Source organism: Lygodium microphyllum, chromosome 17 (genome assembly GCF_053477565.2).
Source record: "Lygodium microphyllum isolate KBCC chromosome 17, Lygodium_microphyllum_v1.1.10, whole genome shotgun sequence".
In the NCBI taxonomy this organism is placed as follows: Eukaryota; Viridiplantae; Streptophyta; class Polypodiopsida; order Schizaeales; family Lygodiaceae; genus Lygodium; species Lygodium microphyllum.
This window is the reverse complement of record NC_141151.1, coordinates 97,862,780-97,934,868: the sequence shown is the minus strand read 5'-3', so window position 1 is coordinate 97,934,868 and position 72,089 is coordinate 97,862,780. Positions and strand designations below refer to the sequence as shown.

The 72,089-nt window shown below is 40.6% G+C and overlaps 1 protein-coding gene across 2 annotated transcripts; it reads left to right on the top strand.

The window, feature by feature from the left end:
* The first annotated feature begins 23,115 nt into the window (after positions 1-23,115).
* LOC148022175 (BolA-like family protein) lies at positions 23,116-50,415 on the top strand. Of its 2 annotated transcripts, none has more exons than XM_087697811.1 (3): positions 23,116-23,538; positions 49,853-49,920; positions 50,014-50,415. In XM_087697811.1, exons 1-3 carry the CDS (start codon positions 23,209-23,211, stop codon positions 50,180-50,182), a joined length of 567 nt encoding a protein of 188 aa, XP_087553937.1. In that variant the 5' UTR covers positions 23,116-23,208; the 3' UTR covers positions 50,183-50,415. The 2 variants fall into 2 exon arrangements, with proteins under 2 accessions (XP_087553937.1, XP_087553938.1); XM_087697812.1 differs by having other exon boundaries at positions 23,126-23,482.
* Positions 50,416-72,089: the final 21,674 nt, after the last annotated feature.

The window sequence follows — 72,089 nt, the reverse complement described above, 5'->3', positions numbered from 1 at the left end:
TCTTAGAGCACTTGATTGACAAGTCAGCTGGTAACTCATCAGCAAATCTTAAACCAGTCAAAGATCTCTTGAATGAACCTAAGTGATAATGGACCAAAGTGCACAACTTAAACTTGATGTACAATTGGCCTTTAGTCTCATCGATGAGAAGAGGCTTGAGTATCAAGACTTAGAAGGCGATGGGCAGTTAGATGAGGACGATTTTAATGATGAGTACGAGGATTGTTGCTCCTTTAGTGTGACGAGAATGAAGGGGATATTGATATGCTAGAATACGCACTGAGGGATGCATAATTGAGCAATTATGAGTAGACTCCCGACCGCGGAAGGGAAATGCCTTTAGAGTCGAGAAAGGAGTCATGTGCATAGATTGTGATCGCACTTGGTTAGAACACATAGGTGCAATGGACTATGAGTAAGCAGGACTAGTCCAACTAAGTGCTACACCCATATATAGGATGAATTCACCTTCCAAGCCACCAAGGAAAACTCCCTCTTTTAGCAAAGATGGAGAGTTCCATTCTAAGTCAAAAATGAGTTCAGATAATGATCCCGAGATTCCTCAATCTGCTAAGACTATACACACCAAAGGGGACCTACCCATTCACCTGAGGTGCCGAAGGTTAAAGGAGGAAATAGCCTAGGGACACCCAAGCAGAAGAGCAAAGAAAACCATAAGACCTACTAAAGAGGTTCACTAAGTTCTAGAAAGGTGATAGGATAGTGATCTTGCTGGGGGCCAAACGCTAGGGCAAGAAGCGAGCCAATAGAAGGACCCGCCGAGGTCAAGGAGATCAATTTGGCTAGGGAAGGGGGGACACCTCAACCTGTCTTTATAGCCGATGACCTAACCAAGGAAGAGGAAGAAATTCTCATTGCTCTCTTGCAAGAGTATGTAGATGCCTTTGCTTGGTCCTTGGAAGAACTCAAAGGGGTAGATCCGAGTGTAGTGACTCATAATATACCCATGACACCCGATGCAACGCCGGTCAAGCAATGATTGTATCTCATGAATCCAAACACGCTCATGCTAGCAACGAAGAAATTGATAAGTTAATGAGAGCAAGATTCATCTACGAGATTGAGCACACGTACTGGGTTTCGCCCATAGTCATTGTACTGTAAAAGAATGAAAAAATCAGAGTGTGCATCAACTATAAAAAGGTAAACACTGCCACAAAGAGAGATAATTATCCATTTTCATATACCAAACACACGCTCGAAAGAGTAGCTGGTAAAGAGGCCTACAGCTTCCTAGATGGCTTCTTGGGGTATAACCAGGTGCAAGTGCACCCTGATGATAGTAGGCACAAGACCGCATTTATCATTGAGTGGGGAACCTTTGCCTACATAGTCATGCCCTTTGGGTCGACTAATGCACCAGCTACCTTCCAAAGGCTCATGTGTGCTATATTCAAGGACAAGCTTAGGAAGGAGTTAGAGGTTTTCATCGATGATCTGTGTGTTTACTCCACTTGGAAGGAGCACGTAGACAAGCTCCGAGCTATCTTTGAATGGTATCGACTATATCTTCTCTTGCTAAACCCAGTAAAATGCTAGTTCTAGGTGAAGCACATATGCATCCTAGGGCATGCGGTGTCAAAGAATGGCATTGCCACATGGACTTCTCGAAAGTCAAGGTCATCGTCGATCTCCCACCACCAACTAATTATAGGGGAATTCGGTGCTTCTTGGGCCATACAAGGTACTATCAGTGGTTTGTGTTGAGCTATGCATTGATCGTTAGACCTCTATACAAGCTATTGATCATATTTGAATGGACTGAGGAATGCCAGCGCACGTGAGCAACTGAAAAAGGCTCTCACCACTACACCAATCCTATGGGCCCTAGATTGGACAATCATCTTTCACGTTCACATTGACGCTTCTAAATTCGTTGTAGGAGCGATGTTGTGCTAGCCTAGTGAACACAGCTTAGACTATCCTATGAGTTTCACTAGTAGACAAATCACAGATACGGAAATGAATTATTTGACAATGGAGAGAGAGAGAGAGGCTAGCCATGGTATTTGCTATGAGGAAGTTTTGGCACTATCTTTTGGCTATGCACTTTACCTTCTTTGTTGACCATCAAGCCTTGCTATATCTTGTTAACAAACCTTGTGCTACAGGAAGCATCGCTCAATGGCTACTTCTACTTTTGGAGTTTGACTTCTTTGTGGTTGTATGCAAGGGGAAATAGTATTACATGGCTGACCATATGTCTCGCATTCCCACAGGGGAAGCCACTAGACAAGGCATTACAGACGAACTACCTAATGCCCATCTCTTTAATCTATCCAGTGAAAGAAATCTATTTAAAGTTGATTTGATGCCATATTGGGCAAATGACATAGTCCAAGTGCTTGAGCACAGACTCCCTAAATGACCAATCGACAAGACCCGACTTAGGCGACTCATCCTGAAAATCCAACCCTATCAACTAGTAGCATCCCAACTCTATCGGCTAGGGCAAGACAGATTGCTATGCATATGTGTGTGAAAGCATGAAATGCACATTGCACTTGCAAAAGCACAAGCTGGAATAACAAGAGGGCATTTTAGTGGAGACACAATAGCCCACAAGGTGCTGTAGTTTTAGCTATGGTGGCCTACTCTTTTCCAAGATGCAGTACAATACGTAAAGCACTGTGGTGAGTGCCAAAGGACCAAGGTATGAGTTTGCAAGGAAAAAATGGAGTTAAGTCCGATCATTGCAAGGCAACCATTTGAGAAATGAGGAATGGATTTCATTGGGCCAATCAGTCCCGTAGCACAATACTCACAAGTGAAATACATCATTGTTGCCACAAACTATCTCATGAAGTGTGTGGAAGCACGAGCTACAAGAAAGAATGATGCTAGGACCACAGCCAAGTTCCTTTAGGAGCAGATGATCTCACGATTTGGCTACCCCATCGAACTCATTAGTGACCAAGGCACACACTTCATCAATGAAGTGATCGGTAATCTCCTATCCACCTTTTGAATCAGCCACCATCGAAAATCCTCACCGAACTATCCTCATGCTAATGGCCAAGCTGAGTCTATGAATAAAATTCTAGTAAACATCCTGACCAAGGTAGTCTTTGCTTTGCGCAGTAACTGGGATAACAAGCTCATGGCAACTTTATGGGCCTACTACACAGCTTATAAAACAGATGTGGGATAGACTCCCTTCAGGTTGACCTACGGAACTGAAGCAATTCTACATGTGGAGTTCTTTGTTCTTAGCTTGAGAATTGCTCATCAAGAGAGATGGGATGGAAAGGAGGCATGAACAGAGCGCTTAGTTGAGCTAGAACGCCTATCAAAAACTCGACTTCTAGCTACCCACGTGCTAATATGCAAGAAGGCAAGATGCAAAAAGTGGTTTGATAAGCATGTCAAATAGCTAGATTTCGAACAGGGAGACTTAGTACTCTGAGTCATAAACAGAAGATGAAGTTTAGAGGGCTAGGGCCTTTCACGATCTACACCATCAGTAGAACCGGTAATGTGGAACTCAAAACCCTGGAAAAAGAGGGCATAGGCTTCTTCAATGGCAATCGCATCAAGAAGTATTACCCTCCCATGCACCCATTACATGAATCTCCAATCCTGGAGCCCCTGTCAACGTACGAGTGGCCACAATTATAGAGATTGAAGATGAGGACAAGGAAACGATAGACCCAACTTACCTAAGCATGACGGTCATGCTAAGCACATGACCACCCTCAATGCACTGACCAATGAGGGGGACTGACTTTAATATCCTATCTCATGCACATTGGACCCAAATTGGCAACCCACAGTTACAGAGCCCACTAATGCCAAACTCACCCCATTTGGGGGCCGATCATATGCCCTCTTGGGAAGTGCACGATTGTAATCTCTATTGAGTCTCAGAGCACACCAATGATCTTTTATGTGCTGCTAAACACTAAAGATGCAGGTACAGACTCATTGTTAGGACACTCGTTTAAAAAGCAAGTTCATTGCAATGTCGACTACGAGTCCTAGTGCATTCACCTCACCATAGATAACGTGCATATGGTCACCGCTTTCAGCAAGGGTTGCGCGACTCCTTCAAAGTCTACTAAGCCACCGGTAGAGAAGCCCACTGTCAAGTCTAGGGAGGGGGTCGTGACCCGTCTCACAGCCCACCAAGTCTCAATACCAACAACCCGCTGAACCCAAAGCTGAAGCCCATGAACCCTAGTTCAAATGGATACTTAAACATCAAGTACTGCCACCTAGCCACAGACACCCACACCCTCGCAAGGCTAAGGACCCACACTCAAAACCTAGGAGGCATAGAAGAAGCCACTGATATCGACGAATGGTCAAGCCACGATGGGTCCCAAAGACCTTATTGCAAGCACAAGGCTATTATGAGGGTAACACTTGTATTTGGGTACCTAAAGCCACGAAGCCAAAGGAATTTCTCAAAAGCCACCCTTAAACTTGACCACACAAAACATCCAGACAAGTTAAGCACTCAATCCATAAGAGAATCTGGCTGTTACATCCACAGAACCTCCAAAGCCTAGATAGGCAGGACCTAAACCAATCTATCATCCAAAACCGCATCTTCTTCAAATAAACCACCCAAATCTAGTTCCGATAGTGTCCCTCAGGTCTCAGAAGCACCTAGTGGTGTGACACCTGCAGCTCCAACCACACCCACCAAACATGCGGCCAAGCCACAACCTCAAAAACAAACCAAGCATCAACCACCAGCTATTACTGAACTCTCGAGTTCCATCAAACCTCAACCACTGCCATCCTTAGATCCTCTTATGAGCAGCGATCAATTCTAACCTTGGCTGCAGACTTAGCTAAAAATACGGGGGATGACTTGGTTGCTTGACTTAAATGCTTGGACGCTACTTTCATGACACTGGCCAAAAGCTACAATCAACTAGACTTAGGTATGTTAGAAGAGATTATATCAACGGAAATGCATACACTCCCTTGCTCTTAGAAGGAGCTGGAATTTTTATTCATTAAGGCTTCCAAAGCAGTGTGGAGGAGTTAATTGCCACTGAGATATCTAGAAAACAAGCAATGAAACAACGTCTCATTATGCGTATAACAAGAACATGATCATGGCCACAGACCAAGGAATCGAGAAGTTGAAACATCTTACTAACAATGACTCCTCTTTCTTGCAGAAATGTTATGCTCTTCGATCGCAATGGGAGCTAGTGGGATGCCAAATAATGACCATAGCTGAGCAATGATACACAATCAAGGCATCAGAATATGACCCAACCTATGTAGCTCCCACTTCCTATAGGGTGTTAACTACCATCCGTAATCGACCCTTAGAAGAACACATCAGGGGACACCCCTATTTAGATCGCATCCTCACCGAAGAGGAGCTGCACATTGCTAGCAGAGTAAACTCCGGTGAGTTCTTACTTGATGTTCTCACTTACATTATGCATGTAGACATCCGTCCTTTCGACATGGACATCTATGCTAATTTAGAATATAATCTAAATTTCTATGCTTGGCTCATGCAAAAGTAAAACACTAAGATTATGTGCTGAAGGCCCTTCATCCTCTAACCCTTTAATCCTAGGAAGGATTCTTCTCATTTAAGAGAGGGGAGGGAAATCAAACCAAACACATAAGGAAAACAATAAAGGAAAAGCACACATTAGAAACCTCAATCAATGTCTAATAATATAAATGGAAGGATAAAACAACTTGTGATTGAGGAAAATGTCAATAAAATTTGAAATCAATAGACTACTTGAAGGAAAAGTCTACTTCTATATTTCAATTCAGTAAGTATGTAGTCATTTCTATCTACTTGTAATTATTCTGAAAAACACCAATGGCAAATGTGGCTTCATGGCAGGCACCCATCATGGCAGGCCAAGAAAAGGTAGGAAAATTGCCTTTTTCAGAAGAAGAGCAGGCAAAATATGGCCTTTCGGTGGAAACAAGGGCCTTTAACCAGTTTAAGTTCTGAAGGGGATGCAATGGTAGTGGAGAAGGAGAAGAGGAAGATGCGAGAAGAGCACACACAATGTAGGTGATATCAAGAATGATATATGGCAGCCTTATTGCACTATCTCACATATATGAATAAAGAATATGGGCGGTCAGTGTACACAAGCAAGCCCAAGGGCCTTTTACCCCAACAACCTCCCACTAAAAGGCCAATGGGCTAGGGAGTGAAAAAATAAAGGAAAAGGAAAAGATACAAGGTGAGGAATCATGACATCTCACCCAACGCCCAATCAGAAAAAGCGAGCTGTGCAATAAGCGGGAACCTCTGTGAAAGAAGAGTCAAGCATCCTCGAGTCCATGACATCCAAGAGATAAGCGATCCCTCAGCTCCATACAACAAAGTAATCCAAGAATGCTTCTCATGAAGCAAACACAACTCGTGAGTGCAAGGCTGTAATGCATAAGCATTAGAGTAGCACATAGCATTAGCGTGGTGCATAGGAGACAACTGAAAGCACATAGACTCTCCAAAGTCAATCATAGAAGAAGGGCCAACATCTCGGACACATGTCAAATGGCATCTTAAGAGATTATGCAGCTCAGTGAAGTAGAAGACTGACATGCGACTATAGCATCAACCATAAAGCGCACTGAACGTGCATCAAGAGGCTTGAGAGATGTCTGTGTCTCATAAAAGAGTGCATGAAAGCTACGTATAACCTGCTGGGCATCCAAACCCTATAACCTATAAGTCTAAAAGTTACCATCTCCATAACCAAGGAGGATACATATGTGTGACATAGGCATATCTGGCATACATACAAATGCATGGCAGCCAAACGTCCTCAAGTAATCATAGGAGGGTCTCATGCCTCGTGTGGTATAATACATCCAAAGTCAGACACGATATCCTATTAAGCAAGTAGACTGATGTCATAAGGGCCTCGGCCCAAAAGCCATAAGATAACCCAGCCATGGTAAGCATAGAAGCAACCTTTGCCTGTAGAGTTAAGCACATGACATGAGCAATCACGTAATACCATGGGCATAGAAAATCAATGCCGGACTGCTAACAATAGGACTAAAAGCTAGGAGAGATACCATGACTCTCATAATCCATTTGTAAGCACCTAGGCCTGCAACTAGCACAATCTATAAATTTGTCAAGCATAACTGCGGCATCCTCAATCCATGATAAGGAAAAAGCCCAAACACAATGGGTAGCATGATCCATGAAGGTCACAAAATGTGAAGCTCCACCAAGTGACTGGGTAGGCATAGGTCCATAAACTGCACAATGGACAAGATCTAGAGGATCATGCCTCTCACAATCGCCATGAGCCAAAGGGGCCCTGCAAGGACCATAAGAACAATCGGGGCAAGCATCAAGTTCTACATGTGACATAGGAGGCAACATGGAGTCTGAACGAGACAAGATCTCCATCTCTCTATGGTGCATATGGCCTAGGCGATAATGCCATAACAATGAATGTGGTATCTGAATAACTACAACAATAGAATCTCCCACATGAGAGACATGCATTGGGTAATGAGAACCAACTCTAGAACCTCTGGCCAAAACCAAGCAACCAGACTGATCTTCCAAGATCGATTTGCAAGAGAGACACTAAAACCTACATCATGCAACTAACAGATAGACATCAAGTTCTTACTAAGCATAGGAACATGTAAGACATCATGGAGCATAAGAGAAGTCCCATCAAGCAAAGATTGGTGTATATCCCATGTACCAAGAATAGTATAAGTCAGCTCAAGGCCCAAAGAAATGCATCCATCAAACTCCCTGTAAGTAGAGAACCATGCTCTATGTGGAGTAACATGACAAGATGCCATAGAATCCAATAGCCAATCTGAGGCATATGCCGTATCACTAAGCAAGAAAGTTGTAGGGAAACTAGATGACAGGAGTACATGCTCAACTGCATCATCATGGGTAACAACATGTACCTCACCACTAGTAACAATGGTAACACTCACTGCATCTCCTGTATCTCTGACTCTCTGCTCATGTCGAGTCAGTCTCTATCTCTGTTGCTCTCTAATCCATCTGAAGCATTTTCTTTGAACATGCGAAAGCCTCCCACAATGGAAGCAAACAACATCTGAAGTAGGAGAACCTGTAGAAGACGACAAGGAATCCAAGTCATCATGAATAGGGCTATCCACATCCATAGAGCTCAAGGAGTCGTGGGATGACCCACAAAGGGAACTTGCTCATAAAGACAATCATTTGCAAGTACATCAGTGGTAGAAGAATATTGCAAAGGCTCATGGAACCTCAACGGATGGGAGGACATAAAGGCATCAACCAAGGATGCAAAAGCTCCCACATTAAGAAGAGTCGTAGCCAACTGCATGACATAACCAACCACAGTACAGTAAAGCATAAGACATCTATCATAAGAGCATATGGATTTTAGCCATAAAATCAAGCCATAACCATACATATAACCATAGCTCTGCAGTACATAATGCCATATGGGAAAAGCCAAGTCAAGCCATGACCGATAAGAGGCAAAAAATCCTGCAAGAGTCAAGCTCCAAGAAAAACCCAAGTATCTGTACAACAACAACCAAATAAGTGGCTCTGTAAAGTACATGACAGTAGACAAAGTGCATAGTCGGGTAAGCATCAAGAGCAACTACTCTCTGACCTGTATGGGCAAAAGCAACCCAACTAGCATAGAAGCTAGGCAACACAGAAGCAACAAAGCCATAACTGCAAAACCCAAGCACTATCAAGAAGTCCACTGATCAAGGAGTAACCCGCAAAGAACACAAGATTCAATGAGCAATGAAAGCTCAATAACCAATTGCCAAGACAATGGAGCAAGCATTGCTCAAATATGTATCTACATCCAAGTAAATCCAAGATACAGAATCGGGGCATGAAGGGCCAAATAGCATCCAAGCTGCATAAGTGATAAGCCGACCAAATGCAAACTGCTCCACAAAACAAATGCAAGTCGATTCAAACCCAAACATATGCCATACTACAGCCGAACCCAAAACCATCCACATCAAACATCAGTCCTATAATGGGTAGCACGGGACATAAACCTTGTCAAGTGAAATGCAAGCTACAAAGAAAATGATAGTGAACCAAGATTTGAGCTCTACTCTTTGCTCAAGAAGCATCCAGGAGCATAAACATCAAAGTGGCATCATCCAAATACATCAGCATATCATCCCGAGTAGTCGGGAGCACCCGTAGACCATAGGCATAACCAAATTGGAGGTAAAAGAACTTGTCAACCAAGGTAGCATAAATCCCAACCAACAATGAAGTGTCCATATCCAAATCAAGGCTCAATAGCTCTCAAATAGCATATTCGGGCATAAATCATGATGATCGAGCATCAATACATCCAACAAGACACCCAAATGTCAACAAAGAGCATTATGCATAAGCTTGATAAAACCTTGCTGCCCAAACAATGTACAACAATAAATCCCTGCATAAATCAAGCTATGGAAGCTCAAACCAAGTGCCAAAGCATCTCAAAGCATTGGGAAAACATCCCCAAAGCATCCGGGCATCAAATACCAAGCCTCGTAGCATCACATAAGCTAAGAACATGACATTTACTTGTTGTAAATCAACTCAAATCTCTTGCAAAAAATTCTATGATCAGAATTTGGCATATCTAACATCGTCGTTGTGTCCGGAGCGTGCTAAAACCCCAAGTTAGACTCTCATCTTGCCTAAATTGGGTTCCGGATGCTCGAGATATGAGAAAAAATAAAAATTTTAAGCCAAATTTTAAAACAAGCGCAAAAGAAACGTGAGCTGCTATTGTGGGGTGCCTGCTAGTTATCCTGAGGATAAGGGGGGAAATGGGGGCATACAAGGTGCCCAATGAAGCCAAGGAACACCTGCAAAGAGCCTATGAGGGCCGGGGAGAGGCGGGAGATGAAATCTTACCTCGGGGGGGAAGAAGCCATGGCTGGCATTGAAGGTCCAAGCTCTAGGTCTTCAATCTGGGCGGGGGGCCAACCTCCACGATCAAGCTTTGATCCAAAGCTCTCATACTAGTTGAAGGGGATGCAATGGCAGTAGAGAAGGAGAAGAGGAAGATGTGAGAGAGAAGAGCACACACATGTAGGTGATGTCAAGAATGATATATGATAGCCTTATTGCACTATCTCATATATATGAATAAAGAAAATGGGCGGTCAGTGTACACGGGCAGGCCCAAGGGCCTTTTACCCCAACAAGTTTTGCCGACATGTCTAGAAGACGTGGCCATCGAAGAATGGGCTATGAGGCAGATCATCGAGCAATGCAGTCTGCAAAAATACATGGAAGCAATGGGCCAAGGGGTAGACTACATCCATTGTGCAGAGTTCTTACGAACTTTTCACATGGATCGTGGCACCGTTACCATGCGAGAAGGAGAAGAGACTCGCCAAGTACAAATTGTGCTAACCCCATATCTGGTAGAAAGGGCCCTGGGATTGGCCAATAAGGTGGAACAGAGGCCAAAGAGAGATGTGTACGCCATGCTAGGAGTGGACAAGGTGAAGGTCCATACCAATGATGGCATTAGCTTGGAAGATATCCCCGACCCTGAGATTCAACCCCAAGCAAAAATTGTGTACGCGCTGTCCTCTAGTCAAAGAGGTACAACACCATCATGAGCCACATTAATGTCACTTTACTAGATAGCATCATAGCACGATCACTGGATGAGGTGAATCTCAATGATTTTGTGAGAAAGACCATCAAGACCTCGACTAAGGCCCTGGCAACAGGAGGAGGGCCAGCAAGAGGAGAATCCCCAACTACCAAGGTCAAAAGGAAAGCCTCATCTTCTAAGGCCTCAACCATCAGATTCGGTGGGATCCTTATGGCCATCATCAAAGAAGCCTTGGGGCAAGGGCATAGAGAAGGAGAAGGAGAAGAAGGAGTTGGAGAGACACCACTAAGATCACCTCCTCAATAAGAGTAGCAGCACAAACAAGTGAAGAGATTGAGACTGATGATGAAGGGGAAGGAGAGTTGCAGACTAGCCGACAGAGGTGTAGGGAGCAAAGGAGAAAGGCTTCACAAGGAATGATGGAAGAAGAAAGGAGGAAAAAAGAAAAAGCAGATTTGCAGAGGGCTCGTAGGAGTCCAAAAAGACCGAAGAAGAGAGGAAAAAGAAAGCAGAAGAAGAGATAGAAAAGTTGAGAGAAGAATCAAGAAGGTTCGAGGAGGAGAGAAAAAGGAAGGCAGCCGAAGAAGAGGCAAAGCTGAAAAGAAAGGAGGGTGAGGATATGGCTCTAGCTACACACCGATCAATAGAGCAACAGAGCAGGAGAGATGAGTTAAACACCTTGAGCCCGCCAAGACAGGAAGGGCACCCATGTGTCGGAAATCACGTCACCTCCTCCAAAAGAAGGCAAGGGCAAGGAACCAATCATGCCCATTCCTACCATCCTAATGCCAACCATGCCGACCGTCACAACCACCCAAGGCTCCACGCCAAAAGTAGACCCAAGCAATGTCTTGGCCTAGGTGCAATACCTTGTAAATAAGGAGATGACACAAGGGACTAGAGAGGGTACCCTAGTGACAGGGACTAAGAGACTGGCTGTAGATGATGCCAAGTCTAGGAAAGATCCAAAGAGGCAGAAGGTGGAAGCCCCTACCACCTCTGTAGCGCAAGCTCCTAGCTTGTTGTTCCTAATTGTAGGTCACGAGTAGGTCACTAAGCTTCACAAAGCTTCATGCGCTAGCCTCCTCTCCTCTCCTAGGTCCACCCCATGACATCTTCATACATCCTGCCATGGTGATATGTCCGGGCCTGTAGGTGGTAATTGGCGATCAACTGCTCTGCTGGATTTCAGTTGGGAGACCTTCTAGGTCAAGCTCCTCATCCCGTCCGTGGTCAGTGCTTGTCTCTGCCATGTCCACAGTCTCTCTCTCCACCAAGTTGTCGATGAGATTGATTAGATCAGGTAGATCCACTCCTCCAATGGTGACTATTCCTCCTAGATTCCATGCTGTGTCTTTTGCTTGGTCCTATGCTTGGGGTTTTGATCACCCAACTATGTCTCCATATCTCCTCCTACTAGTGGGTTCATTCTTGGGTTATGTCCATGTGAGTTCCTTGTTATTTACAAGCACTTCTCAACTTACAGTCACTCAATGTGTGGGTGTACTCTTTTTCGTGCACTGTGCACAGTCAGGCTTTTGTCTCTTACCAAGTGGACTTCAAGTGCTAAAAACAGTATGAGTCCAAATACAAGACGACTATTTAGCTTCTGCACTCTCGCTTGTGCTCGTAGCCTGATGGGGCTCTAAGCTCGGTTCCTGGCCTTCCTTGCCGCTTGTTAGGTCTTCGATGTGTCGTTCAGCTTGTTCAGGGTCAATTTGGGGTCTTACAATCAGCCTACGGCACTAAGCTCGTCAAGTTTGTGGAAATGTGCTATCGCACGATTCCTGGTCGTTCAGCTACGATTTTCGGGTCTGTAACTATCTGTAAGGCATTCGGTGAGTTCTCCTGGTGCGAGTCACACTCTTCGTCGATCGAGGTTTGTCAAATATCTAGATTTTGTCTCTTAGGCTGTGTCCGATTTGCTAGAGTCCGATTCTAAAAATCAGACGTCCGATTTACCAATGGTCCGATTTAGGGTGTGTCCGATCCTAGGAATCGAATAGGGTCAAGTCTGATTGTCACGATTGGACAAGGTGTGTCGGATCGGATAGCATGGGGTGGTCCGATTTTAATATGTCTGATTTTAGGAATCGGACAAGGGCATTCGATCCGATTCGACCCATCCGATTATCGCGATTGGACAGGGTGTGCCCGATTCCCTACTGTCCGATTCTCAGAATCGGACAGGGGTGGGTTGTTCTAGTGGTGATGTGGTAGGTCCGATCCTAAGTGTTCGATTTTCGAAATCGGACATGGTAGTCCGAGCGTCTGATTCTTAGAATCGAACATTGTTATGGCCGTCCAATTCCGGCGGTCAAAATGACAACTCGAGCATGATTTGATCAAACGCCACTGGTACAAACAATGCTAGCCCTCTAGACTTTCCAAAACACAACTATGGAAGTGGAGGAAGGGTATTATATACCTAGATATCATGAAAACCTCCAGTCCCAGTTCGATCGATATGTCGCCAAGTACGGCCCCCCAAGCTCTCTCTCTCTCTCTCTCTCTCTCTCTCTCTCTCTCTCTCTCTCTCTCTCTCTCTCTCTCTCTCTCTCTCTCTCTCTCTCTCTCTCTCTCTCTCTCTCTCTCTCTCAATGTCATGTCATAAATGAGGCTTCTTAAACCCTTGCCGGGCACAACCTTAATCTCACCAATCACTCCCCTTGCTATTCCGACACATTTAATCACTTATTTTTCCCATTCTTTCCTTGTTCATACCTTGTTTGGGCTTGTTTTACAGCAGCAAACTGTAAGCTTCCGCTTCGATTTCTCGATCCTAACCTACTCTATATGCAACGAAAATCAAAAGCAAAGTACTGAAATGATTTCTCCTACTCAACCAATCATCAAAAACCAAAAATACTTACTTGTAGCACAGATTAAAAACCAAAAACCTCTTATCTATCTCAAGCTCTGGTTTAGGGGTGAAACCCTTACTTCAATGCTCGATTTGAACCGTGCAAACGCTCAAGCTTGAATCCGTTGGTCCCAGCAAAATGGAACCAAAATGTAAAGGGATCTCTCACTCGACGGCCAAGATCCACGGACTGATTATTCCTTCAAGTGTTTCAAGCAAGCACTAATGGTTACTTGTCACATAGCCGATGCAATATCCCTCTCTACGAGTGTAGTGAGCTTACTTTGATGCCCAATTGAGTTACTTCCTCTCTCAAACACTCTGATAGCTCCATGATTCGTGATGCAGGCTCAAGCATCCTCAAGTCTCTTTCTCCAAGCTCCATCCTCCATAGACACGTGTGAGACAAGAGAAGAGAAGAGAAGAGAAGAAGAAGAGAGAAGATGGTGGAGGGCCTCACCTCCAAGATCCCTTACCCTCACACACTCACTCCCTCACTCACTCACACTCCCTCCCTCAAGCACTCACAAGCAAGCAAGCAAGAGAAGAGAAGGAGAGAAGAAGAAGAGTCCACTTTACCACACGCCCAAGAATGAGCTCTTCATTCACTTTTCAACTTTATATACAAAACCCTAAATTCCTTTTGGGCAGTCATCCCCTTATCTCCTTTTTTACATGATCGGCCATTGTGGCAAGGTCCTTTTTCCATTTTCCTTTATGTGCCTTCTTTCTTACTAATGTCCACCTATCTTTTACAATTTGCATAGGAGGGGGCCTGGCGCTCTTTTACAATAGTTTTAGGGGCACCTTGCATTTAAAAATGTGCTTTTGTCTTTGACTTGATTTTTAGAGGCTGCCCTTCTTTTAGGTGACCCAACTTACACTTTTCCAGTTTTTCTGCTTTCTTCTTGCACTTAGGTTAACAAACAGACTAGAATTGTTAGAAAATATTCTGGCAACAAATAGCAAGAGAGAATATAAGTCCAGGATACTTGCATGACACAAGATTGGTACAATCTCTCCCCATGCATGGGTGAGTATCTCCCTCATGCATGCATTTATAATATTCAATTAAACTTTTATGCCCAAAATATATCATTTTTGAGTTCTTGCCTTTTCCTTTCTTACACTACTTGCTTTTTTGCAAATAAATCAAACACACCTTATTCTAATAAGCTTTACAACCAAAAGTAATATTTTATCTCTTTTAATAAATACATAAAAAATAAATCTATTATGCATGTGTGCATAAAAAATCCTTATGCTTATAGATGCGTATAAAATATTATATTTTTTCATGCTATAAAGTGTATAAATTCCACACATTACAATATATACTCCAAAATAATAATTTTGCATAACTTCATCTAATAATCTACTCGCCACAACACAAAACACATTAATATCCTTCCATCTATCTACCAAGTATAATGCAACTAGTTTCACAGGTATGCCTTTGTGTAATAAGTCATAAAGATCATGCATCAATGGATAATCCACAATAAAAATCATAAAAATTCCATAAATTCTAGTAAATATTGTAATAAATATAATTTTAAAATATTTCTTGGGATTAAAAAGTAATTGTCCCACTTGATAACACACAAAAAAATGCAAGGGTGGCCAACCTCATAGTAGTGCTACATCCTACAACAAATATGCACCTTATACTAGTATTGCTTCCTACGGAGAATTTACACTATAAATGTTGAGATGTCAAACTCAACAAGAGCTAACACTTGTGTACTTGGATGATTGTTTTGCATTCATATTAGTGACGTGGTTGGTACATGTATCAACATGTCATTATACTTTACAAATGGACATCATCCACCTACTTGATTTATAGGATATCTATCTAGTCATCTTTCTACTTAGCATAATCACCACATGGATTGCTTTATATTATGTATATTGTACTCTCTTTTATTTGAGGTAAACTTATATAATGAAGTGGAAGTAGAAAAAAGACTAAGGTTTTTTGCTTCCTATCTTATGTGCATTCCCTCTATGTGGTTTGTGTCTTGTAAAAGCTCAAGCTCCCTCTCTCTCTCTCCCCCCATTTTTTTATGGTATCAAAGTGACATTCAAGCAAGGAGATGTGGGGGAAGGGCAAGAAGCGAGTTTTTAAAGCAAGTTTTTTTAGCAATCCCTCTATTATTATTCCACATAGTTCACTTATTTCAACATTAGATGTACCCGCCTCAACTTTCACTTCCACCACCATCACCATCGCCGCCACTAGCTCTACTGCCATCATTGCCTTCACCACCATCTTCTCTCTCTCTCTCTCTCTCTCTCTCTCTCTCTCTCTCTCTCTCTCTCTCTCTCTCTCTCTCTCTCTCTCTCTTACAACCCAAAAATAATTTGTGCTAGCACTCTCGATTAATAAAATCTATATTATATTATATTATCAAAGGTGTTTCAATAAATTCTTCACACACACACACACACACACTCTCTCTCTCTCTCTCTCTCTCTCTCTCTCTCTCTCTCTCTCTCTCTCTCTCTCTCTCATTTACAATACAAAATAATTTCTACAAGCAATCTGGATTTAGATTTATATTACATCGACCTCTAGCAAGTGTATTATTATTCCACAAACTAATAGATAATGATAGTAAAAGATAATCATAAATTTGATCATAGAAAACCAAGCGAGGTATGTCTCTATATTCTCAATTTAAAAAAATGCATTTGCTCTAATAATTAGCAAAGTCTTTGCTTTGTTAGTCACACTATGGGTGACGTTGGGAAAGTTCTTCTCTTTCCAAATATGAGATGTAAGTTCTCTTCGATAAGCATGGGTTGGTGTATAAACATGTCTACATTTGCATCCATTTCAAATACTCACTAAACATTTTTCTTTATACATGGATCTAGCAACCTCATTAAACACTGGTTAAAAAATAAAAACTAATTATTAAAGCTTCCACATTCGTAGATTATTGTTGTGGTGGTAAGAATGGATATTGATTGGTAAAAATAAGTATAAATTCAATGCTCAATCAATATGCTTAATGAGAGAGAGAGAGAGAGAGAGAGAGAGAAAGAAAGAGAGAGAGACCATCATCTTGATCTCTCATTGTGTATGTCTTTGCTAACTTGACATCATGTTGTATTAATATTAATATTCATAGGCTATAAAATATAGTTATACTTCTTTGAACTAATTATATGTGTGTACATGTGTGTATGTGCATGTTAGAACTTCCAATATACATACATAAATACATGCACACATACATGTGTGTGTGTGTGTGTGTGTGTGTGTGTGTTATACGTGTATATTAACATTCATAGGCTATAAAATATAATTATACTTCTTTAAACTAATCATATGTGTGTACATGTGTATGTGTATGTGCATGTTAGAACTTCCAATATACCCACATAAATATATGCACACATATATATGTATATATATTAATGAGAGAGAGGGAGATCTCAGAAGTCATGCAAGTTAGCAGCATGGAGACTTCTCTATAGACATAACTTGGTATCCTTCTATAGAAGTATATTTGCAATAGTACATTGTTGATGTATTCTCTATATGTAATAGAACTACGAATGGTAAGTTCATGTGTGAGCTATTGGAGAAGGGGATGTTGCAAACTTTGCCAAGGAAATGTATAGATTAGGTGCACTTGAAGGAGAAGTAGCTCATATATAAGAATCACTAGATTGAACATCAATGGAATGAGGAGGTGTACCAAAGATGCTATATCTTCCTCGACTACCTAAAGGTGAATTTCCCTCTACTAACAACAATGCATTATACAAAAAATACTCAAAGAAAAAATGTGCAAGAGACATAAGGATCCAGATTCTAGTAAGTAATTCCACATGTCTTCTTCTAAAGAGAATATGGCTGATCATAGGAAAGTGATATCTCGAGTGGATTTGTTCTCGTAACTCATTCTTAGGAGTCTGGGTAAAGCCACAGTTTCTAAAATGTTTTGATGATATTGATTGGCCACACTTCAACCCTACAGTGATACTATTTGTGGATGATAGCATAAGCTCTATCTCTACTTGTGTTAGAGCACCTATATCTGAACTGTTGCTACTTTGTGATGATGATGCAACAAGACCCAAATTTCTTTCTTCTAATATTAACATAGATATTAGGTTTGCAAATTCAGGGATGGTGTCTCTTGTGTTGGTGGGTTCAAAACTACTTGTACTCCTCGCCCAAGCCATCTAAACATATAGCCACTATAATATCATCATCAACTTGCACTTTAATAGACTCAAGAGCTTCAACAATGCTCTTTAATCTTCAATGCATAGTCATTAATAAAAAAAATTTGACACGACATTATTTAACTTGGATTTCAACTACAAATGTCTAGCTTTGGAATTTATACCAAAGACTTTGACTAGGTTATTCTATACTTTTGCAAGATTATTTGTATCTTGCATGTACCCAATCATATTGTCTGAAACATTGATGGAAAGCCAATACATAACTCAGTTCCATTCCTTAAATGCCTTTGCTTGCTCAAGCATGGCATTTTCCATAGATAACTTTGAAGCCTCACCATTCTCTACTTTAATGTTGTCCCAACAACCTTTACCCATAAGAAAATTCGTCAATCTAAACTTCCAAGCATGAAAGTTGTGCTTGTCAAGCTTATCAACGATATGATTAAATCCCTTAGACATTGTGCAACAAAATCCACAAATCTACTTCTATCAACAACTTGCCAATTTAGGTAAATTCTCACTTGTACTAAGCTCAATACATAAGCATTCCTTTGGGTAGCACTCCTAAAAGTGCAAAAAATTGTATCACACAAGGGAAAAGAAAAGGTGGTTGAGTCACTTGGTGTGCCAAATGTTTTTGCAAGCTATTCACACGTAAATGGTAAGTTTTGTTTTGGTTTTTAAATTTTATTTTTTTTGAGCTGATGCCCAACCTTGGGTATGGCATCCCTTTAAGGGAATCTGCTGGGATTGGCGGTTTAAACTAGTGAGTGTCTTGGATCCCTGAACCAAGGTGCTAGGTGCCTACCCACACTCCATTATTTGGGTGGTAAGTGGATCTTTCTAGGAACATGTTCCTAAAGGAAGTAGTGAAAGCATTATGTATAAGCTAGTGGCACAAGGTTTCGCCTTTGAGCTTGATGTAGATGGTGAGTCTTATGGCTCAAATTAGAGTATGAAGGCGGAGTTTGGTATTCTAGTTGTTTGTGCATCTAGTGCAAGGAAAACCAAGGCTAAAGCAAAATAATCATAAAGTGTTTCACAGATGTAGAGGTCAACAAGAGTAAGGTATACCATAAAGAGATTGACATATGATGGTTATGTTGCTCACCATAATGTGTATATGGTGAAGGTTATAAAATTGGTTGAGCCCACCCATTTGGAGGAAGCTATTGGTCATGTGCATTGGGAGAAAGTCATGGATGAAGACATGGTTGCATTGGATGTAAATCAAACTAGGGAATTGGTTCCACTACTTGAGGGGGAAAAAGATATAGGTTGCAAGTCAGTATACAAAGTAAAACGTAATGCAGACGATAATGTAAGTAGGTATAAGGCAAGACTAGTTACCAAAGGTTATGCATAGATTTATGGGATTGATTATTAGGAGACATATGCACCAGTGGCAAAGATAGCAATTATTAGAGCTATCATTGTAGTGGCTATAGCAAAAGGTTGGCAAGACTAGTTACCAAAGGTTATGCATAGATTTATGGGATTGATTATTAGGAGACATATGCAACAGTGGCAAAGATAGCAATTATTAGAGCTATCATTGTAGTGGCTATATCAAAAGGTTGGTTTTTGCATCAAATGGATATAAAGAATGCATTCTTGCATAGTGAGTTGCATGAAGAAGTGCACATGGAGTAGCCACAACGTTGTGAGAGCATGGTTCACCCTAATTATGTGTGTAGGCTATGCAAAGCCTTGTATGGGCTAAAACATGCACCTAGAATGGCATGACAAAATAGCATAATATCTCTCTCTATTGGTTTCCATGTTGGAAATGCAGAGCACTCACCTTATGGTTATAAAAGTGATAAGGGCATTGTTGTGATTACCTTGTATGTGGATGATTTGATTGTTGAGGGTGATAATATGTAAGAGGTTTCCGTGTGTTGGAAATGCAGAGCATTCACCTTATGGTTATAAAAGTGATAAGGGCATTGTTGTGATTACCTTGTATGTGGATGATTTGATTGTTGAGGGTGATAATATGTAAGAGACAGAGTATGTGAAGAGTATCCTCGAGCAAAAATTTGACATTAAAGATTTGGGAGAGTTGAAATACTTTCTTGGCATTGAGGTGATACGAACATCTAATGAGATATGGCTTTCACAAAGGCAATACATCTTGGACATATTAACGAAGTATGGTATGGATGATTGTAAGCCAATCTTAGTGCCACTGGGTCAGAATGTGAAACTGAGTGCTAAGGTGGGTGAGATATCGCAGGATCCCACAATGTACAAGAAGATGGTGAGAAGTTTGATCTTCATTATTATTACCAAGTCAACTTGTAACTAGATAGTTGGCTTAGAGAGTTAATTTATGTAGGTATCTCATAAGCCTCATTTGAACAGTATGAGACGTACCTTGTGATACCTTAAGGCCACATTAGATTATGGTATTTTTTATGAGGTTGACTTGATGGTGTAGTTATTCGGTTATATTGATGTGGATTGGGCATGCAATGTATCTAACAAGAAGTCCAATAGTGGCTATGTATTTTCCTTTGGAAGTGAGGCTATGACTTAGGGTAGTAAGAAACAACCCATTGTTGCATCATTGAGTAAAAAGATAGAGCACATGGGTGTTACTATGTGTATTGGAAGATCAAACGGCCAAAGGAACCACGAGCGGCTACAATGTTGTAGGTTGGGTAGCATGCGAGGTGGCTTGAATACGAAACAAGCTACTTGATGATTTGGAGATATAGATAGAGAAGAGGGTTGTCATTTTTATTGTGATAACATGAGTAGTATATAGTTGGCTAGGAAACTAGTATTTCATGCATACAGGAAACACATTGAGATTCATTACCATTACATTAGAGAGCGGATCTTGGCGGGTGACATTGATCTCATATATGTGAGCATAGAGGAGCATGTTACATATATTTTCACCAAGGCCCTATGAGCAGAAAACCTTCAGTCTTTTCAAAGCTTACTTGGAGTATATGTCATGGAGTTGAGCTTGAGGAGGAGAGTTGAGATGTGCTTGAGTAGGAGAGTTGAGATATCAAGCTCAACACAAGTTGACACTCATGTACCTAGATAATCATTATTGCATTCATATCACTAACATGGTTGGTATCTACATTGGCATATCATTCTAGTGATACTTTACATGTGGACATTAGTTAGTCCACCTACTTAATATATGGGATATCTATCCAGTCATCTTTCTACTTAACGTGTTCACACCATGGACCACTTGTATATTATATATGTGATTTAATAAAGTTCTATGGATTTTATACAAAACACTGCCCCCTTGAGGGTGAATCTATGTTTATGGAATATCTAATGTGATTGTGACTCATAGGCATTTGTTAGATTATCATATCGAAGTTAGCGTTGATTTTTGAATCCCATAAGAATCATACATGGGATTTGATTCCATTTTCCAATGGAAAACATGCATTGCCATGCAAATGGGTGTATAAGTTGAAGAGCACCCCTGGTTGCCCTAAGCCAACATATCAAGCTAGGTTGGTTACTGAGGGTTTTAAACAGGAAATCGAGTTGACATTGATGGGATATTCTCTCATGTACTCAAAAGGACTACCCTTTGCTTTGGTTTTGGCCTTGGTTTCATAGAAGGATTTGGATTTGTACCAAATGGATGTTAAGTTAGCTTTCAACACAAGAATATCCACATCCAATAGCCTAAGGGCTTTATAAAAAAGGCCAAGGAACACCTAGTGTGTGAGTTGAGGAAGAGTCTTTATGGACTTAAGTAGGCACTTAGGAAGTGGTATCACAAGTTTGATGACTTTATGCATTCACATGGTTATTCCTACAGTAATATAGATTCGTGTCTTTACACATGAAGAAGGTTCATGATGGTAGCCTTATCATTTTGATACTATATGTCGATGACATACTAATCGCTTGGAGTACTCATGTTGAGTTGGATGCTTTGATGACTCTGCTCAATAAGAGTTTTGAGATGAAGGATATGGGATATGCCTCTCATATACTTGGTATGCGCACTTGCTCTATAGAAGGAATATCCATCTCTGGCTATGTTCTCATGTTTGCTAGAGGTGTTATTTCTTGGATGTCTAGGGTGCAAAAATGCAATGCCTTATCTACTACCAAGGTTGAGTACATTGCAGCCACTGAGGCTTGTAAGGAAGCCCTATGGTTAGGCCACTTAGTACAAGGATCGACTTGAAAACAGGACCTAATTTAAATACTATAGTATCTTATTAGCTATCTAGCATTAGCTTTTGAGGTGACTATATTACTGTCATCCCTCAAGTCGAAGCAAACCATTGTTGTACTTAATTCAAAGGGAGGAAGAAATGAGCTCAAAATGAGGGGGAGTGATGCATGTCAACTCCTTTACCCATAAGGTATAGTTTTCACTTCGGCCCCTCAAAACAACACTGGTTGTGGGATCTAGGATGACACACTAGGATAATTAGCGTTCAATCTTCCTAGTTGTCCTAGTCTAACATTTAAGCTTTTTAGAAAGCCTCTTATCTAATTGAGACCACGCTACCATAGGGAACATACATAAGGGATCTAACCATCAACTTCCTTTGAGTAGTACTTTTAGTTTTTTAACTATCTTAATATAATTTAGTTTGACATATAAAAATAATTTTGTTATTTAATTTGTTAAACAATATTTTTTCACAAAAGCTAAGCTTAAACACAAGTATAAAGAAAAATAATTCTTTTGAAAAATAAAATATTTATTTAAATTTGATTGTCTTTATTCCAATAGCTATTTCAATCCATATCCAAACTTTATTCAAAGGCCAAAAATAACCACCAAGTTTGCCCTTAGCTAGCATTGAGGCCTTCTAAGTGATCCACTTGGGCTCATAAGGGGCAAGCTAGTCCTAGCATGCCCAAGAAATTATGGCTAGAGCCCATTGGCTTCTTGGTGCCTCCTTGTATATAACAAGTCCTTATAAGAGATCTCTTGTTTTCAATGCCAATCCTAGCAATTCAGAGCGGTAATCTATCTCCCTTGATGAAGAGCTAGCACATTTAATCCTAGGGGAGGTCTAGTATGCACATCCAATAATTAACCTACTTTGGATAAGTCAATTCTTAGCATCCACAAATGTTATCTTTCCAATAGCCATATTTTTTATAGGATAATGGGGATACTTACTACATGATATTTCTAATTATCATAAAGTTCTTAAATATTTTCTTTTAAAAGCGAAAGTTAATTCTAATATTCGATGAGTCAATCATTTTATCATTAGAACTTTTTAAAAGATCCAGTAATTTGGAGTTTCTAAACATGGACTAGGTACCATCATAGGAGGGAAAGTGTCTTGTAAACACCTACATTTCTCATTAGTCTACTTAACATCTCACATGCCTACAAGGATCTTGGAATGCCTAATAGTTGCAATCAACGTTTAATGAGGCCTTTTCCGATCATCTCGTCTAAATCATAGTTCCTTGTCACGGAAAAGTGTCCACATTCTACCAAGATGAGCACGAGGGGGACGCGGGCGCGGGCGCGTAACCTGCCTTACTAACAGTTTGCGCATGCGAGTTCATAAAGCGTGCTGGGAAAATGGCTATGGTAGCCTTCCGCGCGGCACCTACATATCCTTGCGGCTCACCTATCAAATTTGCCAAATCTACTCCACCGAGCGCTTCGCCTCGCCTTTGCCCCCAACAACGGAAACGTGCTCATCATTATCACATTGGAACACAGTCCCCCTCCCAGCATGGCAGGCGCCTGTTCTCCGTCACGGCGATGGAGGTTTCTGGGCCCGGATCGATCAACTCCAGTTTAATTTCATCTATGCTGGAGAAGGTGCACTGCCCCTTCCCCATAACGGAGCTTCTTTTCTGCAGTATGAGCAAATCCATGTGAGCTATTCAGCAGTTGACGCTAGTTTTAGTACTATTTATGTTGTTGATGCACCTTGAAGACGACAGATTTTCATCATGTATCCCTTTGCCTCCCGTAACTATATTGGTAAGTTTTCCTCGTCGTAGGATATTGATGAACGAAACGGGTTTGTAAGGATTTGGCATTCAAAACTAGGGTAAGAAATCAGGCATTGCTCCCGGACTGGCCATCTTTGGCCGACCTGGCTGGACTAATGATGGTTGGACTTGCCCTGCACTATCTATTTATGTAGGGTACATGTGCAACTCATTCATCTAAGCACCTGCGCAGTTTCACATCCCTAGGCTAGTGTATTTTAGTCCGATTTCTTCCGGCCCAGTTCATGCCACTTCCATTTTCAGGTACGAGATCCTTGCCATCGAAACTTGCTTTCGAAGGAGGTTGATTGCTGTTCACAGGGAGCACTTGAGTCTACATAGGCGTTTCCTTACACTTGGAGGCTCCTAGGCTGCATGTTTTACTGGTGCAGCAGCATGCAGCAAGTCCTCCGGCCCTAGGCGGCATGCCACAGATCTCTAATTGTGAGAGTTTGTGAAGGGGAAAGAGAGAAGGTAAAGAAGAACGCACCGTTAAATCTTGAAACAATATTCAATTCCTTGTATTATGCTTGATACTCTCATAAACCCAATATCCAATACCCGTTCGAATCTTGAGCAATTGTTCGGTGTTTTGATCAACATTATGTACATAAATGTCTTCAGTTTAACCCTGTTCTCCAACAAACACACAGCGTACAGACATGTTCCCAAGATCCTCTCGTAGCGCCCAACTAGCAAGAACAGCCCTGCAGTTGTTGGAAATCTCATAGATTCATAGTTTCACTTACATACAATGAGCTCTTTGATATGTCAGCTAGTCGCTAAACTTGGTCAAGATGGTATACCTTGTCCTTGGATATGGTTTATTTAGGAGTTTGCGATGCTATTGTAGCACTCTCTACATTAGATGTGGTAGCTATTTTAGGTGATGACATGAATCCTTCACTTTTTAGTTCAAGTTCAACTCTCCTTCTCCTTTTCTTAGTGTTCTTTTGCTAGTGAGATTGATCTATTCAATGTGCACAGGAATGGGAATAATATCCTTTGTCATTGATCATTTTGAATGTGAAGGCTTAAAGAAATAGATGAAATCATTGCCTTGTTATTGCTTGCCTTATGTTGTGGACAATCCAGATACATATGTGTGATTTTGCATTTAGGGTAACGCTAGTCAATATCATCTACTTGAGATTGCTCTTGTTTCTATGGACACCTTGAGGAAATGTGGCCTGCTGGCTACCCATAATTCAAATAGGCAATGGGGTCCCAATTTTTAGGCATGCCTCGCCTACAACTTTGTCCCAACATCATGGTGGGTATAGAATAGTAGTCCATGAGGATCAAATGTTCTTTGCCATCATAACAAACAAAAGGATTTGTGCATTCCTCTTGTTTTCTTAGTATTTTATAATGGATGAGGGCATCCTGGGTGGGTGTGTAACGATTGGTACTCAAGGTATAGGGATTCTTGAGGGATTCATCTCAGCATGTTATGCGACTATTGGAGGGGCCCTAGATTGAGGTGATGAGGGATATTACCCACATCAAGATTGGTTTCATACCTGTAATAGCATTATAGATTTTGCTATCATAGTTGTCCCCTTGATTCAATGCTTTCTACTTTGCCTTGATCTTTGGATAGTTGGAGGTTATTGAGCCTTCTTCATAAGATTTGTCTGATGTAGTATTGATGGTTCCATAATCTCGAGAGTAGATTGTGGATAGTGGTGCTTCTTATCACACAACCCCTCTCTTGATGGCATTTCACATATGTATCTAATGTAGGGGTATATTGTAATTGGTGATAGTTCTTTGGTTCCTATATAGGGTAAGGGTGATATACAACTGATCGTGGATGGGCATGACAGTGCTCACACTTTGGAGGTTCTTTACTCCTAGGCTTTGGTTATCATCTCCTTTTGGTGAGCAAGATTTTTGGACTTGGCCTTATAGTTGAATTTGATAGGGACTTCTTTCTGTTAGAGATTGTCATCCCTTGGACAGGCATTTTCCTCAGTTAGGTTGTGAAGTGCCACATCAGCATCTACGATGGTAGCTAGATGTGCAGGATGCAGTCGGACTGCCACGTGACAGCCCAGTCGAATAGTATGTAGTACAGTCGGCTGCATTTAACTGACCTAATAGATTTTTGGCATTGTTAGCAAGCTATAAATAGCCAGACACCATTACACACTCTGATACTTGTAGTTGCAGATTTCAGGACAGAGATCGGGCAGATTGCAAAAGCAGACTTCGAGGTGTACAGCAGGGAGACATTGTTGAGTTCGAGATATGTAGACATACGCACTGCGCCCGTGTACATATCTGCATTCCTTTGTATTCAGCATACTTCATACAACAGATCTTGTTCTTCTGTCTCTTTCTCTCTCTCTCTTCTCTTTGTGTTCTTGTGTTCACCCTACTCTCTCAATCTTGGTCCCATGCTTTTGCATTGCTGCACTTTGACATGGTACTAGAGCAGTGAAGATGGACTTGATTGAGTAAAGAACCCATTTGAAGAGGAGATTTCAGCGTGACGCAAGGCTGCGTTTCCGGTGTTCGAGGACGAGTGGGAGAGCTGTGCATCAGAACAAGGCTGAAGTGAGCGTGGGTGTGCGGGAAAGGAGCAAAGTTGGTGCAGTTGCTGCTGTTTTTTGTTGTTCTAAGAGGTGGATGACTGAGTTTTTGACCTTTAAGTGTAGATTTCACCTTTTCATCGCCTCCGATGGATGAAGGAGCGGGACGAGCAAACCATAGTCCTAGCAAGCTGTATTTTCACAGCTAGAGGGGGCTACTTTTTGTATTTTGTGCAGGCATTGTAGGTGAAGATGTCTTTTGAGGCTGAGACAGTTTTTCATGCGATCATGGGCCGGAAGGTGCCCGTCTTACCGGCTCTTCCATCAGATCAAAAGCTCGATAGTGAAAACTACCGCATCTAGCAAGTCATGATGCTCGCCATCTTGGAGTTCTATGATTTGGCAGAGCTTGTTATGGAGACTATCCATTGTCCTTCTTCGCGAGACAAGTCCAGTCTCTCTTCTTCTAGTGACAAGGTGGAGTTGGCAAAGGTAGGTACATTGGGATAAAATCAATGCTTGCATTCGCTCGTTTATATTTTTCTCCTATACTATAGCTGTTATCTCTTATATTGAGCATTTGATGGTGGTCCGGGAGATATGGTTGGAGTTGGATCAGATGTATAATCGGATGACCTGTCATGAAGCGAGTTTCTTTGGAAGTGTAGATGCGGACCATGAGTGTCAACAAGTCATCTTCTATGCGGGAGCATATCAACAAGCTAAGGCAGCTTCAGATGCAGGTTTAAAACACAGGGAAGTTGATCACTTTTGAAGATGGCGATAACTCTTCTTTCATAGTTACTGGCTCGCTTCAGTGGTTTTTATTCCGCCTTGATTACTTTAGGGAGGTTTGAGACTCTTGGTGGGAAGAGTTGGTTTCTATAGTCTTGGACCAAGAGAAGCAACTAAAAGGAACCAATGCTTCAAAATCTGAGGCCTTGGTTGATCAATCCTCTTAGAAGAAGGGGAAGGATCAAAAGAAGGAGGACAAATCTAAGAAGGACAAAGACAATGAGTCTACTTGTCACATTTGTGGCAAAATAGATCACCAAGGCCTTGGTTGGTTAGGCCTTGGTTGGTTAGTCCTTTCAGAAGAAGGGGAAGGACCAAAAGAAGGAGGATGACAAATCTAAGAAGGACAAGGACAAGGAGTCTACTTGTCACATTTGTGGCAAAAGAAGTCACTGAAAGAAGGATTGCCTTGACAAGGAGAAGAAGGAGAAGGAGAAGAAGGAGAAATCTTCAAAGGATTTCGAAGTGGTGGCTACTCCCTCATCAACTGCTTTCCTCCATTTGGAGGTGGTTGAGGATTCGACTCTGACGGTTTTTGATGTTGTGTTGATGGCCCCATACACTAGGGAGTGGATTATTGACAGTGGTGTCTCCCGGCACACGGTTTCTTCTTGAGTAGCAAGTGTTGCTCATTTGCGGCCTTCGCATGGCCAAATTCTCATCGGTGATAGTTCGTCTATTTCTATTTAGGGACAGGGCAACATGCATCTTATACCAGATGGACGTACATGGTGGTGCCCATACATCCGAGGTACTTTATGGGCGGGCTTTGGGGTATCATCTTCTTTCAGTGCACAAGATTTGTGCCCTTGGCCTTTTGGTGTAATTTGATGTGGATTCTTTTCGGATTCTTGATCGAGGATCAAGACAGGTTCTTTCTTCAGGTTATGAGGAGAATGGAGTCTATAAGTTGCTATCTTCTTTTGCCTTGATTTCTCTTCTTCTTATCTCACAAACTTAGTTCGAGCTTTGGCATGCTCGGTTTGGCCACCTCAATTATGATTACCTTCGGAAGGCATCTAAGAAATAGCTTGTTCGAGGTTTGCCAAATATTGTGGTGATCTAGCAGTAGCCTTGTGTATCCTGCATTCATGGGAAGCAGACTCGTGATGTTGTTCCCAACAAGGCTTTGAGGCGGTCTTTAGCACCCTTAGAGCTTGTTTCTAGCGATCTTTGTGATCCGATGAGGATAGAATCCCTGAGAGGGAGCTTGTATTTCATGCTAATTGTGGACGATTATAACAAGATGACATGGGTCTATTCTTGAAGCTGAAGTCGGAGGCTTTCTCCAACTTTAAGGATTGGTTGCTGTTTGAGGAGAACCGATCGGGTTGGAAGCGGAAGACTTTATGATCGGGTAAGGGCGGAGAATTTGTTTCTAATGAGTTTGCTCGATTTTGTGCAAATCGTGGTATTTACCAGGAGTTTGCCAATACAAACACCCCTTAGGAGTATGGCATCTTGGAGCAGAGGAATAGCAGTGTGATCGAGATGGCTTGTACCATGCTGGAGCATCGTCAGACACCTCAGTGTCTATGGGTTGAGGCTATGGCTATTGCAGTTTACATCCTTAATCATTCCCCTACTTCCGCTGTTGTTGGTATGATTCCATATGAGGCGTACATGGCTCTTTGGACAAGCACAAGACCTGCCTTGTTGCTAAAGGTTTTGCTTAGTGCCTAGGCATAAATTTCCATGATACCTTTGCCCCCACTGCTCGTATGGCGATGATCCGTGCTGTTCTTGCCTTGGTTGGTCATAGGAGATGGCTCGTCTTTTAGTTGGATGTGAAGTCGGCCTTCTTGAACGGCGACTTGAAGGTTGAGATCTATGTTGAGTAACCTCATGGCTTTGGATCCTCAGATGGGAAGGCTTATAGGTTGAAGAAGGCCTTGTACGGCCTGAAGCAAGCTCCGCATGCTTGGGACGAGAAGATTGAATCGTTCCTACAGGAGAAGTTGGGATATCGACGCTCCAAGGCCGACGGTCCGTAGCTTTATGTGCACACTTCTGAGGGTGGTCACGTGTTGTTTATTTTGTATGTTGATTACTTGATTGTTATAGGTGACCATGCATAGAAGGTTGACAAGACGAAGGCAACCTTACATCAGAAGTTCGAGATGACGGATTTAGGACTTCTCCATTTCCTTTTGGGCTAGGAGATTTATCAGACTTAGAGGGGGATTTTCATCTCTCAACAGAGATATGTACAGGAGCTCTTGGTAACTTTTGAGATGGAGGATTGCAGGTCCCTTTCTACTCCTATGGATCCGAATTGGAAGGCCACTTCACACTCAGATTCTTCTTTGGCAGATGCTCTACCCGCTACCATTAGCTGATTGGATTGTTGATTTGGCTCCTCAACACATGGGTTGATCTATGTTTTGCTGAGGTCTCTTGGTTGGGTTCATGAGTGAACCTAAGCAGGTGTGTTGGTAGGTTGCTCAGAGGATACTATGGTTTCTGAGGGGGATCTTCGACCTAGGGATTTACTATCTCGTAGGTACAAGTGAGTCTGATCTTGTCCTTGCAAGTTGGAGTGATTGGGATTGGGTTGGTGATGTGGACCACCGGCGGACTACTGTAGGCTATTGTTTTACCTTGGGTGTAGGTGTTCTCTCTTGGAAGTTGGAGTAGCACAAAGCAGCCCATGGTAGCCCTATCTTCGATTGAGGTGGGGTGTCGGGCTGCATCTTCTACCACATGTGAGACTGTGTGGCTTCGGAGATTGTTGGAGGAGCTTGGTTTCCCCTAGACTCGTCCTACTATTTTGCGGTGTGACAATGAGAGTTGCATTGCCGTGGCACGGAATCTCGTATTCCATGCCCTGATAAAGCACATAGAGATCCAATACCGCTTCATTAGGGAGAAGCTTGTGGATGAGATCATAGATGTGGAGTATTGCAAGACGGAGGACAATCTTCCCGATTTGTTTACGAAGGTGTTTCCCCAGGCTCTACTTTGACGACATTTCAGATCCCTTAGCCTTATGCCTCGTCCAGGATCTGAGAGTGGGTGTTAGAGATTGTCATCCCATGGACAGGCATTTTCCTTAGGTAGGCTGTGTATATATGTAATTTTCCAGCCAGGCAGCCATTCGAGAGTGTTTCGGTGTGCGGAGGAGGTTTACCATCTATTAGTGCCAGTCAGAATCTGCAATGGCAGCCAGATATGCAGGATGCAGTCAGACTGCCACGTGGCAGTCCAGTCGGACAGTATGCAATACAGTCGGCTCTACATTTAATGCAGCTGACCTGACAGATTTTTGGCATTTCAGCAGGCTATAAATAGCTTGACATTAGCACACTCTCCAATACTTGCAGTTGCAGATTTCAGGATAGAGATCGGGTAGATTGCAGTAGACTTCGAGGTGTACAGTAGGGAGACATTGTGGAGGTTGAGATACTTAGACATACGCACTGTGCCCGTGTACATATCTGCATTCCTTTGTATTCAGCATACTTCATACAACAGATCTTGTTCTTCTGTCTCTCTCTCTCTCTCTCTCTCTCTCTCTCTCTCTCTCTCTCTCCCCTCTTTGTGTTTACCCTACTCTCTCAGTCTTGGTCCCACGCTTCCTTATTGCTGCACTCTGACACTTTCGGGGTCTTGATGGAAAGACCAGATAGGTTCTTTGCTTGGGGCATGAGGAGAATGGTGTCTATAAGATGTAGAGTTCTTCAACCCTTACTTGTCTTCTTCTTACTTCTTAGTCTCAGTCCGAGCTATGGTATGCTCATTATGGCCACCTCAACTATGAGTACTTGGAAAGGCATCTTGTGACCAGCTTGTGCATGGTTTGTGAGATGTTGAGGCGAGCCGTTTGCCATGTGTATATTGCATCTGTGGTAAACAATATCGAGATGTGACTCCGAACAACCCATGGAGCTTGTTTATAGATTTATGTGGATTGATGTGGATGGAGTCCCTAAAAAGAAGTCTTTACTTTATGCTGATTGTGGATGATTATAGTAGGCTTACATGGGCATAATTTTTGGCATTAAAGTGAGAAGCTTTTTGACACTTAAAGGATTGGCTCATCTTTGAGGAGAATCGTTCAAGCAAGAAGCTAGAGACAGTGAAATCCGACAAGGGTAGAGGGTTTGTCTCCAATGAATTGGCTTGGTTTTGTGTAGATTGAGGGATTCATTAGGAGTTTGCTAACACTAATACTCCTTGGGAGAATGGCATTTTGGAGTGGAAGAATGGGAGTGTGATCAAGATGGCTCGTATTGTGATGGAGTGTTGGCACACTTCAGTGTGTTTGGGCCGAAGCAGTGGCCACCACAGTTCATATCCTGAACCAATCACCCACATTTGCCATTGCTGGTATGACTCCTTTTGAGGTGTATTTTGAACTAAAGCCGGATGTTTGCTATGTTAGGGTGCTTGGGTGTGATGCCTATGTTCACATTCCAAAGAAACAAAAGGATAAATTTGAGTTGGCTTCTAAGCGATAGATGTTTTTTGGATACAACTTTTTGTCATAGGTGTATAGGAGCTCATGAGTGAGTATGGGCATGTGTTTCAGTGGGCCAGACATTATAGATGTTTTTAGGTATTTTTTATTGGTCATTATGTGTCTTACTGTTGTACGCGACTGTCCATGTTTGGTATATGGTTTCATTTCACGAGCATATCTCTGAGTTCTCCCTTTGCAGTGTTCTTTTGTTTTCTTTTGTTTTCTCCTCTCTTGTGTTGTGCAGTCTATTACAGTGGTCTTCTACGCTTCCATTACTACCCCACTTTTGACATGGTATCAAATTTTAGGATCAGGGTTTGACTTAGTAGTAGACGTTCGTGTTTGGGCTCTGGGGCTGTTTTCTGCTGTTGCAGGTCTGCCCACTGCTGTTGCTGACCATCTGTGACTGCTGCGATCTATTTCCAGCATGGGCGGTCCTTGTTTATTGCTGTTTGGTTTGTCAACTGCCCCAGAAACCTCCATTTTCATCAGCTGTACTTGCATTTTGCTGCTGCAAACTTCTTCTAGGCTGTGTTGACTGCATTTAATACGGTTGCTGCCTGCGTTTTCCGGTTTTGCATCTTTTGCAGGTTGCACAACAGCATTATCAGGCTGTTTTTGCTGCCTTTGTTCTTTTTCTGGCTGGTTTTGGTTGATTTTATCTTGTCTAATCAGACTTTATCCTCTTACAACAATCGTTTTGTGATCAGCTCCTTTTGACATGGCTTGTGAACTTGTACTTTGACATTCGTGCGAACTTTGTTGTGCTTGAGGTGTGTTTTGCTCATCTTATATGTGGATGATCTTATCATTACAGGGAGCTCTACTCAAGAGGTTGATCTTATTGGAGAGATTTTACGATTGGAGTTTGACATGATAGATCTTGGGCTCCTACATTTCTTTCTTGGTTTGGAGATCTATCAGAAGGCACATGGCATTTTTTATTTCGCAACATAGGTACATTTTTGAGCTTCTCTCAGAGTTTGGTATTGGCTGATTGTCGGCCTATTTCTTGTCCCATGGACCCTAAGTCCAAGCTTTTGGCAACTCCCCTTACAGATGCTACCTGTTATCGGTGTCTTGTTGGCTCCCTCATCTAGCTTATTCATACTCGGTTGGATGTCTCTTTTGTTGTGGCCTTGTTATCTTCTTTCATATAGACTCCCACTCAGGTGCATTGGTGAGTGGCCATGCATGTTCTTCATTATATATAGCGGACTCAATCCTATGGGATCATGTAACAAATGCATTGTTAGAGATAGAGAGCTTGATTATGCTCTTCACTTATTAAGGACTTTGTACAAATGATTTTTTTAATTGATACTTATGAAAAGAAATCTCTTCATGCTAACAGTTAGCACACTAGCTCCCATTATATAGGATGTGGAGCTTTGGCATGCTTTTTGAAACTAGCATTTTTTCTCGGTCTCAAATAGGGTGGTAAAGAACCTAATTGAGCACTTAAGGCTTTGTGTGACAATGAGCTCGGCTAGAAGGTAGCATAGCTGAAGATTGGTTGGTGTTTGAGGCGCTAGTGCATATTTCACAATGGCTATCAACGGTGGATCCAGACAACAAAATGCTATGGTCGCTGAAGGACGATGATAGACTAACCGGAGATGTGGTGGTTGGAAATGGGATAGAAAAAAGAATGGATGCTGCAATGGAGGAGAAGGTGAATCGCTTTTGTATGTTGCACCATGCCTCTATGGAGACGTGGCTCGCCAGGTACTAGATCGCTAGGCAAGATCTAGAGGAAGCGCGATTTGAATTTCGACGTAGTACGCGCCATCGACCGATTCGATATCCCGAGGGCATGGAGGAGATGCCGCGGTTCATGTCAACGCGATGATTGCATGGAGCTTTGACCACAACGTCTCGCGAAGGGGCGTAGGTCTCAATGGAGGAGTGGGAATTCTCGAGGGGATGTAGTCCAAAGGTGATGACGTGTTGAGGATTTGTCGTATCTATATTTCATATGCGACAACTAATTTGAGTGTTTTAATGTACAGTACAAAATATATAGTGCAGCGTGGTCACACGGACGACATTTTCGCGTGGAGCGTATTGACAAAATGCGCTCCACAATGGATTGTGGTATCATGGCAATGTTCGAGCAGGAGAGCTGACGACGAGCAACGGATCCAAACACGTTATAGATGAGATGGGGTATTTTGGAAACTTGCAAAGTATTATTTCTTTATCTTATATCGCAAATGAAAGGAGTACAACTAAGATCCTATGATCTTCTCTGCTAATCCAAGTACCTCTTATTGTCAAAATTGACCAATAAGCCTTCAAACCAATTTTCCCCTTGGTTTTTTGGGGGATTGACCTTCACTCTGCTCCTTGAAAGACAAATTCAACCTCAAATTTTATGTTGGCTAGCTGCCTTCTTGAATCTCCTTGAAATTCCTTAGATTCAGCTGCTAGAATTCAAGTCCTAGGCCCTAAATTCTGAGCATGCATCTTGGGGTGACTATCAAATTTTAAATTAGGGATTACAGCCAAGATTGACTAAAATCTCTTCCTCTAATGGCTTAAACTACTTGAAAATGTTAAGATAACTAGAGAGATGATTGGGGGATGAGAGAGAATGCTGTAGATAGAGAAATTGCAGGGTTTTATAATGAGAAACGCTGAAAAGCTAGTGCTGCTCTACTCAAACAACCATGGAAGTTGTCATCTATAGATTAGGACGACCAAAAAGACTGCTATCCTCTCTTGTATGCTGTTATTTGCACTAGAAAGACCTTGGGCTATCTGCTCCTAGAGGGCTCCAAACTGCTGTCACATGTTATAGGACCGATCCTTGGTGGCTCCGAATTACATTAGTAGGCTCTCCTTCCTCTCTAGCAGTCTCCTTCTCTCTCATAATGGTTGGAATAGACTTCCATTGGTCCAAAAAACGTTTTTTCCACTTGCATGGGTAAGTTTTGCCAAGTGGCAACCTTCTAATCTAATTTTCTAATATTATTTAGCTTATTCTGACACTTAAAAGATTAATTTCACTAGCCAATAATTAAATTGGCTAGGTTAATTTGTATTCCAAGTATCCGTGAGCAGTTATTGACCCTCAGATTGACATTAATTAATTAATTAATGTCATCTCTAATGTCACCATTGATATCAGTGGCCTTTAAATTGGTCTAGGCCCAAGTTTGTTTACATATTGCTATTCTTTATCCCTGCCTTTATATTTAGAGAGAGTGTTTACATCACTTGAATGCATATTAATATTTTTTCAAGTTTGTTCCTCTTGTAATAAGAGACCTTCCAATTCCATGAAAGCAAGGGGCTGGTGCCCCCCCCCCCCCCCCCCCCCCCCAACCGCCCAAAAAAAAGGAGGAAGAAGAGAAATTCAGCGAGGCGTGAGCTAAGATAAGACTCTGGAAGTAAATTCTAAGTGACATTCACCATTTATGTATCCAAAATAACCTCATTAATATTCAATAGCTACTCACGTAAGTCTTGCAAGTGTGTAAGGTGATCCGTCATATTGTCGCCCTCTTCCATATGTGCATTAGCCAATGCTCTTCGTAAGTAAGAAATTTCGGCTTCATTACAAGCTGCAAATATGTGTTCCGAGACATCCCAAGCTGCTTTAGAGGTCATGCATGACAGTATATGAGGTATAATAGCTCTCTTAATTGTTAAGGCAATCAAATCTCATCTCCTATCATTTAATGTAGGAGGAGCAAGGGTAGCAGTAGGAGCAACTAGTTGTTCTCTAGCACCACTTTGCGGTGTTTGGGGTGCAAGCTCACATAGTCTCTGCAAATCACTTGTGATATAATCCCAAAGATTCTTTGCAATGAGTAGATTGAGCACCATAAAGCTCCATAGGGGATAGTTGGTGCCATCTAGCTTACCCTCGTGAGTGAGGGCTCCCAAAATGTTGCTACGATCCTAGGTATCTTTATTTGATAGTGCTGTAAATTAATGCACAAATTTAGCAGCCAAACACTTCCAAGTTGAAGTGTGAAATGTACTGATCTAAATACTAGAATCCCAATATGGGATATTGATACAAGTACACAATCTCCTCGAAAAGTGTACCCACATTGCACAAAACAACACCCAATTTGCAAATTACAACAATTTAGTGCTATACCATTGTATGTGCCTTGAGATGCATGCCAAATATTAAAGTCAACCTTAATGCTGAAAATCCCCAAATTTATTGTGAATTTTCAAGTTTGTATAAATATATTTGTGCAGCACGTGTTCACTACTTGAATGTGTTCCAAGCAAAAGCCCCAAATTTTCTTGATAAAATTTTGAGAAATAGAAGCTTCACGAAAAAAGTTTGCGTTTTCAGCCTTTGGAGGCTGAGGTAAACAGGTGAAGCATGGAGAAAGAGCAAAGTTGCTATTTTTGCTGTTGGTGTGAAGGAGAAAAGGCTGCATTTTCAGGCTTTTGGAGTAGATTTTGAGTTTTTCATCGCCTCCAGTGATCGAAACTATTTGATGACAAGCAGAGGAAGCCCTAGTAGGCACCGGCAGCATGCGACCTGCCATTTTTTTGTGTAGGTCATTCCATTCAAAATGTTGACCAAAATTGACGCAGAGTTTCAAGCTATTATGGACCGTAAGGTCCTTGTGTTCCTTGCTCTTTCTTTGGATTAGAAGCTCAATGGGGAGAATTACTGCATTTGGCGCGTAATGGTGTTTGCCATATTGGAGTCTTATGATTTGGCGGAGCTTATGACTGAAGCCATAGGTTGTCCTGCAGCTCGTGATGTCTCTAAGCTTTTTGTAGATGAGAAAGCCGAGTTAATAAAGATACAAGTACATTGGGACAAATTAAATGCCTGCATCCATTCTTTTCACTTTTTTCTCTTGCATTGTAGCCGTCATCGCTCACATCGAGCACTTGAGTGTTGCTCGGGAGATATAATTGAAGCTAGATCAAATGTACAATTGGATAACCGTGATGAAGTGGGTATCTTTGGAGGTTCAAATGAAAACTTTGAGTCCTAAAAAGGCTTCTTCTATGTGAGAGCATGTCAATAAGCTTCGGAAATTGCAAATGCAAGTCTAGAATGGAGAAAAGGCCATTACCTTGGAGGACATGGCAATAACTCCTCTCTCTTAGTTACTGCCCTGATTCAGTGTATTTTATTCCGCCTTGATTGCATGGAGGCGGATAGAGATCCTTAAGTGGAAGGAGTTGGTTTCTATGGTCTTGGATCCAGAGGAACAACTCAAAGGTTAGAACACTCCCAAGTTGGAGACTTTGATTGGCCAAATTTGACAAAGCTAAGAAGTCCACTTGCCACATCTGTGGCAAGATAGGTCATTGGAAGAAAGATTGCCCTGACAAGGACAAGAAGGACAACAAGAAGGAGAAGCTTACAAGGGACTTAGGAGTAGTGGTTGCTTCTTCATCGGCTGTCTTTTTTCATTTGGAGGTAATTGAGGATGTTTCTTCAATGGCCATTGATGCAGCAATGATGGCTTCATAGTCTTATGAGTGGATTGTGGATAGTGTTGCTTTCTGCCACATGATTACTTCTTCAAATGGGATTGCACATATGTGTCCGATGCATGGGCAAATTCTCATAGGGGGTAGTTCTTCGGTCCCCATCAAAGGCAAAGGTGATACGCAACTAATTTCGGAGGGGCAAGGTGGTATCCCCATTTCAAAAGTGTTCTATGTGTCAGTGTTGCAACGCGTAGGGTTGAAGGTCACCACAGGGGTTTGGCAAGAGAAGAATGTATGGGGGTTCAAGAGCTTAGACGCCAGAGATGATAGAGATAAGAGAAGGGTTGAAGGTTTCAAGCCAAGTTTTTGAAGATAAGTGACAACAGGGTGAAGGTAGATTCAAGGAGAGGAGTAGACGGAATAGAAGGGGTTTGAAGAGATTGAAGATGTAGAAGAAATACTTCCAAAAAGAATTAGAAAATATAGAAGAATACTAACAGAGATGAAGCGTGTCATTTTCTTTTTGCATTATGAGAAAATATAACTCTAATAGACAAAAACGTGTATAAAATAATACCTTACTCTATGTTGCTTGCTCAGATTGCCAATCGTATCCTTCCAATGGCTTCGAAAGGGGGGTTAAATATAAGGACACCTAGCCAGAATTCTGCCAAATCACTCCTTCTTCATCTCCCACTTTCGGAGTGTTGTTCACTGTTTGAAAACAGCGATTGCGCGTCGCGCGATTTCGCTAATCTCTCTTTTTACATAAAATCCTCTCAAATTAGCTGAAAGCTACATGCTTTCTTTTACATGTCATCCTAATCTAGAAGTTGTCTATAGTTTTGTAGATTTTTTTACAAGAGATAATATCCAGAATATTAAAAATTGACTAAAATCTAATATTTTTGAATCATGGACACTAACACTAATGTCTAAAATGGCATTGGCTCTCTAAATCTAAAAGGAAGCCACACTCTAGATTTTTTTTTACACGGTGTGCGCGTAGCGGCACGACATCCACCCCTTCCTAACCTACACATCCTCTGGCATGTGCCAAAGTCTTACGGATTTGCAGTATTAGAAGAAGTATCTTCTACTATGTCAATGTCAATGTCAATGTTTGAAGAGCTTGATTCTTTTTCCAGCTAAGGGTATCTTCATGCTTGTTCCATCTAATTCAGCCAATGAATATGTGGCTTTGTCATGAATGACCTTTACCACATATGGGCCAAACCAACGCTTCACCATCTTCTTAGAAGCATTGTATTGATTGTCTAAGCTGCTATCATAGACAAGCACCCAGTCATTTTCTTGAATTACTCTTGGCCGAAGTCGATGTCGCTTATCAAATCTTCTTTTGTTCTCTAGTCTTGCTGTCTTTAGCTTCTCAATAGCTGCTTGAACATCTTCAAGCCTTCTTTCTAGCTGCCATATGTGCAAAGTCAGCAACTCTTCTCTACTGATGCCTTCCTCCTAAGGTAGAAGACTCCATGTGAGAATAGATTTTTCAATTGGCATAATTGGTTGTTGTCCATGCATAAGTTCAGCTGGTATATAGTAAGTCACTAAATTGTGAGTAGTTCGGTCAGCCCATAATGCAAAAGATAGCATTTTAGGCCATTCTTTGATATTTCCTCTACAAGACTTTGCTAGAGCTTTAAGAATAGGTTGATGACCTCTCTCACTCTTTCCATTGCCTTCAGGGTTGTAGGCTGATGTGAAAGCCAACTTAATACCCAATTGAGCAAAGAAGTTGCGTGCCTCATCAGGATCCAACTCTTCTCTATCTGCAGTTACTTTACCCACACAACCATATCTACAAAACACTTCTTCAAGCAAAAAACGACAAACAGCTTGAGTGGATTTGTTTGTTAAGGCTTTGCCTTCAACTTGATTGGTTAGATTCTCTGTTACAAGCACTAAATACCGCATATTTCATATTCTTGTAGGCATGGTTACAAGATCAATAACCCATCTATAATGTATAGACAAGAGATAAGTCGGTTGTAACCCATCTCGATGCTTAACCATAGAATACATTTGACGCACATAACAAGTTTCAACAAAATGTGCTATGTCCCGATACATATTTGGTTGAGACAGACTCTGCCAGGGCTGACGGAGATCGAGGTCATCAAGTCGGAGACATATGCAGATATTTCCTTTGTCCCCTTGTGTATTTCTGCACTCTTATATAGTATATTACATCGCAGATTTTCTGCGTTTACACTGTCTCCTTTTCTCTCTCTCTCTCTTCTCTCTGTGTTCACTCTCTCTCAGTCTTTGTCCTACGCTTCCGCATCGCCGTACTCTGACATGGTATCAGAGCGGTGAAGATGGACTGATTGAGGGCTGAACCTATTTGAATAGGATATTTCATCGCGACACAAGGCTACGATTCTAGGTTTTGAGGGCGAGCGGGAGGGCTGCGCATCGGATCAAGACTGAACCGAGCGTGGGCGTGCGGGAAAGGAGTCTAATGGGTGAATTTGCTGCAAGTTATTGCTGTTCAAAGGTGAGAAAGGCTGCGTTTGAGGCCTTTCATTGCAGATTTTACCTTTTCATCGCCTCTGGCGGATGAAGAAGGTTTGGGCAGCGGAGGAATCAGTCCTAGAAGGTTGCGTTTTCACAGTCAGAGGGGGCTGCTTTTGCGTTTGTGCAGGTATTGTAGGTTAACATGTCTACAGAGACTGATTTGGAGTTCCAGGCGATCATAGACAGGAAGGTGCGTGTCCTATCGGCTCTTCCAACGGATCAAAAGTTTGATGGTGACAATTACCGCATCTGGCGGGTGATGATGTTAGCCATTTTAGAGTCTTATGATTTGGCGGAAGTGGTGATGGAAGAGATTAACAGGCCCTCGGTGAGGGATGAGTCCAAACTCTCTTCCAATGCTCATGCGGAGTTGACCCAAGGCCTAGTCTCATTGGGACAAATTGAATGCCAGGATTCGATTTTTTCTGTTTCTGTCTTGCACCACAGTCGTGATAGCTCACATCGAGCACTTGACGGTGGCTCGTAAGATATGGCTGGAGCTCGACTAGATGTACAACCGGATGACCTTGATGAAGAGGGTTTCTTTGGAGGTGCAGATGCGGACTTTGTCCGTGAATAAGTCTTCTTCGCTTCGGGAACACATCAACAAGCTTGGGCAGCTTCAGATGCAGGTTTAAAATGCGGGGAAGCCTATTTCCTCCGAAGACATGGCGATCACTTTACTATCCCAGTTGCCGCCACGACTCGGTACTTTTTATTCCGCTCTTATTGCTTTAGGGCGGGAGTCGACTCTTCGATGGGAAGAGTTGGTTCCTATGGTCTTGGACTAGGAGGAACAGTTGAAGGAACAAAATGCTTTCAAATCGGAGGCATTGGTCGATCAAGCCTCTTAGAAGAAGGGGAAGGACCAAAAGAAGAAGGAGGACAACAAATCCAAGAAGGATAAGGAGAAGGAATCAACTTGCCATATTCGTGGTAAGACCGGTCACTAGAAGGATTGCCCCGACAGAGACAAGGATACCGAGAAGAAGGACATGAAGGACTCTGGAGCAGTGGCTGCGCCCTCATCAGCTGCTTTTCTACACTTAGCAGTCATTGAGGACTCTACAGTGACAACTTCTGATGCTGCGATGACAGCTCCCCAGGCTTGAGAGTGGATTGTGGACAGTGCCTCACGGCCGTTGGTGTTGCCCATTTGCGACCTTCGCGTGGGCAGATTCTCATTGGAGATAGCTCTTTTGTGTCTATTGCTGCACGGGGTGAGATGCAGCTTATTCCAGATGGACGTGGTGGTACCCACACCTCTGAGGTGTTGCACGTGCCAGGATTGGGGTATCATTTACTTTCGGTTCATAAGATTTGTGCTCTTGGTCTCTTGGTGGAGTTCGACAGTGATACTGTTTGAGTCCTTGATTGTGGATCGAGGAAGGTTCTCTCTGCAGGGTATGAGGAGAATGGAGTTTACAAATTGAAGTCTTCTTCAGCTCTTACTTCTCTTCTTCTTACTTCTTAGACACAGTCCGAGCTATGTCATGCTCGGTTTGGCCACCTGAACTACGAGTACCTTCCTGAAGGCGTCGCGAGGGTCATTTGTCCGAGGCTTGCCGGACATAGTGGTGAGCCATCAGCCATGTGTCTCCTGCATTTGTGGGAAACTGCATTGGGATGCGATTTCCAACAAAGCTTCTAGGCGGTCTACTTTACCCATGGAGCTTGTATCTACAGATCTTTGTGGCCCGATGAGGACCGAGTCCCTGAAGGGGAGCTTGTACTTCATGTTGATCGTAGATGACTATAGCAGGATGACTTGGGCCTATTTCTTGACTTTGAAGTCGGATGCTTTCTCTCATTTCAAGGATTGGCTTCTTTTTGAGGAGAACCGTTCTGGCCGGCGACTGAAGACCTTGCGTTCATACAAGGGAGGTTAATTTATGTCTAATGAGTTTGCTCGTTTTTGTGCAGATAGGGGCATTCACTAGGAGTTTGCTAACACCAACACTCCCCAAGAGAATGGCATTTTGGAGCGAAAGAACTGAAGTGTGATCGAGATGGCACGCACCATGATGGAGCACCGACAGACACCTCAGTTTCTGTGGGCCGAGGCAGTGGCTACCGTAGTTCACATCCTTAATCGATCTCCCACTTCGGCCGTTGACAAGATAACACCTTTTGAGGCTAACTTCAGGACTAAGCCTGATGTCTCTTATTAGAGGTACATTCAGGAGCCCTTGGTGACTTTTGAGATGGAGACTTGTCAGCCCATTACTACTCCTATTGATCCGAATTGGAAGGCCGCTTCACACTCAGATTCTCCCATGATGGATGCTTCACGCTATCGTCAGTTGATTGGATCCTTGATTTGGCTTCTCAACACTCATGTTGATCTTTGTTTTGCTATGGGTCTTTTGGGAGGGTTCATGACGGAATCCAAACAGGTGCATTGGTAGAAGGCCACTTCACACTCAGATTCTCCCATGATGGATGCTTCACGCTATCGTCAGTTGATTGGATCCTTGATTTGGCTTCTCAACACTCATGTTGATCTTTGTTTTGCTGTGGGTCTTTTGGGAGGGTTCATGACGGAATCCAAACAGGTGCATTGGTAGGTTGCCTTGAGGATTCTTCGGTATTTGAGGGGAACCTCTGACTTAGGGATTTCTTATCCCGCAGGTACAAATGCTACAAATCTGGTTCTTGCAGGTTGGAGTGACTCGGATTGGGGGCTGGCGATGTGGACCACCGATGGTCTACTACAGGCTACAATTTTATCTTGGGTACAAGTGTTATCTCTTGAAGTAGTAAGAAGCAGCCCACGGTAGCTCTTTCTTCTACTGAGGCGGAGTATCGGGCTGCGTCTTCCACCACATGTGAGGTTGTGTGGCTTTGGAGATTGTTGGAGGAGCTTGGCTGCTCCCAGACTCGTTCTACTCTTCTGCGGTGCGACAATGAGAGTTGCATTGCCTTCATACGGAATCCAGTATTCCATGCTCGGACGAAGCACATTGAGATTCAGTATCACTTCATTGGGGAGAAGCTTTTGGATGGGACCATTGATGTGGAGTACTGCAAGACGGAGGATAATCTTGCAGATTTGTTTACGAAGGTGCTTCCCTAGGCTTTTCTTAGGCAGCATTCCAGATCCCTCAGTCTTTTGACCTGTCCAGGAATTGAGAGGGGGTGTTAGATAGTCATTTCCTGGACAGTTGGTAGACAGCAGGTTCCACGTCAGCAGGTCGGTGGACAGCAGGTCCCACATCAGCAGTACGGCAGGACACGTCAGTAGTCGGCCAGATTTACTGCAGTCAGCTGCATTTAATGCAGCCGACATGCTCTAATTATTTCCTATTTTTCGGCTATTTATAGCCGGTTTCGTGGCTCACTCCAGTATTCATTATTCAGATTCTGATCTTGAGATCTATTGGTTGAGACAGACTGTGCTCGGGCTGACGGAGATCGAGGTCATCAAGTCGAAGACATACGCAGATATTTCCTCTGCCCCCTTGTGTATTTCTGCACTCTTATATAACATGTTACACCGCAGATTTTCTGCGTTTATAGTCTCCTTTTCTCTCTCTCTCTCTCTCTTCTCTCTGTGTTCACTCTCTCTTAGTCTTTGTCCTACGCTTCTACATCGCTGCACTCTAATAGAACAACATGCTGAAATGGCTTAGAGCCAATAAATGTTGAAAATGACATACCTCCAGATGTAGATCCAATTCTTGAAAATGTAGATAATTGGGTACGCAGGTCTACAAGTGTAAGAAGGTAACCACACAGGTTTGACCCCTCCTTGCATTATGTGATGCTTACAAACGACGGTGAGCCTCTTACATATAAAGAGGCCAAGTCATGCCAATTTAGCAGTAAGTGGGAGCTAGCTATGCAGGAAGAGATTAAATCTCTATATGCTAATGATACTTGGGATCTTGTGTCATTGCCCAAAGGAAGGAAGCCTCTTTCAAACAAATGGGTTTACAAAGTAAAGACAGTTGATGGGAAACCCAAGTACAAGGCAAGATTGGTTGCTAAAGGGTATGCATAGAAGGAAGGGATTGACTTCCAAGAGGTCTTCTCACCTATTGTGAAGATGAGCACACTACATGTGCTTTTTGCTCTCACTGCTGTATTGGACTTAGAGTTGTACCAAATGGATGTAAAAACAACTTCTCTGCATGGTGTCATTGATGAGGAAATCTACATGAAACAGCTTGAGGGCTTTGTAGTTCTTGGAAAAGAGGAGATGGTGTGTAAACTAAAACGCAGCTTGTATAGGCTGAAGTAAGCACCATGACAATGGTACAAAAAGTTTGACACTTTATGTTATCTCGTGGGTTTACACGCAGCCATGCAGATCATTGTTTGTACATGAAAAAGGATACAGATGGCAGTCCTATCATACTTGTTTTGTATGTGGATGATATGTTGCTAGTTGGGAAAGGAAAGACTAGCTTGGATGCTCTCAAAAATCAGTTGAAATCAGCTTTCTCCATGAAAGATTTGGGGAATGTAGAGCATATTTTGGGCATGAGGATTTGCAAAGATAGAATGCAGAAATTGCTGCTTTTATCTCAAGAAAAGTACATTGAGAAGGTATTGGACAGATTTAACATGGCTGAAGCTAAGCCTTTTGGGGTACCCTTACCTCCTTATCTTAAGCTTAGTAAAGCCAACAACCCAAAAGATGACGTGGAAGCAAATGCTATGAAGGGAGTCCCTTATGCATTAGCTTGTGGCTCTCTTATGTATGCTATGGTTGCTACTTGTCCAGACATTGCTCATGCAGTGGGAGTTGTTAGTAGGTTTATGCCAAATCTTGGCAAAACATGTCGGGAGGTTGTCAAGTGTATTCTTCAATACCTAAAGGGTACACAAAGAAAGTGTATTTGCTATGGGTAGGGTGCACTTAGTTTGCAGGGTTATTGTGATGTAGACATGGCAGGTGACTTGGACACTCATAGGTCTACCAGTGGGTATGTCTTTACAGTGGCTGGTGGGGCCATTTCTTGGTGTTCCAGGTTGTAGAACATCGTCGCACTGAGTACTACTGAAGTTGAATACATATCAGCTATTGAAGTTTCTAAGGAAGCTATATGGTTGAGCAGACTTGCAGAGGATCTTGTCTTGTCTATGGGTACTGCAGTATTGGGATGTAATAGCCAGAGTGCTGTGTATTTGGCTAAGAATGCCATGTATCATTCACGCACAAAGCATATAGATGTGCGATATCACTTTATAAATCAGATTTTGAAAGATGGTCTAATCACATTGACCAAGATCAAAACACAGGACAGCCTTGTACATGTTCTCACTAAAAGTCTCAGCAAAGCTGAGCATGAGCATTGCATACGACTATTGGGAGTTGGTTAGAGGTTCACTTCGGACCTTTAGGTGGGAGGTTGTTGGGATAAAGGCCCATTTTCACCTCCGTGTATAGTGCATGCATATTATTTAGTTGTACATGTGAATGTACCCTTATATGCCCTAAGTATAAATACATTTTATTCTTTGTGTACCAACACATTATTGGTACATTCAAATCTAATCGTACTTTCACTCTTCCTCTCTGACTCTCTGTCACTCTCACTCCTTGAACTGTTGCTCATTCCCAGCTGAGCTCCAACAAGTAGCAGTTTCACACTCAAAAGATGCAAGTGCTAGAATAGATAGAATGAAAGTACAATAGGTCTTAAGTAAGTTAGACTTATCCCTAACTATATTGGAGTTAATTAAACACTAGGGTCTAGTGTCACTACTTTTAAAGTCCTAGACACACTATACTTTGACACTTCAACAAATCTCCACACCACACAAGTTACATTGGGCAATGCCCATAATTGACCAACTCTAAGGAAAGTGTAGGATGAGAATTGTGAGCATAGAAGGGGCAGCTTCACCAAACACAGCACATCATGCCATCAGAGGGGATCTTGAGCATTTGAAATGCAAAGTTGTCCTTCAGAAAAACAGCCACCAGCCATGTTAGGGATGAAACACAGCAATCAGCAGTACTTCAGACCAGAAATACAGCTGCCAGTAGTCTTTTAAGACTGAAAATGCAGCCACCAGCAGTCTTTCAAGGGCAGGCGAAGCACCGAGACCACCTCCAGCTGGAAACTGCCGCCTGCAAAGTGGCCTCAGCAGTAAACACAGCTACCAGCACGCCACCAGATGGAAAAGCAGGGACAGCCTTCAGCACGTGACCAACAGTTGTAACAGCAGGGAAATGCAGATTCTTCAGGTGCGTAAAGCAGGCCAGCCCCTCACGAACAGCAGGAAGACTGAAATGCAAGGGGGAAGAAGAGCAAAAGTTGATTGTGGACAACGTGAACAGTAGGGTGAAGGGTAGAAGAGGTGAGAAATGGGCAGCTGCAGAAGAAATGCAGCCAAGGGCAATGAAGGGGCAGCAGCTTGAGCAAAGCCCTAGCCAATTTAATTATGGATGGGCATATTTAATTTTGGGCAAGGTCAGAAGGGTTGAAATCAATGTTCAGGATTATTTAATTTTGAGAATTAATTAAATGGTTGGATAATGTTGAGAAATGGGTTTAGAAGGTTGTCACTTGGCAAAAGTGCCCATACAAACTGAGAAAACGTTTTTGATAGACTGGGTCTTAGCCATTCAATTAGCTTATAGTTTGGGGGGGAGAGAGAGAGAGGGAGTTGTTGGTCCATTTTCTAATCAAAGAACAACAATTTGCTGCAGAAGACAGCTATCTGGGGGACTCAACAGGTGGGGAACAACAGGGAGTCACCTTTTAGGGGTTGATAACAACATTGCTGTTTAGGTGACAACATTTTGGAGGTGTGTGGCAATAGGTGACTACATTAAATGCAGGCTGGAGTAGGCAACAGACAGAATTTAGGGTGCGAAGAAAATCAAATTTCTCTCTCATCTTGGATTTCCCTCATCTTCTTTAACCCATTATTAGGAGATCTCAACATTTCTCAGCCATTTTGAAAAGATCTCAGCCAAATTTGGTGGATAGCAACATTCCTTCAACCCATTATCAGGAGATCTCAACATTTCTCAGCCATTTTGAAAAGATCTCAGCCAATAGAAATCCTAAATTTTTGCAAAAATTAGGGTTTAGTAGCCACCTTGGGATGTGTGCCAACAGGGGAAGGCATCGTACTTTGAAATCAGTACCTAAGATTCATGGAATTGGCACAAATTTTAGATTCCAAACCATCCGTTGTGAATTGGGGCAACATTTGGCTAGTTGTTGGTTCCATTTGTGCAATTCTTGGGTGAAAATCAAGGGGCAAGTGGCCCAAATTACTTGCTGATCATATGTACAGCAAGGGGCTTTTGGATCAGCAAAGGAAATTGTGGAATCTTAACTTGTACTCAAGCCATTAGCAATTAAAGTTAAAGAAATAGCGAAAGGGGTGTCAATTTTGGGACCAATTAGGTGTCTATTGTCCAAGATTATTAAGGTAAATTGTGCATTTCAATTTATGTTTATTTGTTGATTGCTGTAATTAAGTGCTTAATCAAGAAATTGCCATTCTCTCCAAGAAGGAAGGCTGGTTTCATTAGCCCTTCCATGTGCTATAATGTGTAGTAGCGGTTGTGAGGGTGCTAAAAGTGATAGGTGCACCTATAAGTAGGAAGAGACCTAAAGAAACCTAAAAATCCTTTTGAGTGGCATAACCCTAAGCTTTAAAGAAACTCTAAAAATACTCTTTGGTGGTTGCTGGTGCCTTTAGCCAAAAAGGTAGACGGGGCCCAAAAATAGGGATAAAGGATGATAGGACCAAAAGTGACCAAAATGAGTAGACTCGGACAAAGCTCCTAATTTCCCTTGCTTTGTGTAGACTCACAGTCGGGAGATGATGATAGCCACTAATGACTCTGTCAAAAGATAGTTAGACGACTCCTTAGATTACATGAGTCTTTTGTTGCAACTCTTGCTATGCTGAGAGCTATCTTCATTTCTGCTCTAGCTATGTTGTTAAGTCCATATTTATACATGTTTCTTTGAGTACCATATTTAGCCACTTTTTTTGTTGCAAAAAGGCAAACCTAAAAGGTGAGAGGGGGCATTAGCAATAAGACTATCTCCTGCTTATGAGTTGTATTACCAAGTTAGTAGAGGACATTATGAACTCTTTGTAGTAGGTGTTTCACTTTTTACTCCACTTCTCCATAGGCATGCACTGGGTTTTGCAAGACATGTAGTTGCTTGTCATCCAAATGTGGTCACTTTAGTCATTTGAGCCTTTTAAGTCCATCCTTAGTGTACTCATTTCTAGTGCATTTGCATCTTGTGTTGGGGCTGATCTATATACTCCGTGCGTTTACTGTCCACATACATGCCATTCAATACCTTTGCATTCATGCTTTCTTTCTCGTATTCATGTATCCAATAGCATAGTGATTAAAAAAAACAAGAGAACAAGACCATTGGATCTTCTAGTAAGAAAACATGTTCTACTAGAGGAACTTGGCTACTATCCTTGGCTAGATGCAGGAAAGAATCAATCATGTTGAGCTCCTTATATTCGTAAACCTTGACCATACTTAAGAGTAGGAAAGGAGATTCATAGTACAAATATTTGATCGACATTAGCAACCTACTTTGCAATGGCCTCAAAACCTCTCCCCCTAGTTGCATTTGTTGGGTCAAGAGCTTGGTAAAACCTTCATGTCGCTCAAACCAGCTTTCTCATATTTCCACTTGATGATAGTTCATCCAATGTATTCAATGCATCTACTATGATCGCGACCTTCTGCTAGCAGATTGTACATTGCATGGGTGAGTTTGTGTGAAACTAGCCTTCCTTCTCAGATAGGGTGGTAGACGACTTGATTTAAGACTTGTTACAATAAGCAAATAATTCACAAATCTGAAATATAAACTTAACTATAATAATCTTGGACAGTCAATACCCCACTGACCCAAAATTGGTGTCCCTTGCGGTATTTCTTTAATTGGTATTGCTGAAATGTGTAGTACACTAAGATGAAGGCTGATCTTGTTACAAATTCCAATATTTTGGGTTGTCACCAATGACTAGCAGCATCAAGATCCAATTTGCCCCTTTATTTTGACACAATTTGGATCAAGAACACTTGCATGTGGGCCAATATAGATATGATGTGCAACCCCCTTCAAATCAGCTGTAATTTCTTCAATTGCTGTTGCTTCTTTGATTATTGGGCCTCTAGTTAATGGGCATGGATCTCGAGGTAGCTATGAAATCCTAATTTCTATTTTAAGTTAGGGTTTTGACAGCAAATGCACTGCTATCCATCATCAATTTGTTGGATCTAGCTAAGGGTTTATCAAAGAAAGGGAGAAATGGTTGAAGAGAGAAAATTCTACATTTCCAGCCCTAAATAGTGATTGAAGATAAAAATCTCCAAATTGGCCCATTGATTTTAGCATATGTGGGTACATATTGGATTTTCTACACTTGCATACGAGTCATCCTAGCTGTAGATTAGTAATCTTTCTCGGGTGTTTTATAATTTCATAGATTTCTAACAAATCCCATTGCTCATTGGCTGAGATTTGATAGCACACTTCTTGAGATAGTTGGGAGACCCTAGTTTTTGCAGAAATTTAAACTGTACTAGTAATTTAGAGCTGAGAAATATCAGATCTGCTAATAAGGGAGAAGAGATGAGCAACAAATTAGAGGAAATTCCCCAACTTTCGTGTGATAGAAATGCTTGCACAACAATTTCCGTGTTTTTCCAGTCCAGAATGTTGTAGATCAAGTCTCTATGCAAGTCCTATTGGTTCAATTTCTCTCTCTAAGCCCACCCCTCAATTGTCACCCTTTGATTTGCCTCAAACAACCTAGATGGGGAGAAAATGAGTCCAACATGGAAAATACACTTGCATGCAATCCAAACCTGATCCAAACTTGACGTTCGTCAAATTTCCATTTTCATTGGGGCTTTCACATGCAAAAACGAGTTGTATAGCCCTTTGGCCTTGCCCTCATTTTTAATAACGTTTTATGTTGCCCAACCTCAATTTTAAATTCCTAACCTCTTTGAACTTGAAAGTGTTGAAACTTTCCACAAATCTTAGTTTAGGACAATAAATAATTTAAATCTCTAACCACGTGACACCAAAAGTCATTTCCAAGGGGAACTTTTAATGTCCTTTGACCAAGATTTGACTTAGGCACCCTATTGGCACTTGCCTACAACTTTTGCTAAAGTGCCCCATTGCCAAAGCTAGGATTGCTTGACACCATGACACATTCAACTGCATACAACTTTAAGTATCACAACTTAAGTGTCCAAAGACCATTAAGTTATAGATTCATGTCCTCCTGACATTGTGTATTTGAGTGATTTTAAGTGGCATAGCTTGAGAGCATTAAGTTCCGCCAAAAGTGAATTACTTTCAACTCCACTTTCATCCTGATGTGTTTAATTTTTTGTGGTCCTCCTGCATCATTATGTTTTAGGTGTTCTAATTTCAATTGTGATTTGGTGATTGTGCTGTGACAGCTTAAAGAAGAACTCAAAACAGAGGATGTTATAGTGCAGGATGCTTATGGTGATGGGCGTCATGTAAGGTTAGTGCAGTTTTAGACCGAAGGTCTTGTTCTACTATGTACATGGTGTACCATTTTTATGCTGATGCATGTATGTGCCTTGTTTATGTGCAGCATTGAAGTAGTGTCCTCAGAATTCGAGGGTAAATCAAGTGTGAATCGTCAGAGGATGGTATATAAAGCCATCTGGGAGGAGCTTCAAACTACGGTTCACGCTGTAGATAGTATGCGCACATTAACTCCGGCTGAAGCTGCTGACGAGAGATCAAAACAGGCGAGCTAGAGTTCGGGCATATATCTATGACATAAAGGGTTTCACCTGTCTGAGAACTTCTGAAACATCACAAAGGTTGGAAAACTAGTTTGCTGGACACGGACAGGTGTTCGGCAGTGTGAAAAAACAACAGACTCAGAGACGGCAGCAATCATTATTCCATCTAGGAATTAGAAAATGTGAATGTATAGTTAGCATTCAGACATTGTTAGCCTCTTTAATTTCATGTTCAAGCTCTCTAATGCATCTAAATGTGTATAAGTGTTGTTTTAAAGCAAATGTTTGGATGGCTTTAGGTTGGTAGATGTTTGTTGTCTGCCAAAGCTTGCATACTGTTCTCCCTGCATCTGACAGCAGAATGTTGCGACCTTTCTGTCTTGGGAGGTGAATGCAAATAGATCTTATTACCTATGATATTTCACAATCTTCCTGTATGCTAGTCCAAAATTGGACAAATAAAATTGTGCTTCTTGAGGTGCTCTAAGTTTCTGTTCTTTCCATTTATAGACTTCTGTCCTAGAACTAATACCTTGTAAAAGAGAAGAACAGAGCAATGAAGTTGTTCAGGGCCTAGAGCTAATAGCTTTGATATTATAGTGCAACTTCATAACAGTTATAATATAACCAAGAGTACAAGAGTCCACAGAGACATAAGCCTCTTCGTTTTCTCATAAAGGCCTTTCCCTTCTATGAAAAAAGATATTCATTGTTTAGTTCCGTTTGGTGCTGAAAGGTTAAGTACTAAAAATATACATTTGGATAAATCGAAAAAAAAGAGTTTTTAAAAGATGATCCAACCTTGAGATAGGACTCGGATTGTCCAGATTACATTCGTTCTTTCCCAACCATTATAATGCCTATGAATATATGAACATATCATCCACTATGCACAAGGAATAGAATCATGCTTAGATCACAAATGTCAGAGTTAGTCAAAAGCATTGATGCATAAGCATGCTTTGATTTCTTGAACATGTAGAAACACTCTTTGACTTGAATGTTAGTTATCACAAAGACAAGGCAAGTAAATTTCAAGGAGTTCTAAATCACAAATAATTTCCATCTCATTCATTCATTCTAGTTTCGATATTCCTATATGCAACTCTCCAAGAATACGTTTTGTTTTTATGTTTGTTCGCATATGTCTTTTAAGTCTTTGAAGCATTGTGAGTGTATACTATTGATTTTTGTCTCTAGGGAGGCAGTTAATAAAATGGAATCATTTTGAATGAATTTGGGAAGCTCTCAAGTCTTGCTTTTCATTTCTTTTGAATCTTTGGATTAAAAAACTAAGCCTTCAAGTTTCTTAAAATCTATCATATGATCCATTTTTAGAAACCTTGTAAAATACAGAATCTATTAAGCTATTAAGCATTGAATTTGGATCCATGGTGTGGGAATTATGGCAAAGAAATTATTTTGACCGTGAGTTCTAAACTTATGGAAAATTCTCAAATTCACTAATATTGTGTCTTAGATTAGTGGCACAAAATGTCGCCATAACGCTAATGTAGTATGCAAAGTAGAATATCTCAAACCAAGCATGGAAACATGTGGATATAGTGTTGACTTCTTTTATTGATAAATGCTCCTTTGGAAGCTTATGGAACTATTTCATGTGGAAGATTAAGTGGCTAGAGACTTTGCTATTACAGTTGGCTAGCTTGTGGATTGATAGGCACAATCTAGATTAAGTAGCTAGAGACTTTGCTATTATGGTTGGCTAGCTTGTGTCTTGATAATCACAATCTTTTGTGGTATTGAACTTGTGGAAGCACGGATTTTGTGTTATAGACCCATGTAAAGGATCATAGCTTAGTGCTTGTTATAGCTCTAATGTCGACCCATGCAAATCATGATTATGTGTAATATTAAAAAAAAAGAAACTATTGTTTCTAATGTTCTCAATCATTGCATGACATGGCATCACTCTTGGCATCATGCATGTAAGCCATTACTATATTTGGAAACTATGGGTACAACATACTCTTCGAGCTTTTCTCAATATTTTCAATATGTCTCTTAGCTCACATTCGCCTTGGTCATGGAGATATGGCGGTTTGAGGCCCCTTTCTATCATTCTCATTTTTATATAGTTTCTTCATCTTTGAGCATTCATTAGATTGTATTTCTTATCCAACATATGGTTTGTATCTCACTTGTGCTATGGCCTAGCATTTGACTACAATGAGCTCTTTTTGTTGTCTTATAATCTCTCAATCTTTGAGCATTGATTAGATTGTGTTTATTATTTGACCTATAGTTTGTATCTCTCTTGTGCTAGAACCTAACATTTGACTATAATGAGCTCTTTTTGTTGTCATATGACCTCTTCATCTTTGAGCACTCATTAGATTGTGTTTGTTATCTAATGTACAGTTTGTATCTCTCTTTGTAATAGGACCTAGCATTTGACTATAATGGACTCTTTTTGCTATCCAATAAAGAAAGCATAGAATGAGTACCAATAGCCAGTTGATCTAGACATCCTTAACTCAAAGTATATGTCACGATAATGGGAATAATAATCTCATCATCATGTAAAGATGGGAGAAAACCCCACCATTTAACATAATTTGAGGTGGTGTGAGTAAGTTTTGACATTTAAGGGTGAGGTAGATATGTATACCTCATTGCTATCTTGCTCAGCTAAGGGATGAGATTGTGTTTGAAGTAAGATTCTTTTCCATTGTTCAATTTAGTGACAAGAAAGCGATCATAGCTTGGATATGTAAGAAAATAGATTTGGGGAGTACAAAAACTAGTATTTTTGAAAAGAGTATCAAATGTACTTACAATAATATGAAAGTTATGGAAAATGCCGTTTGCTAAGTGTTGTCTTATGAAGTGTCCAATCTATGAACATTATATGTGAAGTAACATATCATTGAACACATGAGTAACAAAATTGAATTGGAATAACAAAGTATAGATTTTGACTTTGTTACAAAGGTTATAAAATTTGAACTCGATCACTCAATACAATAGAATTAGAAAATGCAATGAATGATAACATCACCAATAGAATGGTCACAAGGCACACAAAGCTAATCTATAAGGCAGGGAGATGTGATTTCTTCCTTGTAAACTCAAGTAGGAAACGTATCAAATGATTAAACAGTATGGTTCTATGAATTATTACTAGTCAACACTTTAAGAAACAACAAAATATTAGATCAACTATATCAATAGAATATATGTGTAATAAGTACATTAAAAATATAAAATGATATATCTTTATTTTATATAAATAATTTATACCATATCATATACAACATATTATATATAAATATACCATAATAAATGATTAAGTTATTAGCATATTTCACCCCTCTTTTAATCATATTTACATTAACTTGCTTAGAACTAGGTGTAGCTATTTCATAGGCTTATTTTTCTACAATTTTGATTTGTATTTTGGTTTTCAAATTATTGCTCACCATTGTAATATTTAAGTAGAGTCATAAATACAAATGCATCGATTACGTAAAGTGTTTAGCTCTTGTCCACAAACATAAAATCTGTTTTGTGCTAAGATTTAAGGTCGAGAGGGAAACAACTTGGATCATATGCTAAGATCCTTAGGCAATCAATTAATGGAAAAGGAGGTACTTTGAAAATCAAGGCGTGGGCTTGAAAGCATTCATCTTTTAAAGAAAGCATAATAGCTTACTGATCTAGCTTCGTAGCACCAAAGATGTATTGGATCTCAAGTGATTCAGCGAAGCAACGAGACCTTAAAATAAGCAATTACTTCTCTAAGAGTCAATATCAAAACATTTTTTTGATATGAGAAGGTTATTGGTGACAATAAATGGAGTTATCAAAGGTAAGAACATTGGTATCAGTAACAACACATCATATAAAAAAACAGGATTGCTTGCTAGCTTTATGGTTTTTTGTTTAGTCGATTTGCATAGAACGATTGTTGTGATATGTTATATGCTAGTTATTTCTTAATATGAATAATAATATATATCAAGTATGTAGCATACAACATATAAAACCTTTATATATGATAACACTATATCTTGTTTATTATTGGTGTAAATTTAATGATTATATAATATCAAGTGAATGATTTGCTATTATATATTAGTTATGTATAATAAAAAATATGTAAATAAGTTATATTATATAGTACACTACATATTCTTTTAAGGTGATCTTACACACAAAGAATCATTTTATGTTTGTATAGTGTAAGAGCCGCTAAGAAGAATACGAATACTTATGTTTGTGTAATTTCTTTCACATTTGCAAAAAGATCTAGCTCATTAAGAATGGCACCCTCATGATTGATTGCTTCAATGAGAAGGGCTTCTATCTTTGCCCATAGCTTAACCTTAACAATTGCATGGCAACATCAAATGTGATCCAACATGGTACGACTATATCCAAGAATTGGGACATATTACTATCCTACATAGTAAATAATATAACTAGTATATTAGTAGATATGAAGAAGAATACCTCATAGGTGAACACTATTGTTGTCACACTTGAAGCTATTGATATAATGAAGCAACAAAGTTCAAAGAAAAAATATTTTGCTTCAAGTTTTGTAAGCATTGCCCTTTAGGGCATGCTAAGTTTTTGTATTAATTTTTTTTCCATAATTAACTTGAGTCAAAATGACCCATTTTAAAACTTGCACCAAAAATCAAATCCAACTAACAAATGGCTTAGCAGGCATGCATGGAATGATCCCAAGGAAAATGAAAAAGTTTCCATGTGCATACATGTGCGCGCGTGCACACACACACACACACACACACACACACACACACACACACACACACACACACACACACACACACACACACACACACACACACACACACACACACACACACACACACACACACACACACACACACACACACACACACACACACACACACACACACACACACACACACACACACACACACACACACACACACATTCTCTCTCTCTCTCTCTCTCTCTCTCTCTCTCTCTCTCTCTCTCTCTCTCTCTCTCTCTATTGCTCACTCATTGTTTGGTATTGCCTCCATTTGCACCTCTTATGGTACATTCTCCATATTATGCCTATTCTTAGTAAAATGATTTAGAGCATCACACCCTTTAGACAATCCCTACCAATTGCCTACCAAGAGAATTGTATTGTTTGCTCCATTTGAGCCATTGGGAGGAGATAACACATGCATGCTTGATTCATGCTACCTTCGCCTCAATCACTCCAGCAAGTCCTTAAATAATAATCTCTCTCTCTCTCTCTCTCTTTCTCTCTCTCTTTCTCTCTCTCTCTCTCTCTCTCTCTCTCTCTCTCTCTCTCTCTCTCTCTCTCTCTCTCTCTCTCTCTCTATGTGCATCTTGTAGACCTAAAAATTTCTCATCACGCTTGCCATCAATGCCTCTCCATCTAGCATTACACTAACCCCCCCTCTCTCCTTCTAGGATCCTGATAAATTTCTTGGGCTCACATTTGTTGCTTTTGGAAGGTGACATGCTCGTGTCGATGAATGCCACTAGTACCCCTTCAAAAATTTTGGGGTGCATAAATACAAATTTCCAAAAAAGAAAAAACCTAAAACTGAGTTTGAGATGTGTGAACCCTTAGTACCCTAGGTTTTGAACACATGGCCTGTTGTTTATAAATTAAATGTCGTACCAATAGGGCATGGCAAGAATGAACAACATTCCTCCTCCTTTACTTATTTTAAGACAAAGATATTTTAAGTATTTTAAAAGAATAAAAAATAAATAAGTGCCTCCCCAACTCCCACCAGTTTCCAATTTCCATCGTGTCAATAAGACAAATTTTAGCACAAGGTTTTTATCCTTAGGGGTCCTTCTCTCCCCACATAGCTGTCTAGCTAACAATATATCTTACGTAGGAAGAACTCATGGTTATACTTTCCCTCCATCTTTTCCATCCTGGCCCTATCTTGTTTTGGCTTCTTCCACTTGCACACGTGCACACACACATGCGCGCGTGCACACACATGCACACGCACACAAGCGCACGTGCGCATGCATGCACACACACACACACACACGGAGGGAGAGAGAAGGGGTCACTTTGCTCTTCTTTTGTGGTGTCCTTTGATGGAGGGTTTTGAGACTTACATGCCATTTCACATCTTCTATGTCTTGTGGTAAGTCATTGTTACACATCTTGGCTTTGTCGTTCTTGGCATGCAAGATCTATGGAGCTGCCTTGCATATGGTAAAAGTTGTCTTGACTCTATGATGAGAAACATGACTCATTGCATAGAAGACATTCATATATCACCTTACTATTCTCAAAGGAGAAAGTGCACATTTAGAGTGCTTTTCCATGGGGAGCCCCAAACCCCCCCTATCAGTTTTGAAAATTTGGCTATACTCTACCGTGTCTTTTGTTTGCTCATTCATGTGTGTCTCCTATGACATGAACACATTGGCCTTAATTTGATTCTAATGCACCTCTTTTACTACTATTCTGCTTGCCACCTTCATGCTTTTCTTATTCCCTGCCGCTCTCCTCTACATGAACTTCCACCTCACCTTCTTCTATTGATACCTCAAATAGCTACCACTTCCTCCATATCATGCAACCAAGCACTATAGTAGGTATTGTATCTTGCATGGGACACTCTTATCATTAACATTAATAGTACACTTGAACATTGCAAGTTTACATGCCATTGGAATATTAATGTTGTTCACTATTTTTGTGTCTTGATGTGTCCTTTCAAGTTGGGGAGCAATGGATGATACATTGCTTGTGTTTCTTGCAATTAGCATTATAATGCTTGTCAATGCACATTCTAGTAGAAGAGGGGTTTGAGTATTGAAATCTATTCACAAGAGTGAAACATTCTTGACATGAAGGTTCATATTATTTTTCCTATGACCTATCCTAATTTTGTAAACTCTTATGCGATGCATCTCATGTTCCATGGAATGATGTGTAATTCATAAATAAGTATATAAAGCCTTGCTCTCTAAATTGGTAGCCAAACTACGATATTTGGTGCATTGGTAAGGATTTTTGTTTCCAGTCCTTCTGTGGGAGGCTAGAAAAAAAAGAAAAACCTCAAAGAGGGAAAAAAGTTCTTCAGTAGTTTTATGTGTGTTTATACCTATCACTACCAAAATATAGTAACACTTCTTCTTTAGTTTTCTACACTTTGTTTTCATGGTCTTGCGAGGCATTTTGCAACACCTCTAAAGAACCCTATGATGTAATAAAGATGAATGAGTGCTATAAAACATTGATTGATAATTAATGCATATAAATCTTACCACCTAAGCGTTTCCAATAACCCAATAGACCAACAAAGAAATGGAATTAAAAGGCAGATTTAACCTAGTGCTAGGGGTCTTTTGGAGATAATGAACCATTTATCCAAACCCCAATACTTTTTCTTTTCCTCCATGATTTTGCGAAGCAATTGTTGCATCTAGGCCATGCTTGCTATATGGGGTCTTTGTAATAGCATACTCTTTATCCATAGACATGCAAATCCACTTTCCTCTTATGGTTGTCTATATCCCTAAGTGGTCATATTAGGAAATGTAAGGCATGAGAAAAAATTGTATAGATTGAGTTTTTTCGTTTCATATTGATTTAGAAGGATTAGATGATAGATAGAGTATGACAAATTCTTAAAAGGATATATAATGTGGTTAGGCATTATTAGAGATGGAAAAGACTATTTTTTGAGAGATGATGAAAAAACTCACTTTTGGGGTCATAATTAGTACACCTTGCTAACGTATAATATTGATTTAAAAGGATTAGAGAACCAAATAGAGCATGAAAAATGCTTAGATGAATATATAATATGGTTAGATACCATTAGAGATGGAAAATACTTTTTTGAGAGGGGAGAAAAAACTCATTTTTGGGGTCAAAATTAGCCCCCTCCCTTGCCAAACCATGGGATTTTTGGTTATTTAAGCTTCTTAAGCTTAACGAGTCAAATCGAAGGCCCAAACAAATTCAAATTCAAGATGTAAAAACACATCTGCCTTCCTAGTATTGTTTTCTACTAACTTGGCCTCATGGATGCTATTTTCAGCCTCTGGATCAAGTAGATGCTTTGTGATGCAAAAGTTACACATCTTTAAATGGGCCATCTAGCGAACTTTGATTGACAAATGGATGCTTCCAACACATTTCGAGCCACCCACTTTCCCTCAGATAACTCCAACACCTCTTCATTTGAAGCGCAAACACTTCCTTTTCCAATTCAATTTTGGCACTTAGTTCCACCTCTCATTGACAACCATGGGATAGGGCAACTCAAGCTATCGAACCCACGGATTGTTCTGCACAAAAATAAAACATAATGAGTATCAAGCTACTTCAAATAAAACACACAACATAACACAAAACACATATCTCACCCTACCCCTTTGACAAAGATCAAGGCATGAATTTCGCAAGGAATATGCCAAGCATAATCTAACAAAGAGATCAAGAGAGAGTTACTAACCAACTACTCCAATGCAGATCGACGATAAAATATTTCTCAAAGAGGTCATCCTAAGTGGTGGTCTCTAACCCGCCTACCTGACTTAGGACAATTGTACCATGAACTTCTACTAGGCGAGGACTCCTATAGCTTGATCCACTTGAATTCATTTTTTTTTTCATTTTTCTCATGTTTTATTCTTCATTATTTGGTACTCAAATGTATAAAAAGGAGAGAGTTGAGTGAATTGTGACCCAAGGAAAATAGGGCATTGGCCTTAGGTCCAGTCTCGATATCCAAGAACCTACTAAGCTCTCGCAAGGGGATGCTAAGTCCATTCTTTCCACTCACTTTTATTATCACTTTAATCTTTCTTATTTCTTTTGGCTAGATGCTATCTCTAGGTAGAAAAGGCATAGGCCTTGGGTCTGCTCTCATCCCCAAGAACCTATTAGGTCTTTGTAAGGTGATGACCATGTGCTTATTCGAATTTTCAAGGGTTAGAACCCCCTTTTACACATCTTCGTATCATATATATTTTAAAATACATTTATCACTTTTTTCTTTTATTCATCAAGCTTCCCTAGCTATCTCACAACAACTAAGAGGAATTCCCAGAATCAGCTTCTTAGTAGGCTAGGAGGACATAGTCGCTAGGGCTATCTCTAAGACGACAGATCTTTGTATGCATGACAATGTCTTCACATGAGGTGGCTCAAACCTCCCTAGACATACCTAATCTAATCGTGGGACTTCATGTATAAGAAACATCCCTAAATACACATACACATTCTCTTAAGGGAAAATATATTAAAAAGGAAAGAAACCACCTAGATGGGCATAAGAAGCTTCCACACAGTAATTGGCTCCCTCCATGTGCTTGTTCAAACATGTCTAGTGTAGCACTGAAACAAAAAACCATCAAATATACGTGCACCAACCAAACACATGGCCATATTGGCCTAATGAAGTAAATCATTTTAGTACAAAAGAGATGGCCGTCTTTACCTAATGAAATATAACATTTATAGCCAAAACAGTCAACCCTCTTGGCCTAAAGTAATAAATCAAGACAACTTATATTACATCCCCCTTGGAGTGATATTGGAAATTCAACAAAATGCTCCATTCGAGGGAGAAAATAGGACTCCTAGCTCTAAACTAGGTGCATCAAATTATGACCCATACTTCATGCATATACAACAAGAGGCATATGCATAATATGTCATCTAACCAGCCTATAGGTCCAGGATGATAATGGTAGATAGGTCTTGGCTACTCTCTACATTACCCAAACTAGCCATCACCTGCCATATAAAGCATGTTCAGATAAGAGTCCCCATAATTGATGAGATCACATCGCATCATCAAGAGATATATTAGAGCAAGGACCACAATTGAAAAAGAGGTATTCTTACATAAGCATGATTCTCTAATGAATCGGAAAATGGGTTCCAATGTCGTGAAACCATTTGAAGAAACTTTTTCAAACTCGCTGATTATGTCTATAGCAGTGCGATAATATATATGAAGAATGGGATTGCATACTGTGTGCATCTCATTTAGTTGGTTTAATATCAAATGGGAATCCCCCTTTACTAAAAATTGGCGACAAATACCACCTCTCTTAGCAATGTTCAGTCCAATTATTAGGGCTTTATATTCTGCCATATTATTAGTAAATCTTACCCTAAGGTAGGTAGCTAATTTCATTATGCCTCTACATCAAGGATATCTAATGACTACCCCAATGCTCCCTTTATTATTGGGATCCCTAGAAGCTATATCAAAATACAATATATATGTCCATAAAGGATTTACACAATGGTCATCATCAATGCCTCTATTTGTAACTATGATAATCAAAGTTCAACATATTCAGAGGGGGAACCAAAGGCTCCATTCGACCTTCTTCATTGAAACTTATAGGGATACTTGTTAGGATACTCAAGTAGTGTTGGTAGAAGACCTTAATTTTCCAAACAAACGTCTCATCTTCTTGCTCAATCACTTTATAAACTTTGCTCCACTAAACAAGCCATCCTTGATAGTATATTTGTTCTAGGTATGGGTGCTCCAAATAGGGGATTAGCCACCCCATCAACTAGTTTGACCTCTCTTGTAGGTTTCAAATCAACATGGCATAGACTTGCAAGGGAATTTGTCTCATTAGTATACTTATATATAATAAGGCTTAATCTTGTTAAGATTAACCTTATTTATAAAGTTTACCCTTGAAAATCTACTAATAATGTGGTGGACTTATTTTTACCTATTCTAACTATTTTGTAGTAGGGACTATCCCACATAGGTTCTGATTTTCTAGAAGTTATTTCATACGATGTTACTTTGGCCACCTCTCTTGATGTAATAAACTTTGAAGTTTAAGCTCATGGAGATGTGCTAAGGCCGTAAAGCATTCAAAAAGTGCATCTTTATCCCCTAGAGAATGGTTGATTGCGGATCTTATTGTAGGTAAATTGATCTGTAATGGTAATACACACTCCTCTCCATAGACTAATTTGAACGGGTATAGCCAGTAGCTTGTTTAAAGGTCATGTTGTATGCCCATATAGCCACATATAATTTCATGTCCCAATCTCATTTCTTTTCTAAAACAATCTTTGACAGGATTCCCACAAGTTGCTTATTAGTACTCTCAACTTGCTCAGTGACCTCTGTGGATTGTAAGGCTTCGTTTTATTCTCCTTAATATGCCATGCAGCTTTTTATCACCTTGTTCAAGAAACGAGTTCAAAATTTGACACTAACTCTTTTGGCAAACCAAACCGACATGTTATCTGTTCAAGAAGGAAGATAGCAGTCTCATTTGCATCATCCTTCCTCGTTGCTCGTACTTCTGACCATTTTGTAAAATAGTCAGTCATCATTACTATGATATACTTCTTCTGTGTGGAGGATGATGGGGTAATCGGACCTACAAAGTTAATGTTCCACTTCTCGAATGGTAATAAAGCCATAATATGAGTCAATGGCTGCTTTTGGTTCTCTTTACTATATATCTCTACCATATATCACATCTCTTTACATATGCAAATGCATCCTGGAAGATGGCAGCCACCAATATTTGGCTCTTAAGGTTTCTGCGTAGTCAACCGTCCAACAAAGTGCTCTCCACAAGTGGAGTCATGACACTCTTCCAAGAGAAATGAAACTTCATCAAGTATAGCACATCGATGATAAACATAATCTACTCCTTGTTAATATAGAGTTTCTACAATTAAGGCAAACTTTAAGGCTTGTTGTTTAATTTTCATTTTCTCAACCTTCGACAAAGATATTCTAATCTCTCTTGTGAATAGATAATGCATTATGGTAGCATAGCACAATGAAATGGAGGCCATATTTATTTTAAATAGATCTTCCAGGTTGCTAACTTCAATCAATACTTCTTTCAGATCCCCAAAGTCTAGAAGACACTCTATGATGCCTTGCAATCTCGACAGCTTACTCTTAATCTCATAATCGAATTCTTGCAAAGTGATTAACTACTTTGCTAGGCAATCGAGTGGCTGCAACTTGTTCTATAATAGCCTTAGTCCTTCTGCCTTTGTATAAAATACTACCTTCTCGTATAGAATATAGTGTTTGAATTTCTTCATGGCAAAGGCCATCCCAAGGTACAAATTTTTCATATATAATTAATTAATTTTAGATGCACCCAATTTGTGACTGGAAAATGCAATTAGGTGGTACCATTTCTTATCGCATATTTGAGCCCTCTTGGCTGGTGCATTAATGATTGACAATAGAAAACTATACACTTCCTTGGGGTTTCATGACGGACTTATAGTGACAATGACTTTTCGATATAGAACTAACTACATGGCTTAGTTAGGGCACTCCAAAGACACATTTCCTTAGATTTAGAGCAATGCAAAATTGCCTATAATACACAAAACATTTCCTCAAGATTATTAACAGTCTATTCCTAGTGGTAGTTACCCCCAGATCATTGATGGAAACTTTTGGCTCTTCTAGAGAAATGTCACCAAAGGTTTTGTTGGCTAGGTGTTGCGAAGAACCCAGTGCATTACATAATCTGAAGGCCACGACATGATATATAAAAGTTCCAAACACGGTTACAAATGTCGTCTTTAACTTGTCTTCCTCTGTGATGACCATTTGATTATAGCCGATAAAACAATCCATAAAAGAGTATATATCCCTAGCTACTAGTTGGTCTAAGATTACTTGAGATTTTATAAGCACGTTTAGAGTTATCTGGTAAATATCTTTCGCAGTAGACTCCTCTCTTGATTCATCACTCGAGGAAGTCTCACTACCATAAGGCCCCTCTAGCGCGTGTAATTCCGTTGAGGATATGGGTGCTCCCCCGCTTTGAGGTGATTCCAAGTAAGCATAAATTTTAACTCATCTCGAACCTTTGCCAAATATTAAATGACCAGCCGGTATATTGACTTAATAGTTAGATGGCAAGATTCACAACCTTTCTAATAGCACTTGGTAGCTTGGCTGGCCTGCAAGCTTAATGGCCCTAAAGTTTAGAATGCATTCAATGTTAGCAAAAGTTACATGGAATTTAGTCTTATAACCTTTTGGTTGTCTCAAACTGTCATTAGCCATCCTTAGAATTATAAATGTAAATTTTTGAATATCTAATCCTAGCCTCTCCATCAATTTCGAGCTCATACTATTAATGGAGGATCTCGTATCCGGAATAGTATGGTCCACTAATATATTGTCAATATAAGATGGCACCCTTGGGTAATGTTTTTCGGCATGCTCAAACAAGTTATCACTAACATAAGCTATACCCAAGGGTTTGATAATATATCTAATACAAAGGATCATCTTGAACTCCTTACGTACTCTCGGGGATAGTTTGATTAGTTGCAGGAGGTTAACATTAGGCTTGATCTCACAAAGAGAACTTGGTAGATCAAATTTTTGAAAGTTAGCAATTGCTCTCTTCTCCAACCAAACCATATGCTCTCTTGGTCACTTCGTAGGCTTAGACGCCTCTTTCTTGGCCTTCCCTTTCTTTTTCATTGGTTCCTTATTTAGGTCTACTCTACCATCAACAACCTTCAAAGAACCACCTTGCATGTCAAGGCTAAGGATTTGCTTGCTCTTATCATCCTATTTAGGGGTTTCCTCAATAGGTTTTGCATTATCTTTATCTCCCTCTTTGGCCTTCTGACCTCTCGTAATTGTTCGTAAATTAGAAGCATTAGTGGCATTAACATGCATTGCTTCAATCAAACTTACACCATTGCCACTAGGTAGTTTTCCCACAACTTTTCCTCTCTCCAAAATCTGCTTCGGTCCCTCATCTTGTTGAAGATTGTTTCCTTGTCCTTGGTGATTAATAGGACCTAGCTCTCTACTTCCTTGCTGAAGGGAACTAATCTTGCTCTTGTAAGTGTTGGCTAAGTGGTAGGACTTTCCACATATATGACATTTAACATTGGGTCAATTTCGAGGGAAGTGTTGACCACGACACCACTTACAACTAAATCTTGATGGACCTGCCGCATCAGGCTTCCTAGTGCCTAAGATTTTGTTGGTGCTTTAGGAAATTGACATCCACAGGGATTTAGTGATATTGTTTAGTAATCATATTGGTGTAAGTAACTTCCTCGATAATATTTGATGTAGAGGATTCGTAACTAGTGGCATCAAGAGGCATCCGCACATTCGATTTTATGATTTGCAAAGGGGTTGGTGGCTAGACAGACCCTTGGTTTATGGGAGAACCTTGTCCACTGCTCATAGATGTCATGGATCTTGGTTGGGCAATGCTTGGCTCTACATGTGCAAGTAATTGAAGCAATCATGTCTAAGCTCCCTCACCCTTTGATCACATATACATCAACACAAAATAACCAAGAGGAGACCCTACCTGGAGTGATTGTCAACGCTTCAAGAATTTCAAAACCATAAGGTTTTGCCACAACTTGAGGAAAATTTCCTTCCCCTCCCTCTCCTTCTCTTTCTCTCCCTCTCTCTCTCTCTCCCTCTCTTTCTCTCTTTCTCTCACCCTCTCCCTCTCCCTCTCCCTCTCGTTCTCTTTCTCTCCCTCTCTCATTTCCTTCCCCTCCCTCTCCCTCTCCCTCTCTTTCTCTTTTTCTCCCTCTCCCTCTCTATCTCTCTTTCTCTCTTTCTCTCTCATTTCCTAAACAAGCAAAAAATAAAGTGATTTAAACATCCTCCAAGCAAAAGGGAGAGGGAGAGATACAATGCACTCTCCCTCTCTTTCTCTTTCTATCCCTCCCTCATTTCCTTCCCCTCCCTCTCCCTCTCGCTCTCTTTCTCTCTCATTTCCAGGTTAGAAGAAGTGAACTTGACACTATTAGGGACAGAAATCTATTTTTGGAGTAAATGAGGTCGTCATTGTTGGACATATATGTGGGTATTATGGGAAGAAACCTTCACCTGCGAAGATGGATGCTATAGGAAAGATTACGGATTATTGTTCTACCACTTTAGAGGTACGGAAATTCATTGGAGCCTGTGTGTTTTACATGATTTGGATACCCCATTTTGCGGGATGAGAGCCACACTAGAGCCATGCGAAAATTGAAGAAGTTATTGCAGATTGCTCCTACTCTCAGGAAAGCGGATTATAATTGCGGAAGGCCTATTGTATTGACAGTTGACACTAGTCCAATTGGCATTCTCCCTCTCTTTCTCTTTCTCTCCCTCTCTCATTTCCTCCCCCTCCCTCTTCCTCTCCCTCTCTTTCTCTTTCTCTTTCTCTTTCTCTCCCTCTCCCTCTCCCTCTCCCTCTCCCTCTCCCTCTCCCTCTCCCTCTCTTTCTCTCTTACTCTCTCATTTCCTTCCCCTCCCTCTCCCTCTCTCCTAAACAAGCAAAAAAGAAAGTGATTCAAACAACAAACAACCAAACCCGTCGTGAGAGAGTGAATGCACACACTCTCTCTCACCCTCTCCCTCTCCCTCTCGTTCTCTTTCTCTCCCTCTCTCATTTCCTTCCCCTCTCTCTCCCTCTCCCTCTCCCTCTCTTTCTCTTTTTCTCCCTCTCCCTCTCTATCTCTCTTTCTCTCTCATTTCCTAAACAAGCAAAAAATAAAGTGATTTAAACATCCTCCAAGAAAAAGGGAGAGGGAGAGATACAATGCACTCTCCCTCTCTTTCTCTTTCTATCCCTCTCTCATTTCCTTCCCCTCCCTCTCCCTCTCGCTCTCTTTCTCTCTCATTTCCTCTCCTAAACAAGCAAAAAATAAAGTGATTTAAACATTAAACAAGCAAAAGGGAGAGGGAGAGAGAGAATGCACTCTCCCTCCTTCTCCCTCTCTTTTTCTTTCTCTCTCTCTCTTATTTCCTCCCCCTCCCTCTCCCTCTCCCTCTCTTTCTCTTTCTCTTTCTCTTTCTCTTTCTCTCTTACTCTCTCGTTTCCTCTCCTAAACAAGCAAAAAAGAAAGTGATTTAAACATTAAACAAGCAAAAGGGAGAGAGAGAGAGAGAGAGAGAGAATGCACTCTCCCTCTCTTTCTCTTTCTCTCCCTCTCCCTCTCCCTCTCTTTCTCTCCCTCTCTCTCCCTCTCTCTCCCTCTCCCTCTCCTTCTCTTTCATTTCTCTCCTAAACAAGCAAAAGAGAACGATTTAAACCTTCAACAAGCAAAAGAAAGAGAGAGGGAGACTCACCAATGAGATATGGCGAGCGTGGGGTGGCTTCTCTTTGCAATGAGGGCTCCTCCTCTCCTTCGTGAACAACGGCGGCGGCGGCGGCGGCGGCAGCAAGTCTTCTTCCTCTTCTTCTCTCACAAAGCCTTCGCTCTCTCCCTCGCTCTCGCTCTCAAAAGTCGAAGCAAAACAAATGAAAACGGCGCTCGGGTTTCGGCCGCGTTTTTTTTCCTGCGGCGTCGCTATTTATTTGCGACGTAAATAGCGATGCCGATATCCGCCGTCGCTATTCGGTGTCGCTAATTGCCCAATTCCTTGTAGTGAGTTCTAACCCTTGTTGTTGTTTTATTGTAGAGATCATTTTGGGTGTGGTAAGAGATAATATGGTGAAGGGAGATTCAAGGAGAGAAGTAGACGGAAGAGAAGGGATTCAAAGAAGTAGAAGAATACTTACAGAAAGAAATAGAAAATGTAGAAGAATACTCACAGAGATGAAGCCTGTCAGTTTATTTTTGCATTATGAGAAGATAAAACTCTTGTAGACAAAAATATGTATAAAATAATACCTTCCTCTATGCTGCTCAGATCGCCAATTTGATGCTTCCATTGGCTTTGAAATGGGGGTAAAATACTAGCACACATGGCTAGAGATCACTCCTTCATCTTCCACTTCGGAGTGCTATTCACTGCCTGAAAATAGCAATCACACGTCACACGATTTTGCCAATCTCTCTTTTTACATAAAATCCTCTCAAAATGGCTGAAAGCTACATGCTTTCTTTTACATGTCATCCTAATCTGAAAGTTGTCTACAATTTTATGATTTTTTTAAAAATATAAGAGATAATATATAAAATATCAAAAATTGACTAAACTTGTCCAAAAATCTAATATTTTTGAACCATGGACACTAACACTATTGTCTAAAATGGCATTGGCTCTCTAGATCAATAAGAAAGTTGCACTCTAGAGTTTTTTACATGGTGTGTGTGTAGCAGCACGACATTAAATACCAGCACTCTTGGCCAGAATTCTGCCACATCACTCCTTCATCTCCCACTTTGGAGTGCTCTTCACTGCCTGAAAAAAGCGATTGTGCATTACACAATTTCACCAATCTCTCTTTTTACATAAAATCCTCTCACAATGCCTGAAAGCTACGTGCTTTCTTTTACATGTCATCCTAATCTAGAAGTTGTTTACAGTTTTATGATTTTTTTTACAAGAGATAATATCTAAAATATCAAAAATTGCCTGAACTTGTCCAAAAATCTAATATTTTTGAACCATGGACACAGACACTATTGTCTAAAATGGCATTGGCTCTCTAGATCAATAAGAAAGCCACACTCTAGAGTTTTTCACACGGTGTGCGTGTAGCGGCACACCAATGTGGCTATTTTATTAGTTAGAATTGTTTAAGCACCATGTGGCATGACACATTGCATATGCATATAAGCATGGTATCAGAATGAATCTCCTAAATGCATAGCAATTGTTTGCAAACCCGTTAATCTACGTGGAGTGAAAGAGGATCCCTAGCCACACTTTAGAGCATTTAGTTCTTAAGGAATGATTGTGTGAGGTTATAAATAATTTCTTGGAACACTAAATATCAAGAGAGGATCTTGGGGCCAATCCCTAGGGTGTAGGAGAGCCATAAGTGCCATAGCAATCAACTGGGGGATGCCTTTTATGTATGTGATTCAAGATGAGGTAGTCACCTATGTGTAGAAAACTCCTTTATTTGGAGTTGAGAGGGGTAATTAGTTGAACTACAATTTGAAATTATATCTACAAATGTAGCAATTAGAATAATTATTTATAGTACTTAGAAGCTCCTAGCTACGAGGCCATGTGGGGTTGTTTGGTATAGTTAGGAGTCTGCTATGAGAGCCAATGTCGGTCTCTTTTAGGTCTTGATAGGTAGTGCATTTGCGAGGAGTTTTAAAGATTCCCATAAGGGCCTAAGACTTGATTGTTGAGTATATGACTCTTCGCTTAGAAGTGAAGAAAGAGCTATTAAGGCAAGAACATGAGTATAGGCTAGAGATCTCTCAAATTCAGCGAGGGCAATGTAAAGATCGACTAAGAAAACATGCAAAAAAAAATTTGCAAATAATCCTTGGATTATACTAGTACAATATCCCTTAAAGTTAGAGGCCTTACAACTCCTTATAGTAAGAGTCCCAGTATACGTACGAGTGGAAGCTTACCTTGAACACCTAAAGCTATGTAGTTGACTCCTAGGACTAGCTAAAGTGGTGGATCAACACCACCATCTAGTAGTGCCATTATCATCATTGAAGTTGTCCATGCTAAGCCTTTTTCTATATCCATAGGGATGGTACAACCACCCATACTATCCCCTCAAGTAATACGAATCCCAACAGGGAGCCACACCAGCTCTACCTTCTTTAGGATATCCATTGCATAATTTTAGTGAAAGTCCAAATGAAGATGTACAATTACATATTAAAAATTTCCAAAAACTTATGTTTAGCTATCTAGTTGATGAGGAAGCACATCATTTGATGTTCTTTAACATTTGAAGGGAAATGCAACCCAAGGGTACTATCAAATTACGGCACATTTGACTACCACTATGCAAGCATTCTACATTGTGTTTCATAGAGAGCTCTTTCTTGAAAAGGGGAGCCAATATTGGCTATACATATCCTAAATGAGACTCATTAAGAATTCAATGAGAGTATAAAGGTGTATGCCCAAAAGCTTCACAAAGTCTTTTAGTGTTTGGGTAATACTATCCAATTACACCCTACTACTTAGTTGCAATTTTTCTTGAGAGGATTGGATTTCACAATCCAATTGCACTTGAATAGCACTGCACTAAATGATATAGATGCAACTATAATAGCACTAGAGGGGGTGGAGTCAAGGATTTAGGCTGCCTATGTAGCAAGAGGGCAAGCACTCTCAATGATTGGGATGGTGCCAAATGTGATACTCATTAGATGTAACTCAATACCACCACCACCCAATAATATCATGGGTCAATGTCAAGGGACTTTAAATGAAGAAGAAATTCAAAGCCAAGCACTTGGAGTGTGAAGTATTGTTTCATTGATCTTCCCATAGGTTCCCATGTAGTGGGTTTTGATGACATTCCTTTATGGAATAGTTTATCAAGTGAGCACATCAAGTCAGCATTGATAGTGGCAAGTGCAATTATGGATGGCTTGGGATGGATGCTTGTTATTTGTATCACTTTATGCCTTGGAGTTGTGGAGAATATGGCATCACATGCAGGATTGGAGATAGGTCTCCAATGGGCAATGGAGTGTTTGGAGCCTTATTGAAGCACAACAAAATATGGAGTCTCCTTCAAGGTATGAAGTGTTTTTCATGTTTCTTAGTTGCTCATCAGCAATTCCTTTTTAGTTGTATTGTACTTAAGTGTATTTGTGTTTACACAAAGTCGTGTTTTTCATGTGATGGCTTTCCATAAGGTTGGAAAGACACCAAAATATGACATATAGGTAGCCTCAAAGGTAGAAAAAATAATTAGTATATCCTTGTTCAATAATGCGATTTACATACAATTTTCAATGTTTGAGTACTAACAAGGATAATTGTATATTATGATGGCACAGATTGGGGATGCCTTGAAAGAAGATTTGATAGAAGATGTCATCCACCATTACTTGCCCTCATCTTTGAAAGCACGACATGATGGCAAGAGTGGTGGTTGGCATGGGCTGCTAGAGAAAAGTGCCTCGCATATGTTGCTATTCACGGAGGTATTTTTCCCTCCTAATAATTGTGTACTTGAGCTTGGAGGAGGAACTTCACCTTGCAAGAAGGTAGCTGTGCATACTGGATGCCCCTGCATGGTGATAGCGAGTGATGTTGAGATATGTGATAAGTATTTGCTTCCTTTTGTCAATGATTACTATGACACGGATACAATTGGAGCTATGGATTTTGACACTAAGGACGAGGAAGATGGTGAAGCGTTCATATTTACTAGTAAGTGAATAAGTCCAATATCTTTAGTGTATCTTGGTAATAATATTTTGTGTAAATAAATTAACTCATCATAGCTATTTGACATGTTATGCAGAGGACATAGATAAGCACATTGCAAGTACTTTAGCATAAAACATACATAGTGTCAAAATAAGAAGACGACCAAAATGTGTTTTCATTGATGACAATCCTATGGAGGATTGAGTTTTGTTGCCTTTATGGTTACCAATAACCATGCACAATTATACATTTTGATGATACTTTAATTTCTATAATTTATATGCTACTACCAATGTTATGCTATTTGTGCTCCATTCTATTCAATGTTCTACAATCAGTGGTAGAATAGCACCAATGTTATGCTACTTTTGCTCCACACAGATTTGATGTTTTATTGTTGACAGTGGAAGTGCCAGGATATGTTTGCAAAGGTGGATGTGTTGCATGATGTAAATCCTTTTGTTATGCTCATGGATAATGGTTTCCAACAACTATGTTACATCATGTAGGTTTCTACCTCATGGATAATAACACATGGTTGTTTTCTTTGAGAAATTATATTTGTCAAGTCTTCATAAATACTTGCTTGTGCTTGACTCACTCCCCACTTCTTGCTCACCAAGTGGATGTATTTGGATAAGAAAAGGGATACAAGAACTTGAGCTTATCAAAACCAAATACTTTATTCATGTTTCTTTTTCTATGCATTGCAATTTGCATCGTTATGAATAGAATAGATTGAATGCTTAGGTTAGCTGGAAAATCATGGGAAGAATGGATAGTTTTCTATGAATGTGTATTGCATAAATTTATTGAGTGCCATATAATATGAATAGAATAGAATGAATGCTTAGGTTAGCTGGAAAATCATGGGAAGAATGGATAGTTTTCTATGAATGTGTATTGCATAAATTTATTGAGTGCCATATAATATGTTTGTGGAGAGTTTGCATAGAGTCTCCAAAATTTATAAATATAAGAATGTGCACTTGTTTCTTCACCAAGTGGCATATTCTCATAATGTATACATGTTTTAGTGGCTTAGAAACCTAGCCTTATGGTCACAATCATTTCTACGCAATTGTGCATTCTTCCTACATCTTCTCTTGAGTCATTGTGCCAATTGAAGCTCTGGAAACACCTTATAGATGAAATACCATTATCCATGATCAGTGTAGGTGAGATGAAATTCAACATTTGACACTCATTCTAGTCAAAGTGAAGTGAGGGAAGGACTTTGAGAGTCATAGGCTATCAAATAGGATAATTTCTTTTCTATGCCAAACATATTTCAAACACTTGTAGTCCACTAGATCAACATTCAAGGTGAGTAGCATAAGGAACCAAATTTTCATGGCCTCGAACTTGAGAGTTGCATCACAATTATTGTTCTCCTCCTTAAAGTTTTGTGGTTGTTATAGAACATGTGATAGTATTGGCATGTGCACTAAGAAACAATATGGTTCTAATACAATGTTTTCAAAGAAGAATCCAAAAAATACTAAAACCAAATCCAAAAAGAGTAAACCTTTGGGACTTGTTCCCATGAGGGTAGCCTTTAGGAGACTGTTTTTAGATTAAAAATGGTTCCCAAAAGACTTTTTTGGGTCACATGGGGGATTCTCAAAAACCCTCGAAAAATAAAGAAATAGGAAAATATTGGTGCTCATTTTCTTTGGCATTCCCCATTAGCTATGCAAGAAGAGGATCCTTGTGCCTTCTCTTCACCTTCTCTATTGTAGAGGCGAGCTTGACCGCTAAGACCCACGGATCACTTATTGATCAAGCGTTTCAAGCGAGCACTAATGGCTACCTTTGGCATAGCCAATGCGCTATCCCTCTCTACG

Bases quoted from the DNA above. Each gene is read 5' to 3' on its own strand.
- LOC148022175 (XM_087697811.1), top strand. From the start codon at position 23,209: ATGCGAGTTCATAAAGCGTGCTGGGAAAATGGCTATGGTAGCCTTCCG. The intron at 23,539-49,852 runs GTGAGCTATTCA...GTGCTGTGACAG, and splicing joins TGCAGTATGAGCAAATCCAT to CTTAAAGAAGAACTCAAAAC. The intron at 49,921-50,013 runs GTTAGTGCAGTT...GTTTATGTGCAG, and splicing joins GGTGATGGGCGTCATGTAAG to CATTGAAGTAGTGTCCTCAG.